This window comes from Diabrotica virgifera, chromosome 6 (assembly GCF_917563875.1).
Source record: "Diabrotica virgifera virgifera chromosome 6, PGI_DIABVI_V3a".
Lineage (NCBI taxonomy): Eukaryota > Metazoa > Arthropoda > Insecta > Coleoptera > Chrysomelidae > Diabrotica > Diabrotica virgifera.
In genome coordinates this window covers 71,184,011-71,256,099 of record NC_065448.1, presented here as the reverse complement: position 1 = coordinate 71,256,099, position 72,089 = coordinate 71,184,011, and the positions used below count along the sequence as shown (strand labels likewise).

Here is a 72,089-nt window from a genome sequence, read left to right as displayed (position 1 = left end):
CCATTTCTGGGCTTATTCTAAAATTCTAAACGATTGTATTTTCTCCCCCGAGAAGAGGAGACTTTCACCACCCAACTAAAAGCAACCAACGCCTACGGTACCAAGCCAACTTGGAAGTGGAGAAAGTCATTTACTGGGCTATTAGAATTAACGCAAATAATTTACTACCTATATCAAAATGTATTTTATGTATATCGGTTAATATAATAATTGAGGAATGTAAGGTATTATATGTTGTAATAAAAATTTTAAAACTACAATAATGATTTCTTAACACACTTACTACAGTAAGATGCCTTTCAGTTTGATCTAAGAATTAAGCTTCAGTCGCTTTAACACCACCAGAGGCGGATTTGAAGAATTGCCGCCCCTGGGCTATCCACAATATCCCCCTCCGGCATTTTTTACTTTACCAAAATTTTTCGCCCCCTGAATTCTGCCGCCCTGGGCTATAGCCCATTCAACCCATATGTAAATCCGCCCTTAAAATAAACACATTATAATATTCAAATTATTGACTCATTTTTAAAACACTATAATTCACAATCACAAAATATTTTTGAATTTTTTAGAAATTTATAATTCACACTCGTATTCGTATCGCACATCAACTTGATGACTAACAGAAAAAGAGTTTAGGGACAAAAGTACAAGCTCAGCATCAATTAATAAAGCGATGATAAAAAGTGTTTCATAGTAAATGAAATACGAGTATAATATTCCCAAAGTTCACTCATTTATCTAAGCATTCTCATTTCTCCATATGTATTCGTTGTTCCCCTTTCGTTTTATTAACTTTGAATTCGAATTCCTTTCACTTAATCCATCCAACCCTAATTCTACTGCATGCATCTACATATTTTTTCCCGCTACTCTGTAATACATCCTAGGTACTTGAAACTGTTACTTATCATTTCACCTTCCAAAAATATCATTGTATTTGTATAATAGTAACTCTGTATAGTAGTACTGTGTTTTTGTTCTACTAAGTTCTAAACTTTTTTCCTCAAGAGCTTGTTTCCACTGTTCCAGTTTGTGTTCTAAGTCGATTATACTATTTCCTACTAACACTATATCATCAGCATACATTAAGCAACAGGGAAAGTTACCTGTAGTTTGGCTGTTATCTGATCCCCAACTAATGAGAATACATAAGGATTAATCACCGAGCCTTGGTGCAATCCTACTTTCCCATGAAAGTATGGAAGAAAAAAATTTGGTTTTTTTTTCTGAAAAATGGCTTAGCCAGACTTGTTTGTGATTGCTTGCAGATTCATAGTCATAAATTTCTTATTTCTTAACATTAGTACATAATACAATATTATTTTTATATATACAGAGGTACATTGTGTTGCTTTTTTATTTTGTTTTTTAAATTATATTCCTGTGGTTTTTTATTATATATTTTAATTTGTGATAAACACTTTTTTTACTTCTTTTTTTTTTGTTATTTTTTTTTCTTTTTCTTTGTTCCTATTCTTTTATTTTTTTTGTCACTATTTTATTATGTGCTCTTTTTTTATACATTTTTTATACTATTTTAATTTTTTCAAACCACATTAACAAACTATACCTAGTTAATACATATATTACATTTACAACTTCTATTTACATAATTTAACATGTTTATAAATGAGATGAAGAATTTTCATATCATTTGTAAATAGTAAAGTATTAAAGTTTATTGGGAAACAACATTTTAAATTTTTTAATTCCTTATAAAGGTCGCTTATGTTATTTATGTGTAAATGACATTCTAATTCTAATATGACATGTGTTAGATCTCCGATTTTGCCACAAGTACAAATAGTGCAGTAACTGAAAGTTTTCACCTCCGATTTCGTTGAATCTTCATCGATTTTCATGAAAATTGGTGTGTAGTTAGAGGATACCTCAAGGAACAAAGGTGACATGATGCCAACTTGAGCTTTTATCCGGGGGGTGGATGCCACCCCTTCCCGGGGGTGAGAATTATTTTATTAAAAATAATACCACTAATCGATAGAGGGTCAAATTATAAGCAACATTTGTTGAATAAAGTTATTAATATAAATCAATACTTTCTGAGTTATTAAAGATCAAAGATTTTATTTTTTCGTAAAAAAGCATGTTTTAAAGCGGTTTTTCACGTATAACTCCAAAACTATAAGCTTTTACAAAAAAAGTTATTATTACCAAAATTGAAGATAATAAAAAAATTAATACACTCCTCACTTGAAGAACTAAAATTAATGTTAATTCAAAGTGAGTTATGGGTAATTGAATGTCTATTTTCTTCCACGAGGACTCAAATCTAAGTATTCAATTTTAATAACGGGAAAACTATGCATTTTATAAACTATAGGTACCTACCTACTAAACACTTGTCAAAGTACTTCGGAATACCTATCAAATGAGCTATCAAATATATTATATAATTAAATATACATTATATACTATCAAATAGAATAGGTATATCAAAAATATCAGATAGAATACCTATCAAATAGAAGAAGTTAATGGCATTAAAATTACGCAAGTTATGATGAAAATAAGAGAAACCTTTCAAATTTTTTAGGAAAAAGTGAAAAATAAAACATACGCCATTTCCACAAAAATTAAAATTTATAGTAATCCTTACTATCTATAGTTTTTTTATATTAGCATAAGTAATGATTTCAACAATTTTGACCGGTTTAGAATGCATATTTTTGAAAAAAAGGTATAATTGAAAGTGAAATTTAATAAAAAAATTTTTTCTTGGTAAAAGGTATATTAGTTTAAAAAGCCCTAAAGGGCTACAAACATATGAACAAAACGTTTTCACTCTGTAACAAGAGTAACATTAGTTGCCTGCCACCTCTTGACCCACCGTTACCTTTTGACCCACTTACAACGTGTGGGAGTCATATGTTGCCCTAGGGCCGTATCCTTAGGAATTTTATCCATCCTTTGGATTTTTCGATGTTTTCATTTATATAAGACTTTTGTCTGTTTTTTGAAAGGCTTTGACATTTGTATTTTTTGGTTGGCTCACCATGTTCTTGTAACACTGATGATGCTCTTGTTACAAAGCGAACACGTTTTGTTTATATGTTTGTAGCCCTTTAGGGCTTTTTAAACTAATATACCTTTTACCAAGAGGAAAATTTTTTATTAAATTTCACTTGTAATTAATGGTATACAGCCAACTACATGAAGTTCTTCCTTGTGGGTATAATTGAAAAAAATCAGAATTTTTAAAATTATCGTAATTTTCATTTTATTTTGATAATAACTAACAAAAATATAAAAATATACGTTAAAAATTATATATAACCAAATTTTATTTTTTTCTGTACTGAATATTTTACCAGTTCTACTATTGCTATTGAGTAAAAATTAACCGAGATAGAAACGTTTAAATCTTAAATTTTGCTACGAGAACCATCTAACCGGGGCCATTTAACCTTTTATTTAAAAAAAAAGTAAAGGGTTTTAAAGATTAAATTCAACGCAGTTTAATAGCCCTTGGAATTAACTTTCAACTGGTTTCAGATGAACCTGATATCGTAAAAATTAACGGAGTTATTTAAAAAACACTAACATTTTTTGGAAAAGTTTTTAAAAGATAAATTTTGAAAAATTTTTGGAGCATAAATTTTAATGGAATCAACTTGCTCGGGGGCTCAGTTGATAGATATTTCTAAGTACTTTGACAAATATTTAATAAGTTCATTTTATAAATTGCATCATTTTTCCGTTATTTAAGCTTGAATACTTAGATTTGGGTAGTCGCCGAAAAAAATATAAGTACATTCAATTACCTATTAACTCACTTTCAGTTAACACTAAAAGGTTTTTCTAGCAAGGAACCTATATGCTTCCTGCAACCGATTTTGATGATATACATAGTTATAAACAAATGATCAAAAAACGGTAAATTTTCGTTTTTTTCGTCTATTACTAAAAAATTAGGCATTTTAAACAAATTTGAGAGTAAGAAACTTATAAACCGTATAAAAAACTTCAATATGGCGTACGCTGAATATGTCTATCCTTATTGGTTCCTTAGAAAATTGCAAAATAAATCATAAATTTGAAGTTTTTACAAATATTCATAACTTATGTAAAAATTAACTTAGAACCTTCTTATTACCTACACGGAATGCTGAGACTTATGGTGCTTAAATCATACCCTAAATTTCAAAGCAATTGGTCAAATAGTTTAAAAGCTTTTAATTTGTTTATCCCAAATTAATTTTTTTTTGCAACACTGTAAGTCAGAAAATGATGAAGTTACAGTAATACTTTAGTAGATAGTTTATGAAAGAAGAAAATTTACAGTATTAAATAAAAAAAAATGATAAAAAATAATTATAAATATTGCAAACATGTTTGGCAAAAACATGTGAATTAAAAAAATGGGGGGGGGGGGGGAAGGGGCTAACTTTGTCCCTAATTGTCCTAGGTCAGTTGTTTTTCTTTCTAAATGTGTATAAAAATTCAGTCTTTCTAAATATGAAAAAATACTTTTTCTACGGGTAACGGTTAAAAAGTTATTCTAATTGTTTATAAGTAAGCAAAAAATCGACATGTTTTTGCAAAATAATTTAACACTGTTTAAAATTATTTTTTGTCATTTATTTTTATATAAGGTAATAGTATAAATGTTCTTCTTTCATAAACTGTCCGAAGTATTATTGTAACCTCATAATTTTCTGACATATAGTGTTGCAAAAAAAATGAATTTGGGAAAAACAAATTAAATAACTTTTAAACTATTTGACCAATTGTTTTGAAATTTAAAATATAATTTAAGTACAAGAAGTCTCAGCATTCCGTGTAATAAGAAGGTTCTAAGTTAATTTTTACATAAGTTTTGAATATTTATAAAAACTCAAAATTTATGATTTATTTTGCAATTTTCTAAGCAACCAATAAGGATGGACATATTCAGCGAACGCCATATTGAAGTTTTTTATACGCTGTGAGCTCGTACGTAGAGGGGATATTTATAAATTCGCGAGCGCCAGTAGTGGCAAGTCTGTAAACGTTTACTGGAAATTTGACATAAATGTCAAAGTGATTAATTTAAAATTAAAATTAAAAACATTAATTATAAAAAATATTAGTTGGTAAAAGCTGTGGTATATATTTTTACCTTAAATATTCTTACGTTTTAAATACTGAATTTACGTTTTTTTAATGTTCCGTAATATGTAATTATAAATTATTCTTAGCGCCATCTACACGATAATTGTGAAAGTATCTGAAGTAAGAAATTATTATTTCATCAATAGAACGTCAAAATGATGAGCAAAATCTTAAAAAAATCTATTACAATTTAATTACTTTTTAGCGTTGTAAATATTAAGCGATAACAATTAAATAATAAATTTAAAAATTACCAGTGAAAGTTGAATTAGTAATCCGCCAGGAGCGACACCAGCGAAGCTCAGAGCGTATACGTGTCAAATAGTCGATGCTCAGTGGAGTAGTCTCTTCAGATAATGGAAACACCAATAGCAATTATAGAATTTATTTAGAACACCGACACTAGGGTAATCACCCCGGGAGAACGTTGAATACTGATAATGACTTGTACGCGATTTAGTTGAAGACTCTTTCTCTAGCTGAGGTATCGTAGTTTTATAGAAGCTGAAATTGGGTCATCGTTGACACGAGAACCGCGTGATTTGTGTGTCTAACGAAGGTAAATAATTTTACATTCGTCAGCACTTTTGCATCATTTCCAAATTATATTGTTTAATATTGACAAATTAGTATCTAAATTAATGCTCCACATGTATAAATATAAAAACAAATTATTTCATGCGATCTACTGGGTGATATAATTAAATCCGGTGATATATAATACCTAAGGTACGCCGATGACATCGTATTAATAACCGATAAAAAAGAAGAATTGTTTGAAATGATGAAAGAACTGGACTTAGAAGGAAAGATAGGCCTTAATATGAATTACAGCAAGACCAAAATCATAACAAATACAGATGAGGACATCACAATGAGGATCGGACAAGATGAAATAGAACAAGTTCACGATTATATATATCTGGGTCAAATTATAAAACTTAACAAGGAAAACCAAACAGCAGAGATCAAAAGACGAGTTAGACTGGCATGGGCGGCATTTGGAAAACTAAGCTACATCCTTAAAAACAAAAGATATCCACAACATCTTAAGACCAAGGTATACAATCAATGCGTACTTCCTGTTCTCACTTACGGTTCCCAAACGTGGACGTTTACAAAAGCAAACATGGACAAGATCATAAAGACGCAAAGAGCAATGGAAAGGCAAATGTTGCACATAACACTATTGGATAAAAAGAGAAACGAGTGGATAAGAGAGAAAACCAAAGTTAGGGATGTTAGACAAGAAGTTGCAAAGTTGAAATGGAGATTTGCCGGACACAATATAAGACAAAAGGAAGACCGATGGAACAAAATTCTCATAAATTGGAGACCGTGGGAATATAAACGAAGCAGAGGAAGACCACAAATGAGATGGGCAGATGATGTCAAGAAGTACGTGGGCTCTAGGTGGATAACTGTAGCGACAGACAGAGAAGAATGGAAAAGGATTGGGGAGGCCTATGTCCAAAGATGGACCGAAGAAGGCTAATTAGATAGATATATTTATCTTATATCAGTGCGGGCCGCTGGACCGCAAAAGGAAAATACTATATGGGCAACCAGGAGGAGACCGTGGTATATACAAAAGACCTGTAGGTACAAACTTGGGGATTTTTTGTGAGGATATTTTGTCAAAAAAATTTTTGGGGTATTGTCCGGAATTTTGTTGTGAGGATTATTTGTCTGGGAGTTATTTGTGGGGATTTTTTGTCGAGGGATAATTTGTGAGATTCTTTTGTCCGGGATTATTTGTCCTAGCTTTCGCAGAGTTGCCGCCATAGACGTAACCAGGGGTTTCGGGGGTTATAACCCCCCCCATTTGGATGTACTTTGAAGTCTATACGCTTTAACACCATTACTATTTCCAGAGACCATCAAGTAGTTTTAACCCCCCCCCCCCCCCTAGGGTCATCCTGATTACACCTCTGGTTGCCGCATCACAAAAAAGCCATTACAATTAATTTAAACATATGAGGGCGTAAACAGTAAGGCTTTCCCCAGTGTGCATTCTCAAATGTGCTTTTATATAACTTTTTGTAGCAAACTGCTTAAAACAAATTTCGTACTTTTAAGGCTTTTCTCCAGTGTGCACTATCAAATGCTCTTTCAAATTTCCTGGTTCAGTAAATTCCTTAAAACAAATTTTACACTTGTTACACTACGACGTTACTTGTTACACTACGATTTTTCCTGTATTGTTGTACAGAGTTGAGTCGTGGACTCTCACAGATGACACCTGTAAGAAAATTGAGGCTTTTGAAATGTGGCTTTATCGTCGAATTCTGAAGATATCTTATACCGACCACATTAGTAATCAGGGTGTTTTGCTGAGAATGCAAAAAGAAAAAGAGCTGTTTATCACAATAAAAACAGCCAAAATCGAATACCCAGGTCACATCATGAGGAACAGTGAAAGATATGGACTGCTGCAACTAATCTTGCAACGAAAAGTAGAAGGAAAACAAAGAATTTCCTGGCTGAAAAATCTATTTAGGTACGTAAGTATACATACACATTCTTCTTTTTTAATATAAATGTAAGAATGTAAAGGTACATACAGAGAGTGAATTATTGGACAAACTCTCTTTCACGAAATTGTATCATTCAACATGTACGCTTATTGATATAACAGATTGCAAAATAGGTAAACACTAAACAAACACACTTTTAAGGTTTTTCTCCATTGTGCACTCTCACACTGGCGAAGCGTCCATGTAACCACTGTTACCATTGGTAACAGTTAAAAATCTTGCAAATTAATATTTTATATGACGATGAATAATTCTATTTACCAATATTTTTACCAATAGGAATATATTATTATATTATGTGGTAATAGTACCTAACTCAGTAAATAGCCAACTACTGGTAGACACGAAAATATATTGGCGAGTTTATGTGACTCAGTTGCACTTTATTATACTCTGTTACCAGACTCATTTCTGATTACAATGGTTATATATCCACACCCACGCTGGCGCTCGGGACCGGCTAGTGACTGAAAATTTTGAAGAAGCGACGGCATAAGCGCGCTGTGTATCAGTAGCGCTGTTATCAGATTTAAAATTGGGGACAGTACCTATAAAAAGTGTGCGTGCAGTTAACCATGTATGAGTGTCGCTTCTTAATCGATCAACTACTTGAAAAGGAAATCTCCTTGTATAATTTTGAAGAAAAAATGAGATTAAAAATGAAAGACCTATTTTAAACAATTTAAAAAAGGAATCAACAAAAGTAGTTCGATATTTTAAATTTAGTTGGTACAGTGTAAATCCTTGGTTATATTATGGTTGCAAGAAAAATATACTGTATTGTTGGCCATGTCTTCTGGTTTCTACAGAAAAATGGGTTGGACCAGGTTCACGATTTAAATAATGTTAGGTTTTTAAAAAGGAGACATGAAATTTCTCCGTTACCTACATGTAAGATGTATACCCAATTTGATTCAGTTTGGCAAAACAAAAATCAAAAGTTCTCTTAAGGCTATGGGTACATAATTCGCAAATATTTTACGTGTATCCCTACTTTCTCTCTTTACACTGCAAATTACGTGTAGTAAAATTCACACTGGTATGGATATGTAAACATTACTAGAATGTCATTCTACTTCAAAATGTCATCATTAATTTAAAGAGATGGGTTTTGAATGTTCTTGGATAACTGTTATTTTTATAATTGCAAATTATTAATTCAGTTAATAAATGTGATAATTTTTTCACTAACTATGTATTCAGTGATTGTAATAATTTATTTGTACAACAAAGACTAATACTCAATCGAGAAAAGAGGAAAAGTGTTAAAGTGATTTTTTAATAATATATTGTTATGGAACGCTTACAATTTTGAACATCTTTAACAACAAAATACTTGGATCACAGAATATATTATCCTGATGTATTCTCTGCTTGGATCTTCCACAAATAATACACAATAAATAACTTTTTATTAAGTTCACGTCTTAAATAAATTATTTATCAAATACACATCAATAATACTTAATCAATAACTCAACATATTCCCGATGCAATGTCAAATATTTAAAATTGTCACTGATTGTCAGTGTCTGACTGACAATATATGCTGACAATGTTATATTCGGCTGAGTGCGTTGTAAGACAAAGGTAGATTTGGAAAATATTACCACGGCATTGTGTTCATTTTTTTCGAATCCTGAAAAAACCAATAAATATTTTTGAAAAATTTAAACGCAGAATGAAAGACTAAATTATTACCGAGGGCCGAAAGTCCCTTAGAATAAATAAAAAGTTTATTTTGAATGATATATTTGAAATTAAAAATCACACTAAATTTTTTCTTAGTTTTTCACCCCTGTAACTTATTAAAATAAACATTATAGAAGTTCTCAGGGACTTTCGGCCCTCGCTAATAACGTAATCTTTCATTCTGCGTTTAAATTTTTCAAAAATACTGATTAGTTTTCTCAGGATTCGAAAAAAATGAATCCCCATTTGAATAGCATTGCAGCCGAAAATACGTACCGATCCTCTTAGGGCTATGGGTACATAATTCGCAAATATTTTACAGGTATCCCTACTTTTTCTGTCTTTACACGTCAAATTACGTGTAGTAAAATTCACCCTGGTATGGATATGTAAACATTACTAGAATGTCATTCCACTTGAAAATGTCATCATTAATTTAAAGAGATGGCTTTTGAATGTTCTTGGATAACTGTTATTTTCATAATTGCAAATAATTAATTCAGTTAATAAATGTGATAATTTTTTTACTAACTATATATGCAGTGATTGTAATAATTTATTTGTACAACAAAAATTAATACTCAATCGAGAAACGAGGAAAAGTGTTAATAGTCGAGGAAATGAAGCTGGAAAAATGGCAAAACCTCGCAATTTTTTCGTCCAGCACCGATTTGTACAAAAATTTGGGATTAGGCTCATTTCACCCTCTAGTTCATTTTCTATATTGAGCCGTTGTACGCTTTTGGTTTTTAAGGGTGAAAACCACCCCTAACTGTAAAAAATTATAAAATAACATTTTAAACTTTAATATTGTCAACATTTGCTTCTTATTAGTTACATAATTATTGTTTTGAGCTTTAAGATATAATATAACAATATTTCAACCCTTAAAACCACCCTTGTTGGAGCTATATATGAAAAGTATACTTATCCTAAAAGAATAATTTCGGCTTGCATCAATTTACATAAAAATTTGGGGTTAGGATCATCTTACCCTGTACTTCATATTCTATATCATGCTCAAGGGCGTTGATTACTTTTAGGGGTGATAACTACCCTTATTGTCAAAAATTCTATAAAAGCTTTGTAAACTTTAATATAGGTAAAATTTGGTTTTGACTGGTTAAATACTGATTGTTTTATGCTTTAGGATATAATATCATATTTCAACACTTAAAAACCACCCTTAATAACATTGCAATTTTTATAAGTAGACAATTTAATAGATCTATACAGAAAAAAAGTAGAATTAAAAAATTACAAAAACAATTATTTATACAAAAATACGAATTTACAAATATATAAAAATACACATATAAATAGTTTTTTAATCATCCAGTATACGAACCGGCTCTGTGGTATTATATAGGTACATTGAAAATGCTCCATAAGGGGACTATTCGAATTTTTCGAAAAAAAAAAATAGTTTTATAAACATAGCTCCTTCATTTTTGGCGATAAAAAGTTTTTTCAATAACAGTTTTGTAGGATTTTTGAAGGGTAATAAAACTGTATAAATTAAATTCCGTAAGATCCCTTAATTTTTAATTGAGGTGGGTTTAAAGGGCTCGAATAAGGGGATGTTTGCTCGTAAATAGATGTTTTAAACAGCTATATCTCGCTAACTGTTCACTGCAGTGAAAATCTAGGTACAGTAAAACCTCGATAGAACGGACTAATTGGGGGGACAGGATGTACGTTAAAGCCGAAAGTCCGTTATATAAAAACAGGTTTAAAATCAATGAATTTTTTTTGAAAATATGTAGGTACTGTATCTAGATATAGTGTACAAATCTGTACGTTAAAAAAGGAATCTAGTTTTATTTTCTACTTTTTTACTTTTCTACCTCATCTAAAAACTTTCTGCAATATACTAGTTTGGTTGCTAGTAAATTATTCACTGATCCATGGGTTGAATAAGCGATGTATTTTTTGGCAGAATTATACAATTAAAGTTGCCATATTCTGAATGACGAATATTTTCAGGGGGATAAGCAGGAGTGTGGTCTAAAATGAATAAACATTTCACCTCTTTCGGTGGTATTTCCAGTTTCTTCTCTTGGAATTTTCTTACTGCAGGTACAAATTCTTTAAAATCCAAATATCTGTGATGAACCATGCCTTATTAGAGCTATACCTAATGACCTAATATGAAAGGGGCAGATGATGCATTATATCTTTGACAACTCTAGGTTTACGAGATTTGTCAATAATTATAGCAGCCAATCCATGCGATCTATCGGGTTTAGCATAAAAGAGTGCCGAGATCCTGTCATTGCTTATTTTTTTTTTCAGAATTCCATTTTTCATATTTTTTTTGCATTAATTTTTTTTACATTTGATCGGATTTTTTGTCCGTTATATCCGAAGTCCGTTGTATCGAGGTTTTACTGTATAAGGAAATTTTAGCTATTAAAAAAGATACAATTTAGTAATCTATCATTTTTTTCGTATCTCCAGTATTTTCGGAGATATTTTGAAGAAAGTGATAAAAAATTCAAAATTGCAAAAAATCAATTTTTCTTTAAACTCCATTTTTTCTAAAATTAGGCCTTTTAAATAGGTCAAACTTCTTGGGTATATTGATAATATAAATATAAAAGCAATTACAGAAAGGCGAAGACCAATTTTTCGTTACAAGGGTAGGTAGGGGGTTATTTTCACTGTTTTTTTCGTAGAGAAAAATAGGTACCGACTTTTTTTTATCATAAATTGCTCAATTTTTGTGCTAGAAACTTTTTACTATTTTTTTTGAAAGATCTTATTGTATGCTTGAAAAAACATCATGTAAGTTTTCCCGGAAAATGCAAAGTTTTCCCGTTATTTGGCTTTGATTATTTCAAATTATGCATTTGACGAAAAAAGCTAACCTTTAACATGACGTATCTCGGTTTGTATTGGTCGTAAAAATATTATAGAAAAACAGTTTCGTTTGTGTTACTAAAACATACAATTTTGATACCTACAGTTTTTTTGATTAAATGCATATTTTTCGAGTTATTCTCAAAAAACCCGATAAAAAAGTCGATTTTTCCGTCGAAAAACTGTTACTTTCAACCACGAATAACTCGAAAAATATTAGATTTACGAAGAAAATATAAAAAACATTTTTTTCTTAAACTCAGTTTTTACATCGATTTACATGGTTAGCATGTAATAAAAAATTCCCACTCCCGAGATGGGGTGGCAACTACCTCCAAGGTTTTAGCGTACAGCAGCATGATATAGAAAATGATTCTTGGACTATTCCCTACCTTCTGTGAAAATTTCAAGTAAATCCATGCTGGACGAAAAAATTACGAGCCAAAATGCTTCATTTCCTCGACTATAAAGTGATTTTCTAGTAATATATTGTTATTATGGACCGCTTACAATTTTGAACATCTTTAACAACAAAATACTTGGATCACAGAATATATTATCCTGATGTATTCTCTGCTTGGTTCTTTCACAAATAATACACAATAAATAACTTTTTATTAAGTTCACGTCTTAAATCAATTATTTATCAAATACACTATATCAATAACATTAAATCAATAACTCAAAATATTCCCGATGCAATGTCAAATATTTAAAATTGTCACTGATTGTCAGTGTCTGACTGACAATATATGCTGACAATATTATATTCGGCTGAGTGCGTTGTAAGACAAAGATAGATTTGGAAAATATTACCACGGCATTGTGTTCATTTTTTTCGAATCCTGAAAAAACAAATAAATTTTTTTGAAAAATTTAAACGCAGAATGAAAGACTAAATTATTACCGAGGGCCGAAAGTCCCTTAGAATAAATAAAAAGTTTATTTTGAATGAGATATTTGAAATTAAAAATCACACTAAATTTTCTCTTAGTTTTTCACCCCTGTAACTTATTAAAATAAACATTATAGAAGTTCTCAGGGACTTTCGGCCCTCGCTAATAACGTAATCTTTCAATCTGCGTTTAAATATTTCAAAAATACTGATTAGTTTTCTCAGGATTCGAAAAAAATGAATCCCCATTTGAATAGCATTGCAGCCGAAAATACGTACCGATCCTCTTAACCAAGCTTTTAAAGCAAATATTGCTAAACATAATGAGTTTGTTAAAAAAATAGATAGGTATAGTATTTTTACTATAAAAACGTTATTACGTAGGTCAAAATTTTTGACGTAAGAGAACTGTCAAAACATTAGAATGTGACTTTTCATTATTGCCGTGTTTATAATAAACATGACAATAATGAAAAGTCACATTCTAATGTTTTGACAGTTCTCTTACGTCAAAAATTTTGACCTACGTAATAACGTTTTTTAGTAAAAATACTATATATCCTTAGCACACTTATAATAAATACTGTATGTTTTTGGGCCAAACAAGAACTAGCGTTTCGTGGTCATTTTGAGTGCGACGACTCTGACAATCGAGGCAATTACAGGGAATTGTTAACATTAATTGCCAAAAAAGATCAAAAATTTTGTCAACATCTAAAAACATCTGTTTTTTCGAGAGTTTCAAGTGATATACAAAATGATATTATTGAAGCTACACTCACCGGCACAAAATTCCACCACCCAAAATTTTTGATTAAGTTTGACAATTTATAACTTTATTATTTGTGCTCCGATTTTCAAGATTCTTGCACCAGTTTGTAGGTACATGTATTCATATTGTTTGGTATTATTCCGGTAACAAAAATTTTGCTTGCATGTCATTGTACAGGGGTGAAAGGAAGCGTTGTATTTTCTCCTAATTTTAAAAAATTCTGTGGAAAAATGGAATAGCTGATATTTGTTTCATAGTCCTGTCATATTTTCCCGGAGGCATCACCAACATTTTGTTTTTTGAATTATACGAATATCTTTTTTCTTGTAAGAGCTGTACCATTTTTTGTAAATAAAAACACTGATTGACTCATACAATTGAGGTTGGATTGATAAGATTAGAATGGCCCGCATGCAGCCCAGATCTCAATCATATTGAGCATTTATGGGATGAATAATAAGCTATTTGCCGTCATCCTAGGCCTCCAGGAAATTTGGTACAGTTATGGCCCTGGTAGAGGAATAACGGGCTATTCCCCAGGCAAGGAAAACACATCTTTATTAGATGCTAAACAGATTGCCAGCAATCGTTGCTGCAAGAGGTGGATATAACCGCTATTGAATTGTTTTGTTGTTAAATTTGTTTTGTTTATTTTAGTGCGTTTGATATTTTTAATTAAATAAACCTTCAAAGCAGTGTTTTTAATTACAGCTCTTACAAGAAAAGAGATATTCAGATAATTCAAAAAAGTGATACCTCCAGGATAATACAAAAAGAGTATGAAACAAAATCAGCCCTCCAATTTTTCCACAGAATTTTTTAAAGTTAGGAGAAAAAACAACGCTTACATTCACCCCCGTATAATGCCATCTAAGCAAAAATTTTTTGTTACCGGAATAATAGTAATTGACATCAATACATGTACTTACAAACTCGTGCAAGAATCTTGAAAATCGAAGTACAAATAATAAAGTTATAGATTGTCAAACTTAATCAAAAATTTTGGGTGGCGGAATTTTGTGCCGGTGAGTGTATATATACATTTAGCCATATCTTAATTTTTTTAAATAAGATTTTTTGCATCTGGTTTTGGTAACACTTCAGAAAAAGTCACGCGTCGCCACTGCACTCTCAATTGCTTTTTCAAACTTCCTAATAAAGTAAAATTTTTAAAACAAATTTCACACTTGTAAGGCTTTTCTCCAGTGTGGACTCTCAAATGCCTTTGTAAATTTCTTAAAACAAATGTCCCATTTGTAATTCTCTTCTTCAGTGTATTATTCTTTTTTTTATTTTTGGTATTGTTTTAATAACAAAAATTTTGAAGGTGGTAGGTAAGTATTAAAATTAGTTTAATATTTAAACAAAATACAAATAAACTGTTTAGTATATATATTTCGTTGAAATTATATAATAGAAGTATAACTTCTTACGTGAGTACAATTATAAATAATTACTTTTCACCAAATAAAACACTATATTTTTACAATAGCCGCAAACGATTTCTAGTCACGTTCATTCAACAACTAACCACAGAATGACGACGATTTTAGAAGAACTTCAGATCAACGGCGGATCCAGCAACCTTGCAAGGAGGGGGCAATGAAATAAAAATTTTCTCGTCACTCGCGTATGCAGGATTATTTTTCGGTTACTTTATTTTTCTTCATGTACCATGTCCTTTCAGAACGTTGGTTACTATCATAGCTATCTTAATTTTATTCACTGCCACCCTAAATCAACCACGAAGTGCTTTTTCGTCCTGGACTGCGTTTGCCTTCTATTTTCACTTGCATAATATTTTGTAGCAACCTATATTTGAAACTTCTCATTACATGTCCAAAATACTCCACTTTTTTCTTCTTGATGACTCCTATAATCTCAGTAGTCTTGCTGAGACGTTCTAGTATTGTGAAGTTGCGAACCTTCTTCACCCAACATACTTTTAAAATTCTTCTATAGGACCACATTCCGAAAGCCTCAATCAAGGCGATTTAGGTAAGTAGACTGATTTTATTCCCAGTCCAAGACTCGACACCATACAGTAAGACCGAGAACACGTACTTTGGAGAAGGAATTCTGTTTTATGTTTCATTACGTTATTCAGTTGTCAACAGGACACAAAACTCACTATTTATTTTCAATTGTAATTATCTCTCTCTTAAAAAAGGCGACACCAGGCGAAGCCTCAAGGAGGGGGCAATTGACCCCATTGACCCCCCCTTGGATCCGCGCCTGCTTCAGATAAGAAATATAGACAGTTCGCGCACAAAATAAAAGAAACATGGGGTGACCCATGGTACAAGCTGGCCCAAGGTACAAGCCTCTCGCCTACAGTTAAAGGCAGCTAAACCAATATAATTGTGTATCTTCTGACTGTACATTTTGAGATTAATATATATTAATCGCAGAGTTACGTACTTTTTGAATATTTCAACTATATTTTTACTGTTTATTCATTAACAAAGTTTCTGCATTTATCTTTAACAAATCTTTAGTCAACTTTTATCTTACATTAATATACACTTGAAAAAGAAGAATCTGCTTCACAGCAATAACATTGATAAACCACAAAACGCTGTTAAGCGTTTGTTTTCAATATACGCGTTATTTTTGACTATCACTGCCGGCCAAAATAAGATCGGACATGGCTCACTTGTCCCGGAGTTATGGATAAGAATAGGATCCGGACTGATCCCCATACCTGCGTATTATGAGTCTACGATAGTATGAGAAAACAACTGTAAGCATGAAAATCACTAAATAGGGACTTGTTACCTCATGACCACGTTTTCAGCATTTGGAACCACTGTGCGGTAGATGGAGTTGTTCACAATAATCTTTAGCATATGTTGATACTACAGTCTGTCAGAAGGACCCGTGTTGAGCTGGGCCCCCACTTGCAAAAATTAAATAACAAATAGCCCTGATTTATGAGCTTTCATATTCCGCAAACTAAAAATTTGGAGCTCGTTCCACTGAGCAGGAATTTAATACTTTAGTGGGGGGAGGGGCTGAGTCAGCCCCCCCCACTACTTAAAAATACAGAATACTTAAACAGAACTACGAGCTATTTATGAGCTCTTGAAATTATATAGTTTCGATTTTTGAGCTCATCCCCTTCACCCCCAAACAACCCTTTAATTGATTTAACTTAAAAGAAAAATGCTGAGAAAACTTAAAATATATCGTATTGCGGATATAATTCCTATAGCTTATATACTCTAAGAATAAACTATTAAATCACGTGCATTTCGATTATTGAGCTACAACCCCTTCGCAAGAAAACCACCCTATGTTCCCGGCTTAAGAGAAAGTTGTACTTAAAATGCATTAAATTAATTATTTGGCGACTACATATCATTTAGTAATTTATAAGCTCCCAAATTACGCGCATTTAGATCAGTAAATTGCAATTTATTTTGTATAGTGCAGTCACTGAAGGTAAAAGATTACCTTCAATTTCGGTGAACCTTCATCGATTTTCACGAAAATTGGTCAGTGGTTAGAGGATACCTCAAGAAACAAAGGTGACATGGTACCACCTTGCGCCTTTACCCTGAGGGTGGATACCGCCCCTTCGGGGGTGAAAATTATTTTATAAAAAATAACTGCACAAATCTATAAAAGAACAAATTATAAGCAAAATTTATTATATAAAGTTATTAAAATAAGTGAATACTTTTTAAGTCATTAAAGATCAAAGATTTTAATTATTCGTGAAAAAAATGCATGTTTTGAAACGGTTTTTCGTAAATCACTGAAAAACTGTAAGATTTTACAAAAAAGTTAATAGTAGTTTAATTCGTATAGCTTATATTCTAAGAATAAACTCTTAAATCACGCGCCTTTCGATTATTGAGCTACAACCCCTTCGCAAGAAAACCATCCCATATTCCCGGCTTAAGAGAGAGTTGTACTTAAAATAATTTAAATTAATTATTTGGCGACTACATATCGTTTAATAATTTATGAGATCGCAAAATATACGCATCTCAATTATTGAATTGCCATTTTCTTTCTATAATGCAGTCATTGAAGGTAAAAATCAACTATGACCTTCGATTTCGGTAAATCTCCATTCATTTTCACGAAAATTGGTGAGCGGATAGAGGATACCTCAAGAAACAAAATTAATAACAACTTAGCCGGGGGTATATGTCACCCCTTCTCGGGGGTGAAAATTACTTTATTAAAAATAACCCCACAAATCAAGAGAGGGACAAATTCTAAGCAAAATTTGTTATATGTTATTAAAATAAATCAATACTTTTTGAGTTATTAAAGATCAAATATTTTAATTTTGTGAAAGAAAATGCATGCTTTAAAGCGATTTTTCATAAATAACTTAAAAACTGTAATTTTTACAAAAAAGTTTTCATCACTAAAATTGAAGCTAATAAAAAATATAATAAATTGCTGACTTGAAAAACCCTTTAATGTTAATTTAAAGTAAGTTATAGATAATTAAATGTTTAGTTTTTTCTGCGACTATTCAAATCTAAGGATTCAAGCTTAAATGACGGGAAAGAGATGTATTTTATAACACTTACTAAATACTTGTCAAAGTACTTAGAAATACCTATCAAATGAGCTCCAGAAAAAGTTGATAGCATTAAAATTTGTACTCCAAAAATTTTTACAAAAAAAATGAATTTCTTTTAATCACTCTGTTAATTTTTATGATATCAGGCACATCCAACTATTTGAAAGGTAATTTCAAGAGCTATAAAACTGTATTACATTTAGGCCCGATACTTTATGTCTCGATTAACAGCCGGTTAGTTCACCGGGGTTTAATCGTGACCTCTTTAGGGTCTCTTGCGTTGTAATAAATGCAATTATAAGTATTATTATTATTCTTATTTATAATCATAATACTTGTAATTGCATTTATTACAACGCAAGAGACCCTAAAGAGGTCCCGATTAAACTCCGGTTAACTAACCGGCTGTCAAACGAGACATAAAGTACCGGCTTAATCTTTCAAATATTTTATTTTTTAGGATAATAGGTTAAAGGGCTCCAGTTACATTGTTCTCGTAGTAGAATTTAGGCTTAAACATTTCTATCTTCGTTATTTTGATTCATACATAAATCAAAAGACAAGTAAAATCTTTCATTTTTTACGTCCATCGAGTATTGTTGGAATTATTATTTTGAATATGATCTAAAAAAATAAAGTATTTGAAAGATTAAATGTAATACAGTTTTATAGCTGTATACTTTATAAGTATAAATTTTGATGCTATCAACTTTTTCTGGAGCTCATTTTTGATAGGTATTTCTAAGTACTTTGACAATTATTTAGTACACAAGTGTTATAAAATGCATCTCTTTCCCGTTATTTAAGCTTGAATCCTTAGACTTGAACACTCGCAGAAAAAAATATACATTTAATTACCAATCACTTACTTTAAATTAACATTAAAGGGTTTTTCAAGTAAGCAATTTATTATACTATTTATTATTAGCTTCAATTTTAGTGATGAAAACTTTTTTGTAAAAACTTACAGTTTTTGAGTTATTTATGAAAAATCGCTTTAAAGCATGCATTTTCTTTCACAGAAATTAAAATATTTGATCTTTAACCCTTAAACGCCCAAGGGTGGGTAAAAAATGTCCACCTAATGCGTATTCCCTTGTAACATATTTATTACGTGTTTAATTTTTTTTTTTAAATTATTTATTGTTAAAAAGACAGCCCTTTATCGAATGTTAATTTGGTTGTACGATATTTTTGAAAATAAAAGTAGCATCTTGAGTTAAATATGGTTGGGCATAAAAAGTACACCCTTGGTAAAACTTGTTCCTTAAGGTTTCTATATAATTTCTCGTTGGTAGGAAGATAATCCATATAATTATTGACGTATAATTACATAGTCTACATAATTATCCGCCAATGAGGAGGCTGAAAGGAAGAATGTGGAGAAAATCGACAAATCTGAATTATTGGCTTTTCCTGGTATGTTAGTTTTGATGTACATTGTAATTTTGTTGTAAGGTTTGTAAATTGTTTATATTAATATTTTAGAAGATGCTGTGTTTATTAAGCATAAGATTCTTAAGTTTAATTCATTTCCAACAACTCTCAATAAATATATTAGCTATTTTCGAGGTGGACATTTTTTACCCACCCTTGGGCGTACATGGAACCTAAAAAAGGTTGGGCGTTTAAGGGTTAATAACTCAAAAAGTATTGATTTATTTTAATTTTATTTATTTTTATTTTAATAACATTATATAACAAATTTTGCTTAGAATTTGTCCCTCTCTCAATTTGTGGGGTTATTTTTAATAAAGTAATTTTCACCCCCGAGAAGGGGTGACATATACCCCAGGCTAAAACCGCAAGTTGTTATTGTCAAATCGTGAAAATGAATGGAGATTTACCGAAATCGAAGGTCATAGTTGATTTTTACCTTCAGTGACTGCACTATAGAAAGAAAATGGCAATTCAATAATTGAGATGCGTATATTTTGCGAGCTCATAAATTATTAAACGATATGTAGTCGCCAAATAATTAATTTAAATTATTTTAAGTACAACTCTCTCTTAAGCCGGGAATATGGGATGGTTTTCTTGCGAAGGGGTTGTACTCAATAATCGAAAGGCGCGTGATTTAAGAGTATATTCTTAGAATATAAGCTATACGAATTAAACTACTATTAACTTTTTTGTAAAAACTTAGTTTTTCAGTGATTTACGAAAAACCGCTTCAAAACATGCATTTTTTTCACGAATAATTAAAATCTTTGATCTTTAATAACTTAAAAAGTATTGACTTATTTTAATAACTTTATATAGTAAATTTTGCTTTTAATTTGTTCTTTTATTGATTTGTGCAGTTATTTTTTATAAAATAACTTTCACCCACGAGAAGGGGCGGTATCCACCCTCAGGGTAAAGGCGCAAGGTGGTACCATGTCACCTTTGTTTCTTGAGGTATCCTCTAACCACTGACCAATTTTCGTGAAAATCGATTAAGGTTCACCGAAATTGAAGGTAATCGTTGATTTTTACCTTCAGTACTGCACTATACAAAATATATTGCAATTTACTGATCTAAATGCGCGTAATTTGGGAGCTTATAAATTACTAAATGATATGTAGTCGCCAAATAATTAATTTAATGCATTTTAAGTACAACTTTCTCTTAAGCCGGGAAGATAGGGTGGTTTTCTTGCGAAGGGGTTGTAGCTCAATAATCGAAATGCACGTGATTTAATAGTTTATTCTTAGAGTATATAAGCTATAGGAATTATATCCGCAATACGATATATTTTAAGTTTTCTCAGCATTTTTCTCTTAAGTTAAATCAATTAAAGGGTTGTTTGGGGTGAAGGGGATGAGCTCAAAAATCGAAACTATATAATTTCAAGAGCTCATAAATAGATCGTAATTCTGCCGCAAAAACCGATTCAATATTCCTATTTTTAAGTAGGCCCCCCCACTAAAGTATTAAATTCCTGCTCAGTGGAACGAGCTCAAAATTTTTAGTTTGAGGAATATGAAAGCTCATAAATCAGGGCTATTTGTTTTTTAATTTTTGCAAAGGGGGGGGGCAGCTCAACACGGGTGTCAGAAGGCACCTCTCCGGTTAAGGGTTAAAACAAATTTCGCACTTTTAAGGCTTTTCTGCAGTGTGCGCTATCAAATGCCTTTTCAAACTACCTGATTCAGTAAATTCATTAAAACAAATTTCGCACTTATAAGGATTGTCTCCAGTGTGCGCTATAAAATGCCTTTTCAAACTACCTGATTCAGTAAATTCTTTAAAACAAAGTTCGCACTTATAAGGCTTTTCTCCAGTGTGCACTCTAAAATGCTTTTTCAAATTTCCTGATTCAGTAAAATTCTTAAAACAAATTTCACACTTATAAGGCTTTTCTCCAGTGTGCGCTACCAAATGCCTTTTCAAACTACCTGATTCAGTAAATTCCTTAAAACAAAGTTCGCACTTATAAGGCTTTTCTCCAGTGTGCACTCTAAAATGCTTTTTCAAATTTCCTGATTCAGTAAAATTCTTAAAACAAATTTCACACTTATAAGTCTTTTCTCCAGTGTGCGCTACCAAATGCCTTTTCAAACTACGTGATTCGGTAAATTCCTTAAAACAAAGTTCGCACTTATAAGGCTTTCCTCCAGTGTGCACTCTAAAATGCTTTTTCAAATTTCCTGATTCAGTAAAATTCTTAAAACAAATTTCACACTTATAAGGCTTTTCTCCAGTGTGCACTCTCAAATTATGTGTTTTCAAATTATATGATTGACTAAATTGCTTAAAACATATTTCACACTTGTAAGGCTTTTCTCCAGTGTGCAATCTCAAATGCTTTTTCAAATTTCCTGATTCAGTAAATTTTTTAAAACAAATTTCACACTTGTACGGCTGTTCCCCAGTGTGCAATCTCAAATGTCTTTCCAAATTACTCTTTTGGATAAACTGTTTTAAACAAATTTCACACTGGGAAGGCTTTTCTCCAGTGTGCAATCTCAAATGCCTTTTCAAACTTCCTGATTCAGTAAATTTCTTAAAACAAATTTCACACTTGTAGGGCTGTTCCCCAGTGTGCAATCTCAAATAATGTCTTTCCAAATTACTCTTTTGGATAAACTGTTTTAAACATATTTCACACTTGTAAGGCTTTTCTCCAGTGTGCAATCTCAAATGCTTTTTCAAACTTCCTGATTCAGTAAATTTCTTAAAACAAATTTCACACTTGTAAGGCTGTTCCCCAGTGTGCAATCTCAAATGTCTTTCCAAATTACTCTTTTGGATAAACTGTTTTAAACAAATTTCACACTGGGAAGGCTTTTCTCCAGTGTGCAATTTCAAATGTATTTCCAAACTACTCTTGTGGCTAAGCTGCTTTAAACAAATTTCACAGTTGTAATGTTTTTGTCCAGTCGCAATTTTCTTATTTTTATTTAATATTTTTCCTTCAGCGTGTTGACCTGTACATTTTTTTTCATGAGATGAATGTAACGCTTCCACGATTTTCGTTCGATTCTCCTCCTGGGAACAACCTAAAATACAAACGAACTATAAACATTTTACTGGAACAGAAAACATATATGGGAGTGCAATTAGAACGAAAAGATACAATGTTTCGGAAAAAATCAAACAAGGTTATATTTTTCTAAAACTTTTTTTGTTAGTTTATAAATATGTTAAAGTAAAAAGTTCTACTCACAAATTTCGCCGCTAATTGTTTATTAATTATTTAAACAATAACAATTGTTTTGTATAAATAATGTTAAGAATATGGGTGAATTCAACATTTTATTTTGATAAAAAAAGTTTTTATTCTAGTTTTGATTATGCTAAACCCGAATCTGACATTACAATTTGCAAATTCAAAATGGCGGATTTTTTCCTAAAAATCCTTAAAAAGTAGTTGTAAAATGCGAATTTTTTTATAAAACCTGTTTGTTTACATATATGTGGATATTTTTGAGAGGTTGCTGAACCTGAATAAAATTTTGATAATTTAATAAAATGGCAGATCCAAAATGGCGGATAACTTAAAAATAGTTGTAAAATCATAATTTCTTTACAAAATGTATTCATTTCTACATATATTTATTTTTGAAAGCTTTGATAAACCTAACTTAAATGTTAACATTATAAACTATAAAATGGCGGATCCAAAATGCGAATTTTCCTAAAAGAACATAAAAAAGAACATTTTTCTAAAACATTTATTGTCTTTATTTTTAACAGGTTGTTGAATCTGAATTAAAGATTAAAAATTTAAATTTCATAATGGCGGATCCAAAATGGCGGGTATTTAAATGAAAAACAAATAGAATCCAATCAAACAAATATGGAATTTCATTCTAAAAAAAAGATAAACAAATAATTTTCACAATAATATTAAAAATTAAAATGTATTATAAAGAAAGAACAAATTATTCAAAATCTATCTCTTCAATATTCAAAAAATTGTTGCAATGGGATCATAAATAAAAAAGTTATTCTAAGTAAAAATCTCTGCGTATTCTAAAACTTTAAATCATAATTTAATTAAAATTTTAATCATAAAATATCAATTTTTATCAATTTTGTACAAGATATGTCAATAAATAAAAATTTCAGTTAGGAGTAAAATATATATATTTTTCATAATACTGAAAATTGTTATTATCGTCCTGTCGCCAGGGGGGGTATAACGGCCTTCTTAATTCAGATGGACTTACCCAAGTTTTTTTATGTATTTTGACCCGTAGAACACGAATTTTTTGGGTAACAGTTGATCCGGATGTCGATAAGATTGTTATAAACGAAGAAGTTGAGGAATTACATAACAGCGATTTCTCGCAAAACAAAACATTTTTTTGTATTTTTTGGGTCATTCTAACCAAAAAATGTTCCTACAAGTTTTTTCGTAGGATGCATAGTTTTCGAGATAAACGCGGTTGAACTTTCAAAAAATCGAAAAATTGCAATTTTTGAACCCGAATAACGTTTGAATAAAAAATAAAATAGCAATTCTGCTTACCGCCTTAAGAGTTTAAGTCAAATTATATCTGTTTTGAATATTTGCATTGCTAAAAATTTATTTTTTGATTGTTAAAAAAAGCTATAAACACATAGTGTTTCCCGTGCCTAATACATGCGTTTTAATGCATGCAACTTAGAAATAGCCCCGCTTGCACGTTTACCTCCTCTACGTACTCGTTCGATTTTAAATGAGAAATCATTGAAACATCACTCAAGCACTAGGTGTTTATAGCTTTGTTTTAACAACAAAATAATAAATTTTTAGCAATACAAATAATTAAAACCGATATAATTTGACTTGAACTTTCAAATGTGGTAAGCAGAATTGCTATTTTATTTTTTAATCAAAAGTTTTTCGGGTTCAAAAATTCCAATTTTTCGATTTTTTGAAAGTTCAACCGCGTTTATCTCGAAAACTATGCATCCTACGAAAAAATTTGTAGGAACATTTTTTGGTTAGAATGGCCCAAAAAATACAAAAAAATGTTTTGTTTTGCGAGAAATCGCTATTATGTGATTCCTCAACTTCTTGGTTTATAACAATCTTATCGACATCCGAATCAACTGTTACCCAAAAAATTCGTGTTCTACAGGTCAAAATACATAAAAAAAACTTGGGTAAGTCCATCTGAATACAGGAGGCCGTTGTACCCCCCCTGGCGACAGGACTATTATGGAAAGTTGTTCAGAATTAAAAACGATGTGTCAATATACAATTACACTCTTCTAATCAAAATATTGTGAACTATAAAGGTACATACATATTTATTGCGCGAAATATATTTTTTTACATACCTCGTATAATATTGATAAAATATAATATTTTATATTTGCATATTAAGTGTTAGACCATGCACAGCTATTAATGACGAATAACTTTCTTCATAAAATTAATAATAAAACAGTTATCATAAATAATAAGTGAAAATTTAATGATGTTGGGTATAATTAATTTGAAACAATATCTAAAAAAAAAAAACAAGTTTTCGATTAGAAGGATATAATTACATATTGGAACATAGTTTTTAATTCCAAACAACTTTTCTTTATAAAAATTTTCGATATTGTGAAATATAAAGGTACTTTACTCTTGAGTGAAACTCATATTTTTTGACATACCTCGTACAAAATTAAAAACATTTGATATTTGATGGTTGCATCTTATGTTATATACGATGCAAAGTATTTTACAAAGAATAACTTTTTTTTGTAAAACTGATATTAAAAAAGTTATCAATAGGTTCCAAGTTACGCAGACATACTGTATAAGAGCTAAAAAAATTTTTTTTGTTGAACATTTATTATTGTTGAAGCTTTATTAATTATTAAATGTATTTTAGGTAAGTTTTACAGAAAAAAGTTTTGATCACTCTGTATATACATTTTTTCAGCTGGTAATTTTCGGTTTTTGTATTACATTTTTGTTATCTTTCTTAGTTTTCTCAAAAAGAAATTGTTTGTTTCATTTTTAAACTAAAATAATTCAGTGTTTTTTTAAAATTACATCCTAAGCTTAAAAAAAAACATCAAAAAAATTGTATTAGAATTATTCAAACTTGAGTAATACCGTGTCTTAAAGTGGTGGGAATTCTTTTAACCTACAAAGTTTTCAAAAATTACATTTTTTGAGACATCGTATTATTTGAATTAAATTTTTGAGATTTTTTTTTAAATGAAACATCTAGTAAGATGATTGAGAGGTAAGTTGTGCAAATTAGAGAGTTTTATAAAGTCTGTTTTAGACTATAACATAAATTGATATAAGAAAATGGTATACTAAATTTTGTCACAATGTAAAACAGGAAACAAAATCTGTTAACAGAAAATGTTATACAAATTAAAACATGTCCTATTTGATAACAATTTTTAGTACACAGGCATGCACAGTTAGGTTAGTTTCGTTATATTGTCAGATTGGTTCTTTTAAGGTTAACTTTTCTTTTAAGAAATGTTGCAATGGAAGCAGCTGATAAATTCTTATCAATCATATAAAATATATCTTTGTAATATAAAATATCAAAGATAAAACTAACTAGGTTAAATGTTGAGAAAAATGAGGTTAAAATATTCTTAAAAGAAAATAAGAAGAAGAAAATTGAGGTTAACAGTACACGTACCATCACAAAAATATAAAAAAGTACTTTTTTAGCATGTAATGCCCAGAACCACATAACTTATTTTGATACCAAAATGTGACAATGTAGTACACAAAACTTCTTGTATTAATATTGTACACAATCATTTCATCTCAAGTTTTTGTTATACCATTTTCTTATATCATTTTATGTTATAGTCTAAAAGTATAGACTTAAGTAAAATTGTATTAGTAACACATTTTTAAACAAAATTCATGTAAGGCTCACTTTCCGCCCACACCGTACTTATATGTCCATACATTTTATTTCTTTTTATTACAACCATAAGATAGCTTATTTCATCTTCTTTCATGTCCAATTTGTAAAATTTCTTTTGATCCAGTAGTTAAAGAATTACATTAAAAAAACTCAACCGTGCACTTCTTCCAACGCTAGTTTACAGTGCGCCAATGTGTGTGAGAAGTGTGACTTTAGCCAGTGGTGTCATGGCAAAATTAGCAGTGCCGGAACGCACTGCTAATTTTTGTTTACAAAACCTAAATTCTCTATTATTTTTTTTCTTTTCTTAACCAGTGCGGGAACGGCGTTCCCACGCGTTCCCACACCATGACACCACTGACTTTAGCGTTATAAATAAAAAATTACAGAAGCTAGAGATTAAATTTTAGAAAAACATTTATATAAGGTCTTTTTTGTAAAATTTTCTGAATTTTTCAATGGTCAAGTCAGTTTTTTTCTAAAAATTATATTTTCGGAGTTATTTAAAAAACATCTAACTTCGCTGTTCATTTGTTTAATAAAAAATGAAGCACCCACTTCTCGCGTAGAACTTTTTGATATGTTGTTTATTAAACATTTCTTAATGAAATTACAAAAAGTTTTATCTTGTTTGATTTTTTCCGAAGTGAAAATCTAAATGCACTCCCCTAATAGCGCTAAAAAAGGGATACAATAAATAAATTACAATGGACAATTCGATGTAATATAAGCCTCGAATTGTTTTATAATGCCCTGTGTCCGTTTTTTTCAATAAATGTTTGAAGTCGTGGAGTAAAAAATATGGTTCTATTGACACCTACTGAATTATTACACTACAAGTGTTGATTAGGTAAAATTTTAAAACATACTGCCATTAATGACAGCTACTGATAATAATTACACTCGGCGTAACTTCGAACAATGACTTACGCACTTGTTAATGAGGAAACCATTCTAAATAGACTGTGACTCAAAATATGTAGTCCTTAAAGCTAATTTATAATTTCATCAAAAGTATACAAATCATCAAGGAGTCGCATGGTAACAAAACGATGAACTTTGAATAGTTTGAAAGCTTGCAACGACAGTTTAATCGAGAAAGCTATTACAAAAGAACAATTAGAAATACCACGCTTTGGCAATTTCTTTATGTTGCAGGAAATTTACTGCACTCTAATTATTAAAATATTAATCGATATGTTTCACAATTATAAACTATAAAAATTAAGGAAGTTAAAATTAATGTGAGATTACAAATTAATCGACTAATTTGTGATTGAACATATTGACAATTATATAAAAGAAACAGAAGACCAATAGAAAATATTTAAACACATATAGTCCAGAAAGCCACTGCGCATCCGCTAGGAAAAATATTCTAATTCGGATTTTTTGCACAATCTTACTCAAAAAGGACTCCTTTTAACAAATTTGCATGTTGCCAGGACCAAAAGTTGGTCAAAAATTTTTTAAGCGTTTTTTTTTGTTTTTTCCTAAAATTATTTTTTTTTGCATGGAACAAATTTTTTTAGGTTTTTTGGATCATTCTAAACAGAAAAGGTTTTTAGTGACTTTTCTCTAAAGTTCATAGTTTTTGACATATAAGCGATTAAAAATTGAAAATTTGAATGTTGCCAAGGTAAGTAGATATTCTTTAAAAATCGATTGATAAAATTCCGAAGAGTTTTTTGCAATACAATATTCAAAACTCCTTTGTTTTTTAATTGCTAATCAAGCGTGCGCGACACTATTTTCCACCGTTGCATGTGTATGCAGTATGGTGCAAATGAAAGGAATAAATTCGTTATTTCGTGAACCGGCGACTTTAAGGAAAAATCCCGAAATAGGTCGATTTTTGTTTTTAAGTTATGATATTGTGACATATATGGTATACTAGTGACGTCATCCATCTGGGCGTAATGACGTAATCGATGATTTTTTTAAATGAGAATAGGGGTAGTGTGCTAGCTCATTTGAAAGGTTCTTCAATTCTCTATTCAGTAATATAAACATTTACATAATTATTTATACAGGGCGTCAAATAATTTAATTTTTTTGTCAATTTGCCAAATGATTTAATTTAATAAAAAATTTTTGGACACCCTGTATAAATAATTATGTACATGTTTATATTACTGAATAGAGAATTGATGAACCTTTCAAATGAGCTAGCACACGACCCGTATTCTCATTTAAAATAATCATCGATTACGTCATCACGCCCAGATGGATGACGTCACTAGTATACTATATATGCCACAATATCACAACTTAAATAAAAACCGACCTGTTTTGGGATTTTTCCTTAAAGTCACCGGTTTACGAAATAACGAATTTATTCCTTTCATTTGCACCATACTGTATGTGTACACATGCAACGGTGGAAAATAGTGTCGCGCACGCTTGATTGGCAATTAAAAAACAAAGGGGTTTTTGATATTGTATTGCAAAAAACTCTTCGGGATTTTATCAATCGATGTTTAAAGAATATCTACCTACCTTGGCAACATTCAAATTTTCAGTTTTTCACATAGTTTTTGAGGGTTAAAAATGGCCGATTTCGCAATTTTTCAATTTTTAATCGCTTATATGTCAAAAACTATCAACTTTAGAGAAAAGTCAATAAAGATATTTTCTGTTTGGAATGGTCCAAAAAACCTAAAAAAATTTTGTTCCATGCAAAAAAAAATAATTTTAGAAAAAAAAAACAAAAAAAAAACGTTTAAAAAATTTTTGACCAAATTTTGGTCCTGGCAACATGCAAATTTGTTAAAAGGGGTCCTTTTTGAGTAAGATTATGCAAAAAATCCGAGTTAGAATATTTTTTCTAGCGGATGCGCAGTGGCTTTCTCTGGACTAATATAAAATAATAATATAACAATAGCCATAACACTAACTCACTCGGTTTTTGCATTATTATCTCAACCGAGCACTGCTACCATAACTTGAATATTTAGAATTTATGATTCAGCTAAACTATCTAATTCAAATCTAAGCTCTTCTTCTTCTTCTTAAGGTGCCTATCCGTTCCGGATGTTGGCGATCAGCATGGCTATCCTAACTTTGCTTGCTGCTATTCTGAATAGTCCGGTTGTCGATGTATTAAACCACGATATTCTTCTTCTCCCTGGTCCTCTCTTTCCAAATACCTTGCCTTGAAGAATGAGTTGCAACAAACCATATCTCTGTTCATTCCTCATAACATGGCCAAGATATTCTAGTTTGCGCTCTTTGATTGTGTTAATAATCTCGCATTCCTTGCCTATTCTACGTAGAACCTCAACATTAGTCACACGATCCACCCACGAAATTCTCAAAATGCGCCTGTAACACCACATCTCGAACGCCTCGAGTTTTCTCAAAGAAGCCTCGGAAAGTGTCCAGGCCTCTACTCCGTATAATAACGTAGAAAATACATAGCATCTGATGATAGAGATTTTGGTAGCAAGAGGTAAATCGTGGATTCTGAAAAGAGACTTCATCATTATGAACGCTGCTCTCGCTTTTCCTATGCGTTGTTTTATTTCACTTGAGTGGTCCCACTGGCTGTTTATGTTGGTACCAAGGTATGTGTAGCTGTCGACTCTGTCAATTAGTTGTTGGTTAACCAAAATCTGTGTATTTAATATTTCGCGCTTATACTGACTACCATGTACTTTGTTTTTTTCGTATTGAGATCAAGTCCGTATTCTCTACTTATATCTGATATACGTGACATTATTCTTTGCGTCACTATTCTTTATTAAACTACAGCGTCGTCGGCATATCTAATGTTGTTCAGACGCACTCCGTTGACTAATACGCCTTCCTGTAGTTCTCCCAGCGCTTGCTCGAAGATACATTCAGAGTATATATTAAACAGCACCGGGGACAGGATGCATCCTTGCCTCACTCCTCTATCTATGGAGACTGCCTCTGTCAATTGGTCATCCACTTTAATATTGACAGTTTGGTTGTAATATAAATTATATATGATTCTTAAGTCTTTATCATCTACTCCCGCTTCTTTCAAGATGTTTATGAGTTTATCATGTTTTACTCCATCAAACGCCTTTTTGTAGTCGATAAAACAAATATACACGTCACAGTCAACATTCCTGCATCTTTGCATAAGCACTTGGACAGCGAATAGAGCCTTTCGGGTGCCTAAAGCATCGCGGAATCCAAACTGCTTCCATGATATCTGTTCTTCGCATTTTTTATATATTCTGCCGTGTATCACTTTTTAGAAACGTTTTGAGTAAGTGGCTCATTAGGCTAATTGTTCTGTAGTCTTCACATGTTTTGGCATTTACTTTTTTGGGTAAAGTTACGAAGGTCGACTTTAACCAGCTTTGGGGTTTTTTTACTCCAGTTACATATACAGTTTATATTTTGTTGAATACAGTCGTTATCCATTTTATTCCTTGTTCATCCATAAGTTTTAGGAATTCTACATAAAACTGGTCAGGCCCTACAGCTTTACCATCTTTAGTTGTTTTAATAGCTGACGTGACTTCTTCAATGATAATCGGGGGTCCTGTTTGGCATTCAGTGTCTTCAATGGTATTCTGCCTTTCATCTGCAAAAGTTACTTCCACATATTTCTTCCATGTGTCTAGTTTTTCTTCCACACTTAACAGTGGTTTGCCTTGGTTATCTGCCAAACACCCAACTCTTCTATGATTGTATAAGCCTGCAGTTTCTTTAACTGTTTTGTGCATATTGAATGAATCGTGTTTATGTTGCAATTGCTGGATTTCCGCACACTGTTCTCTTAGTCGTGTATCCTTAGCTATTCTAATTGCTTTTTTGATCTCTTTATCTATTCTTTTGTATAATGACATGTCCTGATCTTTGGACTTTCGCCTTTCTTCCATCATATCTAAAATCTCGTTTGTCATCCACGATTTCTTCTTTATTTTTGGTGGTTTGAGGAATTTCTCACATATGTCTTGTGAAACTGTATGCAAATTTTTGTATCTCCTGGTCCATTACATCCGATTGAATAACGGTATTCAAGTTGTTCTGTATATACCGTTTTACACTCCGTTCTGTGTTTTGGTCTTTTAATAGCCTGTCGAATTTTGGATTGACACTACGTCTAACCTTCTTTAGCCTGAGCTTAATTTTGCAAATCAGTGGGTTATGGTCTGACTTGATATCAGCTCCTGGGTATGTCTTGACTGATGTTATGCTGTTACGGAATCTTTTATTAATCATGATGTAATCTATTTGATTTCTCACTATGCGACCTGGAGTGTCTTGAGGTGATTTCCATGTAAATAAACTTCTATAAGGGAGTTTGAAGTAAGTGTTAGTAATCACAAACTCTTCTTCTGCCACAAATTCACCCAGTCGGTCTCCTCGCTCATTTCTTTCTCCAAGCCCAAATTGCCCTATGAATTCTCCCGATTGTCCCCTACCAATCTTGGCAGCAAAAAATATAAGCTCATTAAGTGAAACTCATCTAGGAAGGGTTCTCGAAAGTTTTACTTAAATTTGGTTGTGATACCGTATATGTCTTCGAGGCGCTAGCTGAGGTTGGATGCAAGAACCTTGATACCTTTTTTTGGCTCTCTTGGGCTTTCGCATATATCTGACTACCTTCCACATAATGACAATCAACATAACAATGAATATAGTGACTAATCCCGTGGTTAAATGAGGAATCCACTGATGGTTGGCAATGGTTTTCCACGTGTGTTCGGATATATCTTGGTCCAACTGCTCTGGCTTAAGTACAATATTTGGCAACTCATCTTCCCGAATATCTATATTATGTCTGGGAATGTTGATCTGCTTTATGACTGGCCTCTGCGTAAGCTCTTCAATGGGACTGACGGGAGTCTTGAAATAACTTCCAATTGCTGTTTCCAATCCATTACTGATGTAATGTTATGTTTCCGGTCTGAGCAACGCATTTTGGCCGACAGCTTTATAAAACTAGTTTGACTGATTATATGTTCAGATTGAGAACCGTCGCACATTATACTAAATTTATAGCGTATGTTGGAATGACTATCCAGAGGTTTGGTGTACTCATTTTCAACCAACTGGCTTCCTTTATATCATGTACTCTACTATATTGCAGGTGGTGTTGGTAGTTCTATCCAATAATTCATTTAAGATACAGTTTGGCTGGGTATCCATATTAATGATTCCCATTGGTAAACATGCCAACTTTCCTTTGTTTAATTCCATACACCTTTCTTTATCTTCATATGTCACTTCAAAATAGTGTAAGATTAATCAACTGCAAGATTCCTTGGGACCAACAACGAGCGCACAACACCACCTTCCACCGGAAGAGCTGTGACTCTCAGTTAGGTCATAAACCGCTTCCACTTTAGGTCGTATGTACTCGATACAGAAAGAAAAGGAAATACTTCAAATATGCATTCTTTAGGTGATAAAGCTATAAAATAGTACAAACCTAAACAGAAGTGAAAAAAATAACTTAAACCATTGTATAACTAGACATAAGTAGTAACTCAGCGCTATGTATAAAAGTACAAGAGTAAAAAACCGCTATACGCCGTAAAAATGAGTGGCGCACACAATATTCCAGCTACAAAAGAGCTGATATGAATATTACGTAGCGCGATAATGTATTTTTATTTTGATGGAAAATAAAATTCTAGTTTTATTTTAAAAGATTTTTCCATAATATTTGCTAAATTTGAAGTAAAACGCGCCACAAAAGGATAACTTGGACACAATTTGCATTTGAAGCTCTTTTGTGGCGCGTTTTACTTCAAATTTAGCAAATATTATGGAAAAATCTTTTAAAATAAAACTAGAATTTTATTTTCCATCAAAATGAAAATACATTATCGCGCCACGTAACATTCATATCAGCTCTTTTGTAGCTGGAATATTGTGTGCGACACTCATTTTTACGGCTTTAATATTAGGTTTAGATGTTCCGCAAAGATCGGGTCCTGCGGTCTGACGTACACCGAGGCTATTTTCAGCGTTTCGTCAGCCGCATAGATCCGAACTATGGTTGCTTCTAGGGTGACCACACCATCAGGTGTCGGAATATGTAGATGTTTTATCCTTTTTTTCACCATGACAGCCGTGCCGCCCGAGAGAGATCTGTGATCTTTTCTATAGATTTCGTAGACCGAGAATTTGGTTTTCACTTTTTCCGTGAGCTTTGTTTCCTGCAGCGCCATGACATCTATATTGAGTCTGTTGATAAACTCATCTAGAATATTCAGCTTCCGACGTAAACCGCCAGAGTTCCATGACCCAACTCGTAGATCCTCCAACTGTTCTGACATTATGCGGTTTTCGATAGCCCCAGTGCATGAAAGAATTGTGTCATTTGTTCACACATAACGGCGAACATTTTCATCTGTTCTTGTACTGCTGCTAGTACTTCTTTGTTTGCAAGAGCGTCTTTTTTGCCTTGTGTAGCCGCGGCATAGCTTATGTTGGATGTTGTTAGCACGGTACACGTACAGACGGTATGCAGAGGTGCACCTCTCTCGCTGCTGTGACGTCACGAGCGAGGAGAATGCTTTGTAAATGCATTATCATTTTAGGAGATACGTTTCAGTTTTATCGAATTTAAAATGATAAGCGTCTGATTTTTTTATTAAAAATGATTATATGAGAAAATAGTTTAATGTAACTATTATTATTCCTAGGGATTTAAAATTTGTCCACCTAAACGTTGTTCATTAAAAATATATTTGAAAATTATTTTCGAGAAAATACGTCAAAAATAATAAGCCTTGATTATTAATTCAAGAATACTATAAATAGGTACTTTTTTGCAGTATTGTCTTAATAACATGATGAAATGTTTTCTCTTTTAAATTTAATTCTCTTTAAAACATTGATGTTATAAATAATACTATTAGCTATATCGTCCTACCAAAAAAAACCAAAAAAAAGGAAAGAAAAAATGCAGATATTTTATAGAATATTTTATTGCAAGGGAACAAAAAAAATAAAATACTATTATATTTTAAAATTGGTTAATTTTGACATTCTCTTCTCTAGGGTCCTTTGAGCATTTTTAAACTAATTTTTCTATTTAACTCTCGTAACCTAATATAACTTCGAGTTTTAGCGAAGTAAAGGACAACTTCGTAAGGCACTGATGTACAGTCGGAAAAATGAAAGAATACCCATGAACGATCACATCAATCACTTATTTTGTATTTGTTGTCTTTTTCTATAAATAACAAACGTTTGTTATAGAAAAAGATAGCAAATACAAAATAAGTGATTGATGTGATCGTTCATGGGTATTCTTTTATTTTCCGACTGTAGTTGTTATTTTGTGACATTTAGCTCTGGATCCCGCGTATGAAAAAAAAGTTGATTAATAGCAAGCTGAAAGTTTGTTAATAGCTTAAGAGTGTCTACTCGGATAAACTTTGATATATGAGAACACTAGAACAGGGGCAGTTTTAATTGAGGAACAGGTTAAAAATTTGGAACGGTCAGACCACGAAAACGGCACATTTATTTTGTCCGACAGAACAGACTTAAACTCTCCGAACAGAGATTAAACTCTCATGCAAAAATAAGACTGCTATTTATCACCTGTCATAATTCCTGTCATTTGACATATTCTACATGTTCCACTCATTAAAACGCCCATTTGGTGATAAATAGTAGTCTGATTTTTGCATGAGAGTTTAATCTCTGTTCGGAGAGTTTAAGTCTGTTCTATCGGACAAAATACATGTGCCGTTTTCGTGGTCTGACCGTCCCAAATTTGTATCCTGTTCCACAATTAAAACTGCCCCTGTTCCAGTGTTCCCATATACCAAAGTTTATCCGACTAGACACCCTTAAGCTATCAACAAACTTTCAACTTGTTATTAATCAACTTTTTTTTCATACGCGGGATCCAGACCTAATTGTTTTATCCGCTAATTTGTGAAAAATATTCTTCTCTTTAGATAAAGAGTTACCATGCATCTTATGGAACTCCGTCTCCAGTTTCAGAGCCACTTCCCACAAATCATCATTTGGATGTAAAAGAGAACCTCTAGAGACAGCTTGTATCCAGTCAGGGGCTCTATTCATGTCTCTATTAATGTTGAAATTAATTGTTCATCACACGTTGGAAGCTGTGACTCCTCAGTAATCGTCACTATGTTGTTTTTAGGTGCTAATGTACAACTTAAAATACTGTTTGATGATTTTATAATATCTTCCACCTCTTTTCTACGTCTTCTTTTTGTGATTCTCAGTGTTATTTCCTCAGATTTTTGCCTTAGGTCAGTATTTGATGAGCCTCCAGGTAAGTTTAGAGTAGGTACTGAACCTTGTAGAGATTCATCAGCATTTAAATGATGAGCATTCTTTAGAGAGTAATTCAAAAGCCCTTGTTTCAGAGGAATTCCAAATGAAATTTGGTGAGTTTTAAGACGTAGTTATTGAGCATTTTTTGACATACAATTAAGAATTTTATATTTACCATTGGCGTGCATAAGGGTAATATGATCGGTCATATTACCCGTATGCACGCCAATAGAGAATATAAAATTCTTGATTGCAAGTCAAAAAATTCGCAATAAGTATCTCTTAGAACCTACCAAATTTCATTTTCATATCTCAACCGGTTTTAGGACAATAAAATAAATCGTCAGTTTGTAAAAAAAATTCAACATCCCGTATCTCGTAAACGAAGCATTTGCGGACATAAGTTTATAAAGCAAACGGCCATTATTTTTTCATGCAGAATTGCTCCTTAAAGTTTGTCGCACTTATTTACAAACAACCTATACTGATGAAGAACATGACTAGTTGTTAAAGTACATAACTTTTGTATTATCCAACATAAGAGAATGAATCAACAAACAAAATGTTCAGAAAACCTGAGGCTATAGTCGGGATTTAATTTTAGTATTTTATAAAGGTTAGAATATTCCACAGGGTGTTGCGAACTTTGAGAAAAAAACACAGTTTGATTCGTACACCCGGTATACAATGAAAATTTACCTGTTTAGTAAAAATATTATTACAGGTATATTGACAAAGAATAAAGCTATAACATATTCAAAAAATCACTTAAATCGGACAACAGATTAAGGAGATATGCGACATCAAAAATGACCCATTTTTTAGGGTGCCCGTTTTCTATGACGCGCAGTGTATTATTATAGATTTAAATATTTATTTAATACAGCTCTTTTTTGATATCTTCTTATTACTGATTTTTGATATTATATCAATTTCTTATAAATATGCATTTTAGAATTAATTCCAAACTTACATTTTTTAAATTAATTTTATTATAATATCTTCTCTGCGACAAGCGATTATCCATTGTTTCGACAATCATCTGTCTTTGGAAAGCTGAAGTATTTTATTTTCGTACCTTCTGTACTTTGATTACAGTTTTTGCAATTATATACGGCACAATTCGGCATTGTAAATTTATGTCTGACCCACACGATACCAAAAACAATACAAATAATAAATTGAATATTAATACGTTCAATAATGTCTAATAATTAAAAGTAACAAAACATATTCTCCGCTCCGTAAAACTATCAGGCCAGGTGTAAAGAATTTCACAAATGCATGTAAAAGTGTATCTACAAGTCAAGTGGCAAGTGTGTGGGTTCCTCGAAGCTGACGAGCGCGAAACGGACGGAATTAGGCGCCAAAATCGGCATACCGTCTGTACGTGTACCGTGGTTGTTAGCACGTTGTGTGCACTTATATTTCTGGGTGCTTGTTGTGTCTTAACGCTTTTCTGCAGCCTCTGTAGCTGGCTGTGGGAGCCTCACCACAGTTTGCACATTTGGCTGGTGTGTTTTTTCTTTGTCACAATTTCTGGTGGCATGATTTTCTCCACATTTCACACATCTGGAGTAACATTTGCATGCTCTGGAGCCGTGGAAAAAGTTTTGACAGTTATAGCACTGCAACACTTCGTTTGATTTCATCATCTATTTCTACTTTCATGTGTAGATTTAACATATCGGAAAAAACGAGAAAAATTGGGAAAAAACGGTTTTTTTCCAGACCATTGGAAAAATCGGAAAAAATGGGAAAATTTAAATATTTTTTAACTGAGACTTATAACGTGAAAAAATACCAATTTTAAAAGTCGTTTAATATAATTTTGTAAAAATAAATACACAACATAGTTCAATAATATCTATTCATATCTTAGATATAAGTACAAACATGTATATAGGGTCAAGAATTATAATTATTATCTAATATGTAATTGAAAGTATCAAAACCGAAACTTTAAAGGTGGAAAGCACACTACTCAACCAAAGAGCTCAGTGGTATATTTTCATCCGAGTCTGAATCTTCAGACCAAGCCTATGATTCAGACTCGATCTCCGCTTCATCATCCTGGACAGATAAAACAACATGGTTTTTGTCAGTCTCTTCTAAAAGTGGATCTGATCTAGCACCATAAATAAATATCATCTGTTTTTCGTTTATAACCAAATTTAAATGAATAGCAATAACTCCTGAATAATTTATCCTGTGATAATATATATTATCAGAGGATAAAATTCAGAAGTTGTTGCTTAACAATTTCTTTTGCTTGTATGTATGAGGTCGTGTAAAGACCAGTGTCTGTCTGAAACGGCGGAAGATGGAGGTCCATTTAAAATTCGGGAGGCAATTGGCTAAGTGGCTGTGATGTACAAAAACCTTGCCACTGTAACGGGATGAGTACTATTCGCACTATCCGATAAAGAATTTGGACTAAAAAATTCAGTTTTTGTTCTAAATTGTGCTAGATTTTCCACCACCTTCCCTATATCTAGATCTAATGAACGAGCCATTTTAGAAATGAAGTCTATAGCTTCCATTAGTTGGTCTTCATTCAATTATTCTCCTTTAAAGCGAGTATCAAGAAGATTGGCTGCAAATTGAATCGGATTAGAAAAAAATTCGTAGCGTTCTTCCATATATTTTAGCAAGTTTTCGATAATAGTCTGGTCAACTTGTTGGGGAATATTATTTAATATTGTGTCTTTTATCGTTGATTGAATATACGTTTATTCAACCAACGCTTTTATATACTTAAAGACAAAAGGCACGTCTGATAATATAGATTTATCAGATTTTATTAAATTTATCGATTTTGATATGCTATGCAGAATTTGTTTTGTATATTGTTACAAATTTCAATTTTTCCGCAATTTTCCATTTTTTCCTGTTTTTTTCCAAAAAAAAAACAGGTTTTTTTCCTGCACTCAATTTTTCCGGAAATTTTAAATCTCTATTCATGTGGCACACGTTCGTTATTCTTTTGACTATTTCTGTATCACTTTCGTAATAAGTCAACATGTAGAGGGGCAGTTCTCTACCGTCTTTTTTTGGTATCATTCGGTGTAAGTCTGCTATTTTTATTTTTAGGCTGGCTATTTCGTCACCTAGGTTGTCGACGTCAGTCCATTTCGTTAGACCACGTATCACCACTCTTTTTGTTTTGTCTCTATCCTCGTCTAGGGGATATGCGACGTATGCGACCTGTACCCCAGGCTGTGGGTGAAAAAAACGTGATATAATTCAGGAATTTTTGAAACCTATCAGGTGTTGTAAAGGACGATGCCAGGAATAACTTCTACTAAAATGTAACCAAAAATATTGTGCGGTTTTTTTTCTATTGCAATTTTCATTTGTTAAATTTGCAATTTATAATAATTTTTAATTTTGCAGCTTTGGATATTGATTTTAGAGAAAAACTTTTTAATAGAAAGTTGTAGTAAATTAAAAAACCTACAATTTGAGCTATGGCAAGTTTAATTTCGTTAATTGGTTATTGCAAAACAGCCTGGGAAAGGTCCAAAATGGCCGTTTTTTACAATTGCATTATTTATTGCACAAATAATTTTTCTAATTTTTTAAAGCTTTAAAATGAAGCTCTTTCAATTCCAAACATAAAAAAATTGTAAAGCCAGATAAACGAATTTGTTGATTAGATATTATAAATTGTTTATCCCAAGAGGTCAAATGTCGAAGGCTATAACTTTTTGAAAAAAAAAATCGTAGAGAGTTGGTGAAACATACAATCTCCTTCTAAGGAGTTATATTTTCATATTCTGATGTAAATAAATGCGTAAAACATTTTTAAACCTCTAATTTTTGGGTTTGAAAATAAGGGGGCAAATTTCGTTAAAAACATTTAGAGCTGAAGCGGCCCTGTACATCCTATGAGTTTTTAACTTACAGATTATTGTTGCTGAAGATGAAACGAAGATTTATAAAAAAATAAAAAAATTCTACGACCAACTGAAGCCGAGATAATTTTTGGGTTTGAAAATAAGGGGGCATTTTTCGTTATAAACATTTAGAGCTGAAGCGGCCCTGTACATCCTATGAGTTTCTAACTTACAGATTATTGTTACTGAAGACGAAACGAAGATTTATAAAAAAATAAAAATTTTCTACAACTAACTGAAGCCGAGATAATTGTTTTTCTTTTCTTAAATCGTAGTGCCTTTATTTATAACAATTAAGAAATTATTTTACAGTCATTGATTAAAGAGTGACTTATATTATCTTAAAATAAAAATTATTTTAAAATATAATTACATTTAATTATTAAAAATTATTTTTTAAATCGGTGCTTTTGCAATCATCCGAATTTTGCAAATCGCCCGGCACGCTTCAAATCCGCGCGCTCGGAAAATTTTTACGTAGCTTGTATTAAATTTTGACAGAAAACAATTTAATAATATTATCATTATAATATACAGTGTATTTACCGCTGTATTTGTTTTTCTTGATAAACTTTTATATGTGAAATCCAAAAAGAATGGTCACTACAAGAAGAAAAAGTTTTATATTGTATATTATAGTAAAAAAAAAAATCAATGGGAAAATACCCAGTAGCTGGCTGTATACCATAATTAAAAAATCATACAGAAGTAAAAAACTTCATTTGTACAATGGTATAAAAAGTTTATTAAAAACTATTAAAAGTCATCCAAAAGGATCTGCAAAACGTTTTCGATCTAGATCAGATCATCTTCAGTGCGTTATGCCTAGTACATGGAACTAGCAACCTTATGAAAATAGTAACATCGAGAAATATGGTTTACATGTTAATTCTATAATATTTATAGCGACTCAAAGTCGATGTTAAAGGATGGTTAAAGGTTGGTCTGTGTCCATTGAACTGGCAAGAACCACGATTTTTTATCGAGCAGGGAACCATGTTGCCCTTTGAGCACTCCTAACTCATAAATTATCCTTTAACATCGACTTGGAGTCGCTATAAATATTATAGAATTAACATGTAAACCATATTTCTCGATGTTACTATTTTCATAAGGTTGCTAGTTCCATGTACTAGGCAGAACGCACTGAAGATGATCTGATCTAGATCGAAAACGTATTGCAGATCCTTTTGGATGACTTTTAATAGTTTTTAATAAACTTTTTATACCATTGTACAAATGAAGTTTTTTACTTCTGTATGATTATAGTAAGAAGTAACATTATTATTATTATATTTATATAACAATGAAAAAATTAAAAATATAGTTATATATTTCATATATATGTATCATTTTTGTAATATTATTTCTTCAGAAATGAAATTTCACATATAAAAGCTTATCAAGAAAAACAAATACAGTGGTATAGACTGTATATTATAATGGTAATATTATTAAATTGTTTTCTGTCAAAATTTAATACAAGTTACGTAAAAATTTTCCGACCGCGCAGATTTGAAGCGAGCCGGGCGGTTTGCAAAATTCGGCCGCTCGCAAAAGCACCGATTTTAAAAATAGTTTTTAATAATTAAATGTAATTATATTTTATAATAATTTTTATTTTAAGATAATATATGTGTTTCTTTAGTCAATGACTGTAAAATAATTTCTTAATTGTTATAAATAAAGGCACTACGACTTAAGAAAAAAAAAACAATTATCTCGGCTTCAGTTGGTTGTAGAAAATTTTTATTTTTTTAGAAATCTTCGTTTTGTCTTCAGCAACAATAATCTGTAAGTTAGAAACTCATAGGATGTACAGGGCCGCTTCAGCTCTAAATGTTTTTAACGAAATTTGCCCCCTTATTTTCAAACCCAAAAATTATCTCAGCTTCAGTTGGTCGTAGAATTTTTTTATTTTTTTATAAATCTTCGTTTCATCTTCAGCAACAATAATCTGTAAGTTAAAAACCCATAGGATGTACAGGACCGCTTCAGCTCTAAATGTTTATAACGAAATTTGCCCCCTTATTTTCAAACCCGAAAATTAGAGGTTTAAAAATGTTTTACGCATTTATTTACATCAGAATATGAAAATACAACTCTTTAGAAGGAGATTAGATGTTTCACCAACTCTCTACGATTTTTTTTCAAAAAGTTATAGCCTTCGACATTTGACCTCTTGGGATAAACAATTTATAATATCCAAGCAACAAATTCGTTAATCTGGCTTTACATTTTTTTTATGTTTGGAAGTGAAAGATCTTCATTCTAAAGCTTTAAAAAATAAAAAAAAATTATTCGTACAATAAATATTGCAATTGTAAAAAACGACCATTTTGGACTTTTCGCAGGCTGTTTTGCAATAACCAATTAACGAAATTAAACTTACCATACCTCAGATTGTAGGTTTTTTAATTTACTACATCTTTCTGTTAAAAAGTTTTTCTCTAAAATCAATATCCTAAGCTGCAAAATTAAAAATCATTAAAAATTGCAAATTTAACAAATGAAAATCGCAATAGAAAAAAAAGAGCACAATATTTTTGGTTACATTTTAGTAGAAGTTATTCCTGGCATCGTCCTTTACAACACCTGATAGGTTTCAAAAATTCCTGAATTATATCCTGAAGTCGACCTATTTTTCACCCACAGCCTGGGGTACTGGTTGCCTTTACTTTCAAGTATCTTGAGCATGCCTTCATAATCCTCTCTGTTTTTGGTTTGGATTATTATCCTCCTGCCCGATTTTGCAAACTTTAGTGTAGCTTTAGTTTTCCTTTCTTTTCGTGCTCTTATATTGTCGTTCATTTCTTCTTCTTTTCTCTTTTCAACAATCCGCCTTTGCTTTTCACCTGCGCTTATTTTGTCTTCATTCTGTGTCTCTGTTGCCTGTTTTGCCTTTTTGGGAGGCTTTATTTTCTCTATTACGTCTTGATTTTTCCTTTTAGCTAGGATTGATTTTTGGTATGTTTTATTTTTGTAGACCGTTATCTCTATTCCTATTTCTTCTTGTGTCTCGTTTTCTGCCTGTTCCCAGGTCATTTGATTTTCGTCTACTTCTGTTATTGTGACGGTTTGTTTGTTGGTCATTTCATGTATGGTTTGTGTTAGTTTCATTATCTGGTCCATCATTCGTCTTTAACCTTCGGAGTACGAAGACTGGGTCAAGCGTGACCCGAAATTCACTTATTTCTTAATATTTTATGAAATAATTTTTTTACAAATCTGATTGATCGTAAGTCCTCCTTATTTGTTTCAATCTATTTTTTCGTGTATCATTCGTGAACATGCAAGTTGCAGTTTTTCCTCTACGTAAAATCTATGATGACGGGTCACTCCTGACCCGGTCTTCGGATTTCGACGAATTTTTCAATGTGTGTAGATACACGTAAAACGCAGTCGTCTCTGTTTACCAGTAAATGTATTCAAGGGCAAATGATTATGTTTGTAGAAATATTAGTGGATAGTTAACCTTGAGAGCAAATGTAGTGTCTAATAGGCATATTCTATGGGAATGTCCGAGACGAGAGGTCTAACTTTGGTGTAAAGCGGTATTTCACGTTTGTTGATAAATTTAATTCAATCATCGATCTTGAAGTGTGCAGTATTATATCAAAATGTGGAAAAAGAATAAACCTTTGAGTGAAGCTGAGTTGTATGCCTTACTCCTATCAGATAGTGAAGAAGATGACGTTGCAGAGCTGGATGAAAGCAATAGTGAAGCGAGTGATAATGACGATTGTGAGCCAGAAGCACATGAAGGTAATTTATCAATTACTGAACTCGAGAATGAGGAAGTTTTAGCGTCAACTTCTGAAAATATAGATAGTGAAAGGTCTAACGTATCTGATGTTTTGTGCGAAGGACGAACATGGCGTTATTTAGCTCCAAAAAAGGGTAAGACATTGGCATGTAATTTATTACAGAAAAACTCAGGTCTAACTAAGAAAAGTCAAAATATTGAGACATGCATGGATGCCTTCAATTTATTTTTTTCTAATAGTATGATGTCAATTATTCTCGAGTATACCAATAAGAGAGCTATTGAGTTCACAGCTGCGTATAACAGTAAGAAGGAGACAAAAATGAAAGATTGGATTGAAGTTGATCTAGTCGAACTGCGTGCTTTTTTTGGTATACTTATATTATGTGGAAGATTCAGAGAGTCCCATGAGAAGGTGCATAATTTATGGTCCAATACAAATTAATCATTTACGCGTCCTATATATAAAGCATCTCTAAACCGGGATAGATTTATAAGTATTTTGAAGCATATTCGCTTTGATAATTTGGATACAAGAGCAGAAAGAAGAGAACGAGATAAATTAGCTCCTATTCGAGAAATCGCTGATCTATTTGCCCAAAATTGTAGGCAATCATACGAACCATCTGCTTTTGGTACTATCGACGAGCAGCTTATAGATTTTAGGGGACGTTGTCCATTTCTGATTTATATACCAAGTAAACCAATGAAATACGGTATAAAGGCTTGGACCCTATGTGACGCTGAAAATTTTTATTGTTGTAACTTTGAGATATATACTGGAAAGATTGGTGATCAATCTGAACGTAACCAAGGCCCAAGAGTTGTCAAAACACTTGCAGAACATTGGTATAGGTCTGGTCGAAATATTACAACTGATAATTTTTTTACCGACATTGCTTTATCTGAAGAACTATTATCCAAAAATTTAACTCTTTTGGGTACTATCAGAAAAAACAGGAAGAGTTTACCCAAATCATTGCTTGAAATGACAGATCGCTCACTATATTCTTCAAAATTTTTGTTCACTAAAAATATTACCTTAGTTTCATATGTAACCAAGCCTAACAAGTTTGTTGTATTATTATCGACCTTACACAATGAACATGAAATTTCTGATGAAAACCAAAAGTTTAAACCAAAAATTATTTTGGATTACAACAAAACAAAAAGTGGAGTCGATATTTTAGATAAATTGATCAGAGAGTACACATGTAAAAGAGCAACAAGAAGATGGCTCTTACGTATATTTTTCAACTTTTTGGATATTGCGTGATACAATTCTTTCGTTCTCTGGAATACGAAAAATCCCGAATGGAACAGCCAAGTAAATATAAAACATCGCAGAAAACTATTTCTGGAGGAGCTTGGAAAACAATTAACCTCGCCCAATATAAACCGAAGAGCGGAAGCAATACAAGAAGAACCCACCGTATACCCTAAATATGCAATCGCTGCAATAGACACCACCAGTGTTAGTGTAAAAAAGCAAATCGAAGTGCCGCAATCTGCAACAAAACGAGGTCGTTGTTATTCTTGTAGGGATAGTGACAATAAATATTCAAAAAGATGTGACATGTGTAAAAGATTTGTTTGTAATACCCATTCAAAACGCGAAGAAGTCCATATTGTCAAAATTAAATGCAACTACTGCCAAAAAGACCAGGATGGTGAACCATCTTAAAAAATTTAAATACCTACAAAAATTTATGATTATAATTTTTATGTTCCTTTGTTTTTTATTCAATTAAAGATACTGTTTAATAATACTGACTATTTAAAACATCCTTATAAATAAAATGAGAATGGGTCACGCTTGACCCATCTTCGTAATCTAAGTAAGTCAAATAATCTCCGTACTCCGAAGGTTAAAGCTTATTATCGCTCTTAATTCGGCGAATAGGTCTTTGAACTCTTGTTGTTCACGTTTTTTCTCGTTGTCTATCTCTTCGAGTTTCTCCATTATTCGCTGAACTGTTATTGTCAGATCGTTTTCCTTTCTCTTCGTGTCTGGGCTGTTACACGGTCTTTTATTAGGCTTCTTGCCTTCTATTCGGTGAATGACGTTGATTTGCTCTATTTAACTGCTTTTATACTTGTTAACAGATTTTTTAAGGGCGGCAATTAAATTCTCATTTCTTTAATTTTTTCTGGGGAGTGAGGGTCCTTGTTACGCTTGGGCCCGGCTGTTCCAAATCTGGTGGAATTTGAGGACTTGCCAGTGGAGTAATTGATTCCAGAAAGAAATTTTCACTTTCATGAGATTTTTCAGCAGCCTTTTTTCGTTGTCTATAGCGCTTAGACCGTTCCTTCCACTCTTTTCGGGTTTTGCTTTGGTCTCCTTCGCTCATGTCTTGAATATTAAGCCGACTCTTCTTCTTGCGATCATTATCCTTTTTTCTTTCTTCAGCGTGGCGGACTGGATCACTTTTAATTTTTTCTCTAGCCCGTCTCATACTCATTTTCTTAGTTTCTCTTCTTTTTTTCAAATTCTCGACTATTTTTGATTTTTGTTTTAGCCATTCGACACCTAAAAAGATAAAAAAAAAATATTGTTTTAAAATAAAATATAATGTCACTTCTAAAACAAATCACGTCCGCGGATATTCTGTCACGTCCGTGGAAAACAAGAATCCGCGGACATGACGTCCACGGACGTGACGAAAAACATGTTACTAACAATTTAACTTACACATCACCTCTTTGAGGTTAGAAAATGTTTTGACTGTGGAATATCATCAGCTTTGTATATTTTAATTACAGTGTGGTCCTAAAATCTAAAATTACACTTACTGTTTTAAGGGTCCACAGATGTGAGAAAAGGTCTCGACGAAACCGATTTCACCAAAAAAATCACTATACACAAAATGCCTGTCAAAATGATCACGAATAACATCGGCGAGACAAAGCATATGCTTGAAGAAATGGCACAAGCTGCATCAGCAGTAGGTCTCTGAATAAACGTAAGCAAATAATAGCAGTAAACTCGACGCTAAAGCAGTAGCATGTCAACTAATGATAAATTTGGTGCTTCCACAAAAAGAATAGACGACGCCGACATAACAGAAACACATGTGTATAAATACATTGGAAATGAGATACAAATTGGAAAGAACAACCAAATGCAAGAGCTACAGCGTAGAATAGGTTTGGGCTGGGCTGCAATTGGTAAGCTACAGGAAATATATAAAAATATCAGTAATAGTGCGAAAACTTGGTTCTATTAAACACTACTTCCCTAGGGATCAACACTAACGAATTCCAATAAGTTAGAAAATAATACACTACTGCACTGAACAGATATCGATACAGATAACAGAATAGATAAAAGAATCATGCTATTACACTTAGAAAACCGATTCAGGTTTGTCAAAATGACAGTGACTATTTGTGTATGTTGCCTAATCAGTTATTAGTTATAATATACTCGATTTCTAGTTATAGATAATCAATTTTAGTAGTTCCAATGTGACACAAAATCTAGGCATGGGATAAAAAAGTTTATTTGATAAAGTATATTTTTTGTTCTTCTTAATGGAGGTACAGGCTCGTTTTTGTAAAATTTTATTTAGTTATACAGTAATTTCCACATATTTCTCAATTTGGGCTCTGTACCGCCATTCTTTGCTATATTACGAATATGTTTGCCAAATATTTTGACAAAATATTCAAAATCTTGGAACGCGTTTTCCGTTTTGATGACGCGCTGATGTGCCCTCTTAAACTGTCCAATGTTATGGTAGGTACATGGCAACTATATCGAATTTGCCGATTTTGTCACTTCGTTTGATTTTGATCTAATGTGTTAAATATAATATAGAATGTATTCATTCTTTTCTACATTTTCATTATTATCCTATACAGAGTGTTTGGTAAAGAATGGGCCATAGCTTAACCTCAGATTCCTGAGCTTAAAATAGGTCGATTTAAGCTAACTTACCTTAGTACAAAAGTTGATAATAATAACCGAAATACAGAGTGTCAAAGTTAAACTTTTATTTTATTTATTTTTGAATATTTCCTGACAGGCATGGGACAAGGACACGAAATTTGGTAAGTGGTGCTGGTACTCTACAACCTACTAAATTATGTTAAATAAACGTCTCTGGCTACTACCAGAGGCGTACAACGGGGGAACGTGAATGGCTGACCCTTCCCAAATTCTACGCCACTGGCGGAATTGTTATTTTAGTGCAATTTATTGATTCTCCAATACATTCTATGTAAATAACAAAGCTAATAGTTTTCGAGGTATTTGAAGCTAAACACGAATGAGCATAACACATTAATCAAAATAAGTGTGCCCTTTCATTTTTAACTTCAAATATCTCGAAAACTAATCACTTTATCATTACGAATGAAGAGTATATTATTTGCATAGAAAGTATTGGAGAATCCAAAAATTATGCTAAAATATCAGTTTCATCAGTGGCGTAGAATTTGGGAAGGGTAAACCATTCACTTTCCCCTATCCTACGCCTCTGGTAGTAGCCAGAAACGATTATTTAACATAATTTAGTAGGCTGTTATTTAGTAGGGAAGTTATAAGCAGAGGAGAAAAATCAATAATCGATTATGTAATAGTGGAAAAAGACTATAGGGCAAACATTACCGACACCAAAGTACGAAGAGGTGCAGAAATCAATAGTGATCACTATCTGGCGGTAACAAAAATTAAACACCAAATTTTGAAGAACGAGGAGCAGAAATTAAATAAAGAAAGAAAAGTAGAATTTGAATCAATAAGATCTTACAAGTTGACAGAAGAAAATGTGAGAACTAAATATGAAGAAATAATAAATCGAGAAATTGAAAAAAGGCTATTAATAATGAGAGATGCAGATGTGGATCAGTTATGGAATAGTATAAAAAAAATTATTATTGACGCATCCAAGGAGGCCTGCGGCGTAAGTAGAACAACTAGCAACAGGAAACAGACATCATGGTGGAATGAACAAATTAAATCAGAAACAAAGGAAAAGAAAAGAAGATGGAAAATATACCTTTCAAACAAAACAACTGAAACGTATGAAAAATATAAAGAACAACGAAAAATAGTAAAAAATATGATAAAAGATGCAAAAGAAGAAAGTTGGAAACAATTCGGGGAAAAACTAGAATCAGATAGTAAAAGTAACCAAAAGCTGTTTTATAAGACCATGAAAACGTTAAGAAGGGGAAAAAATACAGTTCAATTGACAATTAGAGACGGAACAGGAAACATTTTGACACAGGAAGAAGAAATAATGGAAAGATGGAAAAGGTATTTTCAAGAATTATTATCAACTGAAAATGAAACACCACATTATACCATTAACGTGACAAATACAAGAGAAACCATAGAAGAAACGCAAGACACTGCAATAACATGGGAAGAATTTACACAAGGATTGGCAAAAATGAAAAATGGAAAGTCACCAGGGCATGATAAAATAACAACTGAGATGCTAAAATATATGGGAGTACAAGGACAACACATATTATTACAATTAATAAACAAGATATGGAAAGCTGAAAGAATACCAGAAGAATGGAAGATCTCGTTGATACTACCCATATTTAAATCTGGAGATAAAAAAGAATGCAAAAACTATAGAGGCATAATGCTCTTATGCTCGGCGATGAAACTGTACGAACAAATATTACAAGAAAAGCTGACAAAGATAATCGATACAACATTAGCAGAAACGCAAAGTGGCTTTAGAAAAGGAAGAAGTGTGCAAGATCACATCTTCACTATTAAACAGATCATTGAGAAAACGAAACTCAGAAGAGGAAAAGCATATTTTGCGTTTATCGACTTACAAAAAGCGTTTGATCTTGTTCCTCGGCAAAAAGTATGGTCGCTCCTGGAACAAAGAGGAATAGCAACCAAACTAAGGAAAAATATCGAATGTCTATACAAAAATACGACGAATTGTGTTATAACTAGAAACCTCAAGTCAGAAAATTTTATAACAAAAGATGGTCTAAGACAGGGAGGAGGACTAAGCCCAACATTGTTTATGTTGTTTATGGACGAAATAATTAAAAAATGTAGTCAGAAAACAAAACACCTATTTGTAGGATACAAAAACTTACAACCGATCGAAATATCAGAATGTGCTTTATGCAACATGACTTTATCATGACCTTAATTTGCCTTATTGTTTCTTTAAAAAATTGTTTTTGCCGGAAATGCGTAAATAAGCTAGCATAAGCTAATTGCAAAAAGAAAAAAATCAGTAAACTAACACAATAAAATGCATCTGGGTCAACACTAATACCATGTAGGCCCTCCTCTACTTCTTATGACTGCATTTAGGAGTTGAGGCATGCTTGATATCAAATGTTCAACAAAAGCTTGCGGAATATTCTCCCACTCTTAAATAACGGCCTCAATGAGTTGGTTGTGATTGGCAATAGGGGGTCTACGACTTCGAATCTTTTTTTTGAGATAGTCCCATAGATGCTCTATATAATTCATGTCCGGACTGTTAGATGGCCACTCTAATAATGGAATATCAACATCATTTAGGTAGTTAATAACCTGTCGAGCCACATGAGGACGAGCGTTGTCTTGCATGAATAAAAAATTAAGTCCAAGAAACGGAGCAAAAGGCATTACATGTTCGACAATAATGTTGTCTAAGTAATAATGGGCATTCATAGACCTCGTACGAATGGGGACCAACTCCGTACGAGCTTCAAAACAAATTCCCCCCCAAAACATTTTAGAGCCACCACCAAAAGGTACTTTAGGAGAGATATTGTAGCTGGCAAACTTTTCTCCTCGCCCTCGCCAGACACGCTCACGACCATCTGGAGCTTTTAGGCTTACTCTAGTCTCATCGGAGAAAAAAACTCGTTTCCAATCATCGATGGTCCAATTTTGATGCAATCTTGCAAAATTCAATTTCTGAACCCTGTGTTCTCTGGTAAGCAAGGGTTTTTTGGCCGGTTTCCTGTTGCTCAATTCTGCTTCATGTAAATGTCTTCTAACTGTTCGAGACGATATCGCGACATTTCGAACATCTGCTAGTTCATTTTTTAGCAAATTTCTGGTGACTCTCCTATCTCTGAGAGCACGTTGTCTCAAAAAACGATCATCAATTTGGTTAGTGCAACGTTTTCGCCCTTGCCCTGGTCTTCGATGGTACGACCCTGTTTCATTATATCGCCTCACTTTGCGACTGATGCTGGAATGATGTCTTCCTAACAAACCTGCAACGTATCGCATTGAATATCCTTCATCTAGGAGAGTCGATGCTCGCATTGTTTCCTCCATTGACAAATTTCTTTGGCGGTTCATTTTTTTATTTGATTTTTATGCAAATGAACTTCCAAACATGCATGTGATGAAAAATATCCCAATAAAAAGCTTGTTTCTCACAAGCACTTTGCTTTAATCGGCACTTTTTATGAAAAGTTTAACTCACTTTTAGTCTAAAACGAAGTTTAAACAAATTATTGTTAAAACAAGACATTATTTCTCTATGAACAAGACTATTATTAGCTTATATAACAACTGTCACTGTCAAACAAGGTCCATAGGCAACTTGCCGTACAGTAAATTATACATAAATAAAGATTATTGAGAGAAATATGAGTGGTGCGTTAATTTTGTCCAGGAGTTTATATATATATATATATATATATATATATATATATATATATATATATATATATATATATATAGTAGGCTGTACAGTGCCTACACTTTCTGCCAAGTATGACACGGATATGTCAACTTATTTTAAAGTATTCTTTTTTTTTTTAATAATTTATTCTTTATTTAAAACTTTAAGGACTATGCGTGCCCGGTACTATAAAACTACACATTTGACATATCCTTATACTTGGCAGAAAGTGCAGTAAAACCTCGATATAGCGGACCTCTATTTAACGGACTTCGGATATAACGGACAAAAATCCGGTCCAATGTAATAAAATTAAAAACTTCCCGTTAATATTATACATACTTAACCCTACCCATACCTAGATACATTGAATAACAACGGAGTCCCGTTATAATAATAAGTTTACGTTATTATTATTAGCATAATGAGCACTCATTATTAGCATAATGGGCACACATTTCTAAATAATTATGTTAAATAATCGTTTCTGGTTAATACCAGAGGCGTACGACAGGGGAAAGTGAATGGTTGATCCTTCCCAAATTCTACGTCACTGATGAAACTGCTATTTTAGCATAATTTTTAGATTCTCCGATACTTTCTATGCAAATAATATACTCTACATTCGTAAAGATAAAGTCATTAGTTTTCGAGATATTTGAAGTTAAAAAATGAAAAGGCACACTTATTTTGATTCGAATATCTCAAAAACTAATGGCTTTATCGCTACGAATGAAGAGTATGTTTTTTACATAGAAAGTATTGGAGAATCGAAAAATTGCACTACAATAGCAATTCCGCCAGTGGCGTAGAATTTGGGAAAGGTCAACCATTCACGTTCCACCGTCGTACGCCTCTGGTAGTAGCCAGAAATGTTTGTAGTAGATTGTACAATACCAGTACCACTTACCAAATTTCGTGTTGTTCCATGCCTGTCAGGAAATATTCAAAAATAAATAAAATAAGAGTTTAACTTTGACACCCTGTATTTCGGTTATTATCTACAGTTATAAACCCAACTATAGCCTCAGGTTTTCTTAACATTCTGTTTTTTGATTTATTCGTTTATATTGGACAATAAAAAAGTTAGGTACTTTAACAACTAGACATGTTATTCATCAATACACTGTGTTTTTAAATAAGTGCGGCAAACTTTAAGTGATAATTCTGCATGACAAAATAATGACAGTTGGCTTTATAAATGTATTTCCGCAAATGTTTCGTTTTCGAGATACGGGATGTTAGAATTTTTCTTAGAAACTGACGATTTATTTATTGCTTTAAAACCAGTTGAGATATGGAAATGAAATTTGGTGGGTTTTAAGACTTAGTTATTGCACATTTTTTGAATACACATACAATTAAGAATTTAATATTCACCATTAGTGCACATATGTGTAATATGACCGATCATATTACCCGTATGCACGCTAATTATGGTTATAAAATTCTTAATTTTCTGTCAAAAAATCCGCAATAACTATCTCTTAAAACTTACCAAATTTCATTTACATATCTCAACTGGTTTTAAAGCAATAAATAAATCGTCAGTTTGTAAGAACAAAATCAACATCTCATATCTCGGAAACGAACTAGAGTAGAACCCTGATTATCCATGTGCGGATTATCTGGGCTGCGGATTATCCATGCTATGACTTTCTATTACTCAAATTGCATTTTTAAGGTTTTATCAAAGTAGCGTCACTGTAAATCACTTGGCTTAAACCCTATACGCCAAGAAGTAGACTCATAATGAAAGATTGATTTTTTCTGTTATCTTTTTATGGTAGGTACATATGCATGTATATACGTACATATGTATTATATATATGAGAAATAAATGTTTGGATTATCCGTGCATTTTAATTATCCGTGCCAACGTCCGGTCCCTAGGAGCACGGACAATCAGGGATCTACTGTATTTGTGGACATATGTTTATAAAGTCAACTGTCATTATTTTTTCATGCAGGATTACCACTTTATTTCATAAAGTTTGTCACATTTATTTAAAAACACAGTGTATTGATGAAGAACATGTCTAGTTGTTAAAGTACCTAACTTTTTATCCAATATAAACGAATGAATCAAAAACCAGAATGTTAAGAAAACCTGAGGCTATAGTTGGGTTTTAATTTCAGTATTTTATAAATGCTAGAATATTCCACAGAGTGATGCGAACTTTGAGAAAAAAGCACAGTTTGATTGGTACACCCGGTATACAATGAAAATTTACCTGTTTAGCATCAATATTATTACAGCGGTATTGTTAAAGAATCAGGCTATAACATGTTCAATAAATCGGCAAACAGGTTTAGGAAATATAAGACATGAAAAATGACCAAATTTTTAAGTGGGCCGATTTCTATGCACATAAGTTTATATGTATAGTATTTTTACTACAAAAACGATATTACGTAGGTCAAAATTTTTGACGTAAGAGAACTGTCAAAACATTAGAATGTGACTTTTCATTATTGACATGTTTATTATAAACATGGCAATATGAAAAGTCACAATCTAATGTTTTGACAGTTCTCTTACGTCAAAAATTTTGACCTACGTAATATCGCTTTTATAGTAAAAATACTATAGTAATGAATTCCTCAAAATAAACTGCTGGTCAAAAGCTGCTTGGTGCAAAATACTGCTTGGTATTATTCAAATAAAACATTTGCCATTGATAAAATTAGGTTATTCTCATATCAAATGGAAATAACAGTCAATAACAATAATTCCTTTTTTATTCACAAAACATTTTCAGTACATTTTTATCAAATCATTTAGAAAGCATTAATTACCATGTGTTCAGTCTGCCTCTGAACTGTACAGAGTGTACAGGATTCTATGGAAAGAAGAAAGTTAAGTGTTGCAGATGCAAATATGGCTATTGGTATGATCCAGGCTGGGGCTAGGCTAGGCAAGTGGATACAGGAGAAAGTTTTACTGTATCGCAAAGTGTAGTTTCTCAGCTCTTACTTTACTCTATTAGCTCGAAGAACACCGCTCGATAAATGTAGAATCCTGAATAGGTTTTTTAATGTGACGAGAACTGCAATTTCAGTAGCAACTCTATGGCGAAGGCCCTCTGAGGTAGGCCAAGAGGTTTTTAAAGAAAAGTTCTACTAACCGCAGAGCACAGACGCCAAGGACTAGCTTGAGTTCTGGAATATCAAAATTGGCAGGAAGATTGGAGATCTGTCCTCTTTACCATTCTCCCTATGGAAGGTATTCCGATAGTCATCACTTAAGTGTTTGGATAAATCTGTTAGTGCTGAGAAATCGTTGACCTGTCCAGGAAATTCATTCATTTTGAGGTTGTACTGTTACAGTGTGGGGTAAAATTTCTTTTGGTGGTCGAACAAACCTATTGGTTTTGAACAGGAATATGGCCAGTGTGATTAATAGAGATGAATCCATCAACAATATTCCACATTTTCACATGCTGCTATTGGTTAAGACTTCCTTTTTCTTGATGATGATACCGCACCAGTCTTTCACTGTAGTTGAAGCTCAAGAAAATCATGGTACAGTAGAGCATCGATTATCCGAACCAATTGGGGGACATGGGTGTTCGGAAAACTGATTTTTTCAGATAACCGAACTGTAGTTACTGATATAGCCATACATATTTTATCCCCACAGGTGAATGAAAGTCATATTTACACACCTACATATTATGTATTTATATCTTTAACGAGAGACAGGAATTAAACAAAAAATAAAATCTTTGCAACAAAACATATGAAGACCACACGTAAGAAAGGCGAAATGTCACAAAGAGGTTAATTCGAGAAAATTGAATTTGAAATTGAAACCCTTCGCCTTTCTTCCCTGTACGAAGAATTTTATAACGTGTTTTAAGCTATGAGGATTCGTCTTTTTCCCATGTTTGAATGACTCACATAAAACTACTACTAAAAACCTACATATTGATGCTCTGAACCAAAAATAATAAAAAATTGACATTTCGCCTTTCTTCCGTGTGGTCTTCATATTTTAGGTATAATAATGACGAAAATTTAAGGCAATTGTCTTTTTCATTTACCTATGTTACATGATGGTTGAGCTGCTTTTTTGCACTCTTCTGTGAAGTGTAAACGATAGACATTGCAGATATGTTAAAGTGTTTGTTTGAAACAATGTGGTTTATTGCTTTTACCAATAATAAGCATGGGCAATTGGTGACTGCCAGAAGCACAAGCTCAGGCAGTGATACGTGGTGATACAACCCTTGCTTATTTTAGGTCCAGGTACTGCTAATTCACGACTTGACGCAAAAGTCTGATGACTATGTAATTATTTCAGATGACTTTAGTTCTGATGACTATGTAATTATTTCAGCAGGTTATAATGATTTTGTTTCATATAGAAATCCTAGTATAAAACATGTTAATATGAAACTAAGACAATGTACTAACATGAACATAATGTTTCTCTCTGTTCCTACGGGAAATGATCCTAATGCCAAATATATTTCAAAATTTAATAACAAATTAAGTGACTTCTTAAGTGTTTTTAATTCATATTATGAGCACTCAATCTCATTCCTAAATGTAAATAATTCATATGGGCATAGACTGAGCAACTATAGAATTTCATACCTGTTGGAGAATCAAATTAAACATTTTAAAAATAATAAAAATTTGATATTTATTCAGTTAAAAAATACAACACCACCCAATGAACATAATTCAGAAAGCATAATTGTTTTAGATGATCTTGGTGAAAATGGTTGCACTTTTACAAGACCAGAAAAAGATTTGGATTTTCAGTTAACGCCAATAATACAACTTCAGACTTAGAAACTGACAAGTCAGAATCTTCTTTTAATTTAACTTTTCTCTTATTTAATACTCAGTCAGCTAGAAATAAAATTGATGATTTATTTTTAATGTTAGAATATAATGACTTTCCCAGTGTTCTGTTATTGACTGAACACTGGCTAGAAGAAAATGAATACTTGTATATTCCCGAGTATTCCATGATTTCATATTTTTGTAGAACAAACTTTATACATGGGGGTACTGCTATTTTAGTACACAACTCTCTATTGCAAGAACTGGCTTTTGTTCAGATAAATTATGAGGATCTTATTGAAGAAAAACAATTTGAATTTTCAGTTGCACAAATAACAAATTTTGATATCTATATTATTTGCATCTACAGATCTCCAACAACCAGTGTCCAGATTTTTTTGGAAAGGCTGGAGAACTTGTTGTTGAGGATTCCAAAGTTTAGTCAAATAATCCTGACGGGTGATTTTAATATTGACTTTCTGAACTATGATTGCAATGAAGTAAAGAAAATAAAAAACTTACTCACTTGTTTTAATTTAAAAATGCATGTTAATGAAGCAACACGTGTCACTAAATTGTCTCAAACTCTAATAGATTATTTCTGTTCTAACTTTGAGAAGGATTATGTTCAATGTATTGTATTTGACCCCAATCTGTCAGACCATAAGGCAGTTGTTGCTTCTATCCAAATTAAGAAATTTAGTAAAGGTAAAGATAGTGTAAATAAATTTAAAATTGGTCGCCTGTATAGTAAATCTAACTTTGGTAAATTTAGATTAAAGTGCGAGAGTCTTGACTGGTATTCTCTCCTATCACAATCGTCTGAGCCATTTAAATCATTTCATAATACAATACGTGAATTTTTTGAAAGGTCTTTTCCTAAACAAAAGATTAAAATTAAAAATAGAAAACCTTGGATTACAAATGGCATTAAAAATTCCTGCAAAACCATGAGATCGCTCCATTATATCAAAAAATATTACCAAGATGAATGGTTTGTTACCTATTATAATCAATATAAAAAGATATACAGAAATGTTATTAAAACTGCAAAAGAAAACTGCTACAAGCATAGAATAGAAAACTCCTCAAATGTAACTAGGGAAACTTGGTCTATAATAAATGAATTAAGGGGTAAACACAGATCAGGTAAATTTTACTGTAGCATAGCCGAAACCTTAACAGCACAGTTGAGACATGGTACAGATCCTTTGTCATATCTGAAGAAAACAGAAGTTATGTGTCCCTTCATAATTTATGATACTAATGTTGAGGAATTGAAAGAGATATTTAAATCAATCAGAAACAAAAACTCTTCGGGTTATGATGACATCTCTATAAGAGTTTTCAATAATCTACCAAACTCTGCTTTGGATGTTTTATCTATTTTAATTAATGACAGTTTTAATGCTGGCACATTTCCCGATTTCCTGAAGATAAATGTTGTAATTCCATTGCACAAGGGTGGAGATCACATAAACCCTTCCAATTACAGGCCAATTTCTCTGATACCTACGTTGGCAAAAATAATAGAGAAAATTGTTAAAGCAAGATTAATACAATTTTTAGAGGTTAACCAACTACTAAGTCCGAAACAGTTTGGTTTCCGCGGTAACACTGGCACGACCGACGCGATTTTCAGTTTTTTAGAGATAGCTTACAATAATATTAATTTAGGCGAGATGGTTGCGGCAGTGTTCTGTGATTTAACGAAGGCTTTTGACTGTGTCAATCATGGTTTGCTGCTGCAGAAGCTTAAACACTACGGAATTAAAGATAAGTCACTGAGTTGGATGGAGTCATATTTGTCGGGTAGGAGTCAGTTTGTTAGAACAGACTGTGACTCTGACTTGATGAATGTAACTTGGGGAGTGCCCCAAGGCTCGGTATTGGGACCAGTTCTGTTTTTGGTATATATAAACGATTTAGCCTACCTTGATGTATCTGCTCATTTCACCCTTTATGCAGATGATACCACTCTTATATGGCATGCTAAAGATTTGAATGTCTTACGCGAATCTGTAGGTAGGGAACTCTTAATGATTGGAAATTGGTGCACGGCGAACTTTTTGACATTAAACACTTCTAAAACCAAGCTTCTGTGTTTTAAACATGTTATGCCTGAATTACATCTGGAACTTGAACCTCAGCTGTCCGTCAGGTTTCTTGGCCTGAATATTGATCCTGACCTTAAATTTAAATCGCATATCGAAGCCTTGAATTCAAAACTTGCATCTGGATGCTATGCAATACGGTCGACTAGAAGGGAGCTTGGTTTTGCCCAAGCAAGAACTGTGTACTTTGCACTAGTAGAGTCACATCTTAGATTCGCAATTCAGTTTTGGGGAGCGTGTAGTCAGGAGCCTTTCAGTAGTGTGTTTTTGCTTCAAAAAAAGGCAGTACGCCTGTTGTGCCCGGTAAATTCTAGAGAAACGTGTAAACCTTTATTTATTAAACACAGTATCCTTACACTTGTATCTCTTTTCATTTTGGAAACGGCAAGCATTATTTTTAAGAATAAACATCTATATGAAAATAATAATCGATCTGGACGATTTGCTAGCAATTTAGCTTTGATTACACCTAGAAGCACACTAGTCAAAGACTCATTTATTTTTAACGGCATCAAAATTTTTAATAAACTACCTAGTGAAATAAAAAATTCGGAAACTATTAGAAAGTTTAGAAATTCATTAGATAGACTGCTCGCTAAGAGGGCCTATTATGATCTGACAGAATTTTTTGAGGACCATTGGAGCTGATGTATTTGTGATCTTGTGTATATTTTTTTTTGTCAATTTGTTTGTCATTATTGTTTGTGATTTAGTTTTACAGCTTGTAGTTTGTTTGTTTTTTATTTTTGACAATACTACATATTTTGTAGTTGTTATATAATGTAAATGTGTTATGTGTTATATTTTATATTTAGTCACATTTTAATTTAATTTATTTATTTAAAACTCTTAAACAGTGTTTGTCAACAAGATTTTTTCTTAGACAATAAACATATATTCTCTCTCTCTCTCTCTCTCAAAGTTTTTTGGGGCAAAGCTTTCCAATTGAGCCCAGTTTCGTCTGCATTGTAAAAGTTTTTTAAGGCGTAATGTCGTGAGTCACAACAAGTTTGCGAGTGCGGGAGGAGGAAGATACGCACAAGTCGGGAATTCGGATAAGTGGTCATTCGGTTGATCGACGCTCCACTGCATTACTCATTTGAGATTATCCCCGAGGTCTCCTGATCACAATTGCATTGAACATGCTTGGGATCAACTCCAGAGAGCATTAAATGCACATAAACCGCTCCCTGAAACTCACCAGGATTTGAGAAACCTATTGCCACAAATTTGAATGCAAATCCGGCAAGATGTACTTAACAATTTTTTTGTTGGATTTTGAAAATAATTCAGGTGTTACAAGAAATTTTGTCAATATTGGTTTTTATTTTCTTTTAGGAAACTTTTGAGTTGGTAGATTTTTGATACAAGAGAGACACAGCGATATTAATTGGACGGCGTTATGCATAACTCGACCAAGCACCAAAACATAGTTTTGAGATAAATGGCTTCCAAGTTTTTCGTTTCTTGGTTGCTTAATTAGGCAATCCAAACCACGTGACATCTGGTTGGCACACAAACTAACGAAGAGGTTATGTTTGTATCTATTTTTCAATGATTTTTCATTGTTTATCGTTGTATTTTGTCTATTTTGGATGCATTTGGATTTCGTTTCCTGTTTTTGTGAACTTTATAAACTTTACCACAATGCAAACTGATTATTTAAGGAAATTATTATTGGAAACTCCAGATGTTGCGAGAAAGGTAGGCGAAACAAATTTTATTTACTGTTCATTTTGCCCCGATATTTATCAATAATGATGAATTTTGCAAGCAATAACATTATTTCTTTTATTGTTTTAGATATTTATTGAAGCTGAAAATAATTGGGGATTTAGATCCATACGCAATTCAGTCAGAATTGGATTTTACAGTAAAGTGCAGACCATCAAGTTACTATTATAGATATTTATACATATCTGGTGGAATCTCGCAGTTGCTACTCTAAGCAGCAGATGAAAGCATACAAAAGCCTTCAGGCACATAAATATTTTACAGCTGGATTTGTTTTGAATGGAGTAAAAATTGTTAATGATTTCCTGATTTTCATATTATTGTTGGAAAGGTATGCCTTTATTTTATTTATTCATCATTAAGAAATATATGGATAACAGTATTAGTGTCTTTTGGATAAATTGGTTCTAAATATTAGATTTATTTACGTTTATATATCTGTATGAAACCAGACATATCGTCGTCCTAATCTGTAACCTGCGAACTATATAATTATCTGAAACTGATTTATTACTGCCATCTATTTGAATTACTGTCATGATTGTTTTAAAATTGTTGGAGTAGTCAATAAAATCACCTTACAAAATCTTGAAAATTTATCTAGTAAAACAGTGTTTTAAATTTAGATGAGTACAAAGGGGAAATTAACAAACAAAATCTACAACATCGATAAAGTGTTTTGACCATTTGCTGTTGTTTATAGTTGAAAAAGTGCAGTTTATTTCAATTCTTTAACAAAATTCCTCAGTGCTTTTATTCAAAGGGAACAAAAACACCTCATTAGTGTAGATAAGAGTATACCAGTTGTTTTAATCAGTGAAAGGAACATCATAAAACCAAAACTTGATTATTATAAGAAACACAAATAGTAAAGTTTTAAGCTAATTAAATCCAGTGGCGTCCAATAATCTTTTCTTCTAGTTTTTAAAGATGTCTGGTAAATGTTGCAATTGTTCTACCAAATGTATTTTTAAAGAACCTAAGAATAATGGGGAGGTTTTTGGTTATCCATGTGATTTTTGTAAAAAAGTTTTATGTAAAAGTTGCTCAGGTGTCAGTGCTACAGAGATTCGTTGCCTCGTGTTATCATCACGCATTTTTCCTTACCTTTGTGGAGATTGTGTGTCGGTAATAAAGTCAGCAGTAAGTCTTGATAACAGAGTCAGAGCCCTGGAGGATGCCTTAAGTGAGGTCAAAATTGACAACAGCCAGAAAATCGAGGAGCTCGAGAAACAAGTTGGTGTGATAGCAGACGAAGTTAAGAGTATGAGAACTAGTTTTTCATCATGTCTTGATGATATTAAAAGGGATCTTTCCATTATTAAAAGTTCCACCACCTCATCGTCTATACAGGGTGGCTCCGGGAATACTGCACCAGTGGTACATAATAATGTGATGTTTGAAGTGTCTGAGAGGCAAAAGAGAGCATGTAACTTAATGATGTTTAATTTAATCCAAAACAATGAGGAAGACGACTTATCTAGAGCCAACGACATCCTCTTGGGTCTGTCAGACTCCCCAGTCAACATACTGAGCTCAGCCAGAATTGGGAAACGCAATAAAAATGGACATCAATCATTACGCCTAACCCTTGAGTCTCCTGAGATTGTTCGTTCAATCTTGAGGAACAAAAGAAGACTAGATAGAAGCTTAAAAGTGTTTATTGAGGCTGACTTAACTAACGAACAACGTGCAGAGGTTAATTCTCTGAAAACAGAACTTAAAGAAAGGCAGCGTAATGGTGAATCAAATCTCATTCTAAAATATGTAAATGGTATACCAAAATTGCTCACAAAAAACATAGAAAATCAACAGAATTAAAAGTTCAAGCCACTTCGTCAATACCTGTTTATTTTCAGAACGTCAGAGGTCTGCGAACAAAACTTAATCTACTCTATGAGAATATATCATACTCACAATATGACATTATAGTGCTAAATGAAACATGGTTGACTAGTGACATTAACAATTCTGAACTACAAATGTTCGACTATAACATCCACCGAAAGGATAGATCTTTATCAACAAGCATTTTTTCTCGTGGAGGTGGGGTGCTTATAGCTGTCCGTAAAACAATATCTAGCACAGTTTTGTTAGCAAGTAACAGTGTTGAACATTTGTTTGTTAAAATTGAAGTTGGAAGCAATAAGATCATCATTGCTACTGCTTATTTCCCACCACGAAGTGAACCAGAGAAATATTGGGAGTTTACGGAGAATGTGGAGAAACTATCGGATGAAAATCCGGATCACAAGCTTTGTATCCTTGGGGACTTTAACCTTCCTTACTGTAACTGGTCCAAGGATGGAATGTCTTCAGTGGGTACCCCTTTGATAGGAGCTTCACCTCGTGAAGTTGAATCCATACAGATTCTCTCAGCTTCATGTTCATACCATAACCTTTATCAAGTCAACTCCATTAAAAATGCACACAACAATTTGCTGGATCTGATTTTCATGGACGATGGCGAAGCTAAGATATCAACAGCAGAGATAGTCCTACTTCCTTTGGATATTCATCATCCACCTATATCTTTTGAATTTAAGTGTTAATCATGTGTTAACAACCCTGGACTGACTGGTGATGCTTTTTATAGAGATTTCCATGTGATGAACGTCCTAGATGTTACAAGTTTTCTTTCTCAATTTAATTGGGATAATTTGTTTAAAAATAAGTCTCTTGATGACATGATCAGTATTTTTTACGATATTATATACTTAGCAATTGATCTTTATGTTCCTGTTAAAAAGTATTCAGCAAAGAAATTTCCGGTGTGGTTTTCTCCTGATCTCAAAGTTACGATTATTCAGAAAAAGAAAGTTCACAAAGAATATCTAAGAACTAAATCCCCCACTCTCTTTAATGAGTTTTCTGCATTAAGGGCTCAATGTAAACGCTTAAAACAACAATGTTATCGTGATTACATTGCATTAACTGAATCATCTCTCAGGGATAATATTAGAAATTTTTGGAAATTTGTTAGTAATCAAAATAGCAAACCTAATATACCATCAGTTGTACACTATAATAATATCACTGGTTCTAGTGGTACAGAAATTGTTAATTTGTTTGCTGAATACTTTTCAAAAACTTATAGTGATAGAGATTGTGATTTGCAGGATAATATTTTAGATTCTGGTGACATCAACTTATCACAATTTACTATATCTCAATTTGTCATTTCTATTTCGTCTATATATGAAAAACTTTCCATTTTGGATAGCAACAAGGGGCCAGGTCCAGATGGTCTTCCACCTTCTTTTCTTAAACACTTAAGCTTTTTACTTTCGAGACCTCTTTTTCACATTTTTAACCTGTCATTAAAGACCGGGATGTTCCCAGACTACTGGAAAACTAGCTTTATTACCCCAATACTAAAATCTGGAGATAAGTCTCAAGTGAACAATTATCGTCCGATTAGCATTCTGAGTTGTATTCCCAAAGTTTTTGAGAGTCTTGTTTGTGACTATTTGTCAGCAAGTTTAAAATGCTGTTTTATCGACCAGCAATTTGGATTTCTCTCTAGCCGCTCCACTGAACTTAATTTATTGTCATTTACCGATTTCCTTGTGGAATCTCTTGAAGGTGGCTTCCAGGTTCATGCTGTATACACAGACTTTACAAAGGCGTTTGACCGGGTAAATCACAAGATTTTAATCAATAAGTTGAGAGGTCTGGGTATCCAGGGTGAACTTTTAGAATGGTTGTTATCCTACCTATCTGAAAGAATACAAATAGTGCGTGTTCAGGGTTTTCAATCGTTTGAAATTAAGGTACCTTCGGGAGTGCCACAAGGGTCACACCTTGGACCCCTTCTATTCAATATCTATGTAAATGATATTGCCTCCTGTTTCCACTTTGCTTTTTTCCTAATGTTTGCTGACGATTTAAAATTATATTTGAAAATCGAGAATGATGGTGACTGTCAAAAATTACAATCTGACTTGGATCGGTTGAGCTATTGGTGTGATAACAACGGAATGGAACTTAATGTTAAAAAGTGCCACTTAATGGTTTTTGGTCGAAATAGAACTCCTGCAAATCATATCTATACTATTGAGGATTGTCCTTTAGACTCTGTATCTCAGATAAAAGACCTAGGTGTTGTGCTCGATTCCAGCTTATCCTACATCCCCCATATCTCATCTATTGTCTCAAAATCACTTCAACTTTTAGGGTTTATCAAACGTTGTGCAAAAGACTTTCTAAATATCCCATCCATAAAAGTATTGTATTGTTCACTTGTGAGACCTCACCTAGATTACTGTTCATGTGTTCGGTCTCCACACTATAACACCCATATTCTAGCTATTGAGAGAGTTCAGCACAAGTTCTTAAGATTTGTTGCATTTAAACAAAATCAGAGGGTTGATGAAATTAACTATTCTAATATAGAAAAGTCACTCAACATAACCTCTCTCCAAATCCGACGCATGCATAAGGATCTCACAATGTTTTATAATATACTACACTCCAATAATTTTAGTCCTCAACTATTGGAGAAAATTAGCCTCCATGTTCCCAGTAGACAAACGAGGCTAAATCAACCTTTTTATATTAGACCGCATCGCACTAACTACGGACACAACTCCTTCATGTCCAGAACACCTAGATTTGCTAACCAATATTCGGAAGGTTTAGATTGTTACAGTTTTCCAAATAAATTTAAAGCTCAGCTTAAAAACTGTACGTGATAACTTGATATCCTTGTGTTTTGTACATTTTTTGTTAATGTTTGTTATTTATTTATTGTTCCTAGTTTGTATGATTAAAATTTTTAAATTTACTTTAGGTTAGGTTATAAATCTGATTTGATTTATGTTTATACTGTATTTTAATTGGGTGATTGCCCGTTGATAAATAAAATAAATAAATAAATAAAATTATATTATATGAATGTCTGATTTTAAATAAAATATTCTCAATCATTGTAAAGAACGCAAATACTCTAATAAAAATAAATTTTTGTAGTTGAAGAATTTCCAAAAAAATAAAATATTTTTTTAGGTGAAGCATTTCCAAAAATCTAATGCTAAATGACTAAATGCTTGGGTGGGGTGATAGCCAGTTCTGATGACATAGCAAATGCAGATTGTATGTGTATGGCCGGTAATAGTGAAGTCTGCAGCAATCCTATTTTTAGCTGAGTATGCCCAGGGCAATAAAGACGAAGAAGAACCCAATGCATGTACATATGTTACAGCTACATGGTTTGGAGATAGCAACATATGCATTCTCTGATGAAAAACTAATGAGTTTTGAAACTGTTCGGTCAGAGTGCTTCTTGTGCTCACTAAACGAACTGAAATATAAGATGGCTTTGGCATTGTGTTGCAGCGATATGAAAATGGTTATTCATTTTTAATTATAATGTACTTCTTCATCATGAGTAATTATGTATTGGTCTTTTAAATGTGTATTTATTTTTGTAATTAGTATCAACTTGTAATGATAATATACATTTATCGTTTAAGGTATGACTATGTTTTGACTCTAAAATAAATGATTTAAAAATCGAATCCTGCCTCTTTCTGTTAGTAACTACCCATGGATATCACAAATAGTGATTACTGATAGGTTTGTTCGTAGAATGATCAGCAACTCTTGCCAACCATCAGACACATGTGCATTCGTAGTCTATGAATGCTAACTATTAACTGCTCATGCATCTGATGGTTGGCAGCAGTTGCTAATCGTTTGTGTAGTACTACGAACAAACCTATTAGGCCTGGATCCCATGTACCAAAAAAATTGATTAATAGCAAGCTGAAAATTTGTTAATAGCTTAACGGTGTCCAGTTGGACAAACTTTGATGCATTGTGACACTGGAACAGGGATAGTTTTAATTGTGAAACAGTTCGGAAACTCAGATTTGGAACATCAGATTACAAAAACATCCCATATATTTTGTCGGACAGAACATCCAATTGATTTGTTATCCTTTCATTAAATTCTCATGCAAAAATCAGACTGCTATTACTAACCAACATGATTCCTGTAGTTTGACATGGTCTTCGTGTTCTACTCATTAAAATGCCCAGTTGGTGATTTTTTCACCAGTCTGGTTTTTGCATGAGAATTTAATGAATTGGAAGTTTTATCTGACAAATTACATAAACATTTTCGTAGTTTGACGTTCCAAATTTTTAACCTGTTCCACAGTTAAAACTTCCAGTGTTTCCGTACATCAAAGTTTGTCGGACTAGACACCGTTAAGCTATTAATAAATTTTCAGCTTGCTATTAATCAAATTTTTTTTGGTACGCGGGATCCAGGTCTATATGGAATAAATAAATAACAAAACAAATTCCCTGTCAAAACTGCATTTATTTTGAATAGAATGAAAAACAAAATAATATTGTTTTAACAAAATAGGGGATAAATGTTAAAATTTAGTATTAATAAAGTTTGTCACATTGGCCTAAAAATTAATGTCACTAGTTACCTTAGTGTCACATATAAATAATTGTAATAATATTAATAAAAACCATAATTCCTAGCATGAGTGCGTCCTGTTTTTTGATAATTTAGTTAGGCGAGGAAACATAAATGAGTTTCTAATAGGGCTTTTCATCGATTGTCATTTGTTTCGAGCTTCTGTTAGATGTTGTATAATCCGTGTATAATATTACTATACACGGATTATAATGACAGAAGCTCAAAACAAATGACTGTGAATGAAAAGCCCTATAGAGGGAACACGAAAAAAATTAACATTAACCGATCAGCTCGACTTCCACAGTTCACTACTATACAAGTTACAGGCATGTTTTCAGCACTTAAAATCACCAAAAACGAAAAGTTTATAAAATAATCAATCTAATGAATGTCTTTAAATACTATATTAAGCTCAAAATCACGACAAAAAACAAATTAAAATTAACAGTATTCTGAACAGTTGGACTTCCACAGTTCACTACTATACAAGTCACAGGCATGTTGTCAGCACTCAAAATCATCAAAAACGTAAAGTTTATAAAATAATTAATCTAATGAATGTCTTTAAATACTATATTAAGCTCAAAATCAGGACAAAAAACAAATTAAAATTAACATTATCCCGATCAGTTGGACTTCCACAGTTCACTACTATACAAGTCACAGGCATGTTGTCAGCACTTAAAATCACCAAAAACGTAAAGTTTATAAAACAATTAATCTAATGAATGTCTTTAAATACTATACTACCTCAAAATCACGACAAAAAACAAATAAGAAAAATCAATAATTACATTGAGTTTAGGTTAGGAACAGTTTTGTGTGCCAACCAAAGATCACGTGATTTAACTTTGACAGGTCGATGGATTCCCTAATGGTCGCTTAACGGTAAGTGGATTATTGTCGCTTGGTTTAATTTTGTTTTTCTTAGTAACCCTGAATGTGACAATAACAGGGATTTTTTCCAAGATAATTTTAGCTATGTGTCACCAGAATCCCCTGTTATCTCTAATCTATATTAAAGAAATGGCGCTTGGTCGAGTTATGCATAACGCCGTCCAATTATAATAAATAATTTTTATCATTTACGTTTGAATATTTTTGTTTTTAAAGCATTTTCTGATAATACCCCAAGTTTTGAGGAGCAGTTTTTAATTTAAGTAGGCCTATGTTTTATCATGTTATTGTAAAAATTTGTAATGTTATTTACTTACTTTCTTCATTTGTTGTTGGTTTTTCTTCAAATAGTGTCAATTTATATTCATGTTGTTCTACTTCAGTATTTAGGGGGGATTCTTTTAAGTCCAAATAATCAAATGCTTGGTGTTCCCATGCACATTCTCTCTTGGGCTCTTCCTTGATTTCAATTTTGAAGACATCCAAGGAACCATCACATGTCTCAATATCTGTTTCTATTTTACAAGTTTTCAAACTAGCTTCTTGATTTGTTTCCATATTATTATAGTTGATTTTATTAACTAATTTTAGTTTTATTTAGTTGGATGGAGTATTCTTTGACAAGATACTTGTCAACTTACGTCAACTTTGACAATAGTCCTCTTCTTCTTCTTCTTGTAGTTTAATGGCCTCCACCTCTTAGGTACTTGGCCAGTCCTCGTATTTAGACTAACTGGAAGGGAATCCTCTTTTCAAAGGGTCTGGATTTTTCCATATTCCCTTCTTTAAATTCATTGTGATATGATTTTCAAATAACTATTTTTATTTTATATTTTAATTTGAAATATTGTTAAAAATTGATTGATCTTTCTTAAGGTTTGGTCATTAATATTATGTAGGAGATTTTGTATTGAAATGGGGGTTGGACTTCCTATATTAACAAGTTCCTGATACAGGTCAAATTGATTTGTTTTGTTAATTGGGCATTCAAGTAACTACACCTATCCGTCCAGCGTACAGTATAAATACCGTTACACGTCATTATATACGTCAGAGGTCCACGTTGACATTGTTGCCTAATTTCAAAAAATTCTTCAATTCATTATAAATAAAAAATTTAGTAAATACATATGTAATTATAAACATAGTTTCAAAAGTTATGCATCACCCCTCGTAGTATTCACGATGTTTACGCTTTTATAAATCCGTATCTTTATCACATATTTAATGGGTCTTTTTTATAAAAAATATACCATTTTTGGTTTTTTATTTTATTTGATTACCCATTTAATTGACCTGGTTTTGCCATGTAAACATTTGAAAAATTTATTTTGGTGAAATTCTTGAAAACGCGATTAAAAATGAAACGTACTTTAATTTCTGAGTTGGACCCTATAAGAATTATCGATTTAGTTGAAGAAGGCCATTCACAGCGGTTCGTGGAGGAAAGAGTGGGTGTTTCTCAGAGTGATGTCTCACGGATATGAAATAGGTTTCTGGAGACAAACTCGATACGGAATAGAGCTCGGTCTGGTAGACCCCGAGTTAGCAATGACCGACAGCTTTTTTCAGACGAGACCAGAATCTGTTTAAATAGTGATAATCGGCGAATTTGTGTGTGGCGAGAGCGAACAAGAGCTGCACAACTATAGCCACACACGAATTCGCTGGTTATCACTATTTAAACAGATTCTGGTCTCGTTTGAAAAAAGCACAAAATTCCAAAACAGTTGGGGAGCTCTATGTGTTCTTGAGCCCACTGGAGGCGGTCCAAAACATGCCTAGATTGTAGCTGAGGAACTCTTATTGGTCGACGACTGCTCAAACCGGAGTCTAAAATTCTTCTTATTGTAGCCAACGATACTCTGACTCCTGTAGCATGCCTGAATTCTCTTTGGAGGGCTGGTACAGACATAGAAGAATTTCTACGGATGGAAATTCTGATATATCTATTCTGTCGATCATTGGTAACTCGGGGTCTACCAGACCGAGCTCTATTCTGTATCGAGTTTGTCTCCAGAAACCTATTTCATATCCGTGAGACATCACTCTGAGAAACACCCACTCTTTCCTCCACGAACCGCTGGAATGGCCTTCTTCAACTAAATCGATAATTCTTATACGGTCCAACTCAGAAATTAAAGTACGATTCATTTTTAATCACGTTTTCAAAAATTTCACCAGAATAAGTTTTTCAAATGTTTTACACCTTGGCAAAACCAGGTCAATTAAATGGGTAATCAAATAAAATAAAAAACCAAAAATGGTATATTTTTTATAAAAAAGGCCCATTAAATATGTGATAAAGATACGGATTTATAAAAGCGTAAACATCGTGAATACGAGGGGTGATGCATAACTTTTGAAACTATGTGTAAGTGGATTATACAATAAACAAATGCATAATATGCTAAATAATTGATGGATTCGACCGTTTCTTGATAGAAGTTCATTTTATCTAACAATTTATTTAAAATGTCACTTATAAATGTTTAAATTGTAAAAATTATTGTAAAAATGGATAAAACACCTTCAAAAAGTCATGATAATGTTCATAGAAAACGAAGTCCGTAAGAAGAATCCCATCAGAAATTTTTCGGAATCCTTTCTTGAATTTTATGAGAGTTTCCTAAATCCCATAAACAAAATATAACAGTAAATGAATTAGTGAGAAGAGGAGCCCAAATTTGAAGACAGATGAGCGAAAATATTTAATTCCTTTTTGTAAACTTGAAGATAAATTAATGTAGTTTAATATAATCAAAATTAACCCTCACGCACAAGTTGTAGTCCATGTGACAAACAACTTCAGTGAGAAAATGGGTTTATTTATAATGTTATTATTTGCCACAAATAAACTCTATTATTATTATATATTATATTATAATAAAACACTGAAAACCTTTGTTTTCTATACTTCCACAAAATTTATTACAACTATGTGACTACAGCTGTTTCACTTGAGAAAGGCACTCTGCCGAAACCGCTGTAGTCACATAGTTGTAATAAATTTTGTGGAAGTATAGAAAACAAACGTTTTCAGTGTTTTGTTGTTAAATGCATATGCAATGTATGTAAATAAATAAAAAAAGTTCTATTTATAGTTCTGAACAAGGACGGACTGATTACGGATATGAAATTTATGTCGATAGGTACTCCAGGCTGTGGGTGAAAAAACATGTTTTCAGGAATTTTTGAAACCTATCAGGTGTTGTAAAGGACGATGCCAGGAATAACTTCTACTAAAATGTAACCACTAATTTTATGCGCTTTTTTCATTTATGACGATTTTAATTAAATTTATCAAGTATGAAACTGGCACTAGACAAGGAGATTCGCTGAGCCCGTTAATATTTAATCTGATAATGGATGAAATCATAAAGAAAGTTACAAAAGAAGAGGATATAGAAGGGGAGAAAAGGAAATAAAGCATAATGTGCTACGCCGACGACGCCATAATAACGGCCGAAACTGAAGAATGAAGATGACCTACAAAGATTATTTAAAGAACTCGAAGACACGGCTCTCATATACAACATGGTGATCTCAACAGAGAAAACTAAATCGATAGTAATATCAGCGCAACCTAGACGATGTAAATTGGTCGTAAATAACAAAATAATAGAACAAGTGATGGAAACGGAAAACTTGGGAATAAAACTGTCAAGCTACGGAAAAGTGGAAGAAGTACAAAAACAAGTGAACATGGCGAACAGAGCAGCAGGTTGTCTCAACAATCTGGAGAAACAAATACCTCACAATGGAAACGAAAACCAGGATATATAAATCAACAATAAAATAAAAATCTGTGGCTAACGGACTCGCATCCAAGCCATTTTTTCACACACACACACACACACACACACACACACACACACACACACACACACACACACACACACACACACACACACACACACACACACACACACACACACACACACACACACACATAAATCAACAATAAGACCGATAATGACGTACACAGCGGAAACAAGAGCAGATACGGCGAAAACACAAAGACTGCTGGGAACAGCAGAAATGAAAGTCTTACGAGAAATAACAAACTAAAATCTAAGAGACTGAGTAAGAAGTGAGGAAATACGAGCGAGATGTGGTATAGAAGAAATAAACACGTGGACCAAAAGAAGAAAAATAAAATGGAATCAACACATACGACAGAAAATAGAATAGTACGAATAGCAAGAGACAAATCGCCAAATGGAAGAAGATCATTGGGACGACCGAGGAAAAGATGGCCAGACAATGTCAATTGAGACTAAAAACCGGAAAAATAGACATTGAGCCTATTTATAAAGTAGGAAGATTTTAATTTGTAAAAGGACATCGCACACATCTTTGTCACTCAAATTCAATAAAATTTATACGAATAGATTTGTTTTAAATTAACGGTCAATTCTTATCCTTGCGCCAACTCTTAATTATGGTTAATTACGGCGCAAATTGCAATTAAAGTTTATCGAAATTACATTTTTGGAGTTTATAAACGTGTCAGTTATAATCACTATTGCTCTGGGTGCTATTCAAAACAGCTTAAACCCCGCTGGGCCTAAGCGGATTAGTGAAACTATTATAATGAGATGCTTAATAGCCCGAGAAGATTTATGAAGTACCTATAATTTGGGTATTTTAAAATATTTTTTCTCTCTCTAACTTATGTACCTACCCATTTGATTTCAAATTGATTTATATCAATTTCTGCTCTTATTATTGAAAATTAAGAGTTAGCGCAATGATAAGACTTGACCGTTAAATTGAAACGAATATATTCATATAAATTTTATTGAATTTGAGTGACATTATATTTTCCATAAGA

General features: G+C 32.5%; 1 protein-coding gene and 1 long non-coding RNA gene across 5 annotated transcripts; one reads left to right on the top strand and one right to left on the bottom strand.

The window, feature by feature from the left end:
• Positions 1-18,270: 18,270 nt before the first annotated feature.
• Positions 18,271-67,883, bottom strand: LOC126887520 (zinc finger protein 501-like). 3 transcript variants are annotated; one of them, XM_050655150.1, is made up of 3 exons: positions 67,570-67,883; positions 21,633-22,904; positions 18,271-21,548 (listed from the first exon to the last, which is right to left on the bottom strand). In XM_050655150.1, exons 1-3 carry the CDS (start codon positions 67,808-67,810, stop codon positions 21,502-21,504), a joined length of 1,560 nt encoding a protein of 519 aa, XP_050511107.1. In that variant the 5' UTR covers positions 67,811-67,883; the 3' UTR covers positions 18,271-21,501. The 3 variants fall into 3 exon arrangements, with proteins under 3 accessions (XP_050511107.1, XP_050511108.1, XP_050511106.1); XM_050655151.1 differs by having other exon boundaries at positions 18,271-21,716; positions 21,801-22,904; XM_050655149.1 differs by having other exon boundaries at positions 18,271-22,904.
• Positions 59,773-65,435, top strand: LOC126887521 (uncharacterized). Of its 2 annotated transcripts, XR_007699098.1 has the most exons (3): positions 59,773-59,886; positions 59,986-60,247; positions 64,924-65,435. It is a non-coding gene; the product is annotated as an uncharacterized LOC126887521 (long non-coding RNA). The 2 variants fall into 2 exon arrangements; XR_007699097.1 differs by lacking the exon at positions 59,773-59,886 and having other exon boundaries at positions 59,895-60,247.
• Positions 67,884-72,089: the final 4,206 nt, after the last annotated feature.

What these genes read in the sequence shown, in the direction of transcription:
- LOC126887520 (XM_050655149.1), bottom strand. Translation starts at nt 67,810, where the DNA reads ATGGAAACAAATCAAGAAGCTAGTTTGAAAACTTGTAAAATAGAAACA. An exon ending in ACCAACAACAAATGAAGAAA is followed by an intron (nt 22,905 to 67,569) that starts GTAAGTAAATAA and finishes TTTGTATTTTAG; the next exon opens with GTTGTTCCCAGGAGGAGAAT.